At 44.2% G+C, this 72,089-nt stretch overlaps 1 pseudogene; it reads right to left on the bottom strand.

The window, feature by feature from the left end:
* Window positions 1–24,193: 24,193 nt before the first annotated feature.
* Window positions 24,194–55,856, bottom strand: LOC147669883 (DNA replication complex GINS protein PSF2 pseudogene; annotated as a pseudogene).
* Window positions 55,857–72,089: the final 16,233 nt, after the last annotated feature.

Here is a 72,089-nt window from a genome sequence, read left to right as displayed (position 1 = left end):
CACAGCACCGAGACCGCCCTCATCGCCGCCACCGACGACATCCGAGCCCTGATGGACAACGGAGAAACAGCGGCCCTCATCCTCCTAGACCTCTCCGCGGCATTCGACACGGTCTGCCACCGCACCCTAGTACGGCGCCTCTGCAACGTCGGAATCCAGGACAAGGCGCTGGAATGGATCATCTCCTTCCTCGACGGAAGAACACAGAGAGTCCGCCTACCACCGTACAAGTCAGAGGCCACCGAAGTCATCTGCGGCGTCCCCCAAGGATCATCTCTGAGCCCCACCCTCTTCAACGTCTACATGAGCCCCCTCGCGGCCATCGTACGCAAACACAACCTCAGCATAATCTCCTACGCCGACGACACCCAGCTGATCCTCTCCCTGACCAACGACCCCGCCGCCGCCAGAGCCAACCTGCACGAAGGGATGAAAGAGGTAGCCGAGTGGATGACGACCAGCCGCCTGAAACTGAACTCGGACAAGACGGAGGTCCTCATCCTGGGCTCCTCTCCCTCCGCCTGGGACGACTCCTGGTGGCCTCCCGCCCTGGGCACCGCACCCAAACCGACAGACCATGCACGCAACCTGGGCTTCATCCTGGACTCCTCCCTCTCCATGACCAGGCAAGTCAACAACGTCTCCTCGGCATGCTTCAACATCCTACGCATGCTACGGAAGATCTTCTGGTGGATCCCCACCGAGACCAGGAAGACCGTCACCCAGGCCCTCGTCACCAGCCGACTGGACTACGGCAACGCCCTCTACGCCGGTACCACCGCCAAGCTCCAGAAGAGACTCCAGCGGATCCAGAACGCCTCAGCCAGACTCATCCTCGACATCCCACGAACCAGCCACATCTCCGGACATCTGAGAGACCTTCACTGGCTCCCCGTCAACAAAAGAATCACCTTCCGCCTCCTCACCCACGCACACAAAGCCCTACACGACCAAGGCCCGAGCTACCTCAACAGCCGAGTCAACTTCTACGCTCCCAAACGCCACCTCCGATCAGCCAACCACGCCCTCGCCGCCGTCCCCCGCATCCGAAGAGCGACTACAGGAGGAAGGTCCTTCTCCTACCTGGCCGCCAAGACCTGGAACTCCCTCCCTCCCGACCTGCGCCTGACCCAAGACCACCTCTCCTTCAGGAAGAAGCTGAAGACCTGGCTGTTCGAGCAGTAGCGGCTCCCCCCCCCCCCCCCCCCCCAGCGCCTTGAGACCCTACGGGTATGTAGCGCGCTTTATAAGTGTCACTGATTGATTGATTGATTGATTGATTCTACCACTCGAGTCAACTGTCTCAGGTTCCTACTATTAACCATAGGTCCCCAAAACGGGAGGAAACCCTTGAAAAAGTCTCCTGCCTCTTGACCGGCAGTATCCTCTTCGCTAATTACGCCTCGCTCAACTCTAGTCTTATGATAATCGGCATCTACAGTGAACGTCGGAGGCAACAGATTTGCAATGAAACATGAGCCCATGAAGTCAGCGGGCAACCATGCGTATGCACGATCATAACAGATAAAGTATGTACCCTTGGCAGCCAGAAACACAGGGGACGAGAACATCGGCAGAATGTAATTTTCAGTGCAAGCACTTGCTCCAAGTCGGGCTTGCGATCTTCGGCCACGACCCATAAGACAAAAATTACCAGTGTGGGGTACGACCCATATTGGAGGCAAGCTTTTAAGCTGCTTTTCACTGGTGAACACACTATATTCACCTCTACTTAGGACCCTATAGGCTTGTACCTCTTCTTCGGGAATAAGCGAGGGATCATAGATATCACTTTCTAAATCCTCTATTGCTATCGACAAAGGTTTTTGATACGAGGTAGGACCAGAGTAGGGAGAACGTGGTTCTCGAATGGGGTGGAAACCCAGTGCGCTTCGAAACATTGTCTGAAATGCTCGAGCAGACCCTTGGGAACTATACGGTAACACCAGATATGGAATTCCCTTATCCGTAGTATGTGGCATCAACCCACACACCCAACAATTAGTAGTGTTAACCACTAACTGATGCTGATGAAGGAGCTGAATAAAGGAATTGTTGCGGAATTCTACACGTCTAGCCTGTTCGTGTTCGGGTAACATATGAAAGGAATGAGGAGAAACAGTGGAGGTAAGTTTAGGGTCAGGAGTAGGAGTAGGTGTAGCAGAAAGTAAGAAGTAAGACATCGTGTAATACACCCCACCCGCCAATAATGCAGAAGCAGTCAAAAACAATACAAATAGTTGGAATATAAAGCATTTGGTGCGACTGAGTTGCTGCAGCTTGAATCTATGAGCCTGAGCTCCTTCCAAATCATTCAGCTTCGAGAATGCCATTCCCTACGACCGTCCGCAACGTTTCTTGACGCACTTCGTTCTGTGTAGTAATAGTCAATCCCTAGGAGTTCCCAGGAACCGACGGCCTTTAACCTAGCGTCAAGACCTACTATCCAGAAGGAAGTACGCGCGCGGCCCTACGGCCTTCAATGCACAATATATGCAAAACAATGTCTCTCAGCTGTAGAAGCAAAAAGTGTAAGAAATAAAGCTCAATGAATATATACGAAACAATTACAATAGTAGGAATATTCAAAGCTGATCAGGGAAAACGGGATAATGCAGTTGTCAACACAACAAAGCAGGATCTTTTATTAGTCTTTAGTGCTAGATCGCAGAAAGTATCGGGTTTTCCCAGGACGTGTCTGTTCGTCAAACAAAGGATCCGTTGAAGGGACAGCGTCCTGTTGATCAGCTGAGTGTTTTGGTCTTGAGTCTTTTGCTGACAATTGTTCGACAGTGTCTCTCTGCTGCACTGAGGATTCTCCGACAGGCTGCGCGTCGCTAAAAGGTACAAACGCCGGCAATCCTTCGGTTTCAGTTGATGCAATGCCTTTCCTCACCCACGAGTCTGCTGGCAACGGGATGGGGACTTTTTTGGTGTGGGTGGCGTGCACCCAATTCTTCCGCCCCTCAAGACGAACTGCAGTTCTCGTGGCAAGGAGGACCTGATAGGGTCCGGTAAACCTCGGGTCCAAGTTGTTCTTGCGCGAAAAGTTCCGCGTCACCACCCAATCTCCGGGCTGGAGCTGGTGGCCTGGACCCTCCGTCTGCGTCGGCAATGCTTCGTGAACCTGTTGGTGAATTAACCTCAGTTTAGCAGTCAAGTCATGAAGATAATCGATCAACATTGGGTCCTCAAGATCACAGAAAATACCTGGCCTAGGAACCCCCCACACATTCGCAGGACAACCAAACACTATTTCATAGGGACTAAGCCCTACTCGGGAGTGTACAGTCGCCCTAGTTGACAGTAATGCTAAAGGTAAAGCGTCAGGCCACGAAAGACCAGTCGTAGCCTGAATCTTCGCTAGCTTTAGTTTAAGGGTGCCGTTATACCCTTCAACCAAACCAGCTGACTGGGGATGATTGGCGCTGTGGAATTTCTGATTAATTCCAAGGCCCTTACACACACTCTTCATCACACTACCCACAAACTCACTTCCGTTATCTGACCACACGACTCTAGGCATTCCATACCGAGGAAAGTATTCCTTCAGTAGGATTTTCGCAGTAGACAAAGCAGTATTGTCTTTGAGAGGATAAGCCTCGATCCATCGGGAGAATGCGCAAACCACAACTAAAACGTATTTCAGGTTATTGCATCGCTCCATATGGATGAAGTCCAATTGAATCACCTCAAAGGGGCATGAAGGGGGAGCAAAACTGCCAGGAGGAGTTGGGGTTCCTTTGCCAGGATTGTACATCATACACACCATACAATTCTTCACCAGACGTTCAGCACATTTCGTGATACCATCATTCTTCCACACAGGAGACAACAATTTGCAAATACCTTTTGAGCTAATATGTGCTAACTTATGCGCCATTGTCACAACGGCCAGCACATACGCATCCGGTAACATCCATCTTTTCTGACCCGACAAATCAATCCAACAACCATTCGCATCCAACTTTCCCGTACTTTCTTTCCACTTCGTTTTTTCAGTGTCGGTGGCTTCATTCTGAATTGCTTTCACACTCTCGATAGTGTCCTCACACATACTCGATTCTGTAGGCCACCTAACCGAACTCGTCACATACATTCGAGTGCTAAGGTTCCGGGCAGTCTCCTTAGCAGTTTCATCCGCAAACGCATTACCACGACCAACATCATCCGTCACCTTACGATGCGCACTACATTTAACAATCGCTACTTGCTTAGGCAACGTCAGGGCATCCAAGAGATCATTCACAAGCTGTCCATGCTGAATCTTCGTACCATGCGACGTCAAGAAACCTCTCTCTCTCCACAATCGTCCAAAACTATGTGCGACGCCAAATGCATATTGGCTGTCGGTAAACACATTCACACGTTTCCCTTTCGCTAACACACACGCTCTAGTCAGAGCAATCAGCTCTGCAGCTTGGGCAGAATTCTGATTTAATCTTGCAGTCTCAACAACAGTATTCAACGTTACAACAGCATAAGCAGTAGTCACATCGCCATTCGGCAGCTTAAAGCATGACCCATCCACATACAATGTACCATCCGGATCGTCCAATGGGGTATTTTTAAGGTCCACTCGACCTTTTGTTTCTTCTTCGGTCCTCAAGTAACAATCATGTTCTGCTACTTCATCTGACTCTGTGCTAATTGGTAACAAAGTTGCCGGGTTCAGAACATTACAACGTTTTATTTGAATGTGGCTTGCCAACAGCGTCAGCTCGTAACCAGACAACCTCGCACTCGTCAAGTGCTGAGTTTTCGTCCGATTCAAAAGAGTATCGACTGCATGCGGAACCATCACCGTAAGCATATTATCCATGACCAGTCCTGCTGATTGTCGGATGGAGACCGCGGCTGCCGCTGTTGCTCGTAAACAACTCGGCAATGCTCTAGCTACCGGGTCCAAAGTCGAGGAAAAATATGCACATGGACGTTGCTTACCACCAAAAGGTTGCGTTAAGACACTCAAGGCACAACCTTCTCTCTCGTGAACATATAATGTAAACAGCTTGCTATAGTCAGGAGTACCCAACACAGGATCCGAACACAATGAATCACGCAGTTCAGAAAAACCTTTCTGACATTCTTCCGTCCATGGTAAAGGAGTCGAAACATCCTTGCACGTAAGAGCCACTAATGGTTTCGCCAGCAATGAAAAATTTGGAATCCATTGCCTGCAGTACGATGTGATACCTAGAAAGGCACGCACATCTCTTTGGGTTGTTGGCACAGCCATGCGTGCAATTGCTGCAATTCTCTCCGGGGTCAACCTCCTTCCCTCCTTTGACAATAAGTGACCTAGATAGGTTACTTCTTGACAACAATATTGGAGTTTAATAGGTGACACCTTGTGATTTAACTCGCAGAGATGTTGCAGCAACGACACCGTAGCAATTTTGCAAATGTCCTGAGTATCTGCAGCTACCAATAGATCGTCGACGTATTGGATTAAGGCCGCACCAACCGGCAACCTAAACGCATCCAGTTGACCCTTCAAGGCTTGACTGTAAATCGATGGACTTTCACAGTAGCCCTGAGGAGCGCGTTTGAACCGGAAGCTGCGTCCACCAAGAGAGAAACCGAAAATGTCTCTGCTCTCCTCGGCAATCGGGATGCTGAAAAACGCATTTTTCAAGTCAATCACCGAAAACCACAATGCAGAAGCTGGAATCAGAGTCAGTAGCGCCGTGATGTCAGGCACAACGGGGAATTGAGGAACCACAATTTTATTCACCTCCCGTAAATCGATAACAAAGCGATAAACAGGCGGTTTCGAAGGATCAGTACGTTTTAGAATGGGCAGTACAGGGCTGTTGCACACGTTTCCCCTAGTCTCTTCAATGACATCCTTCTCGATCAGATCATAAATGATCGCTAACAGTGCTCGTTCACCATCAAGGGAGATACGATATTGGGGAATACGTGGCAATCGCACATTAGATTTCAACTGAACAACATATGGTGAGATATCAAGTAGGCCCACATCATTTGGACCCGTTGCCCACAAAGACGCAGGAAGAGAACTCAATTCCGGTGGGAGCTTATCGAGGGACAAGTACATGGGAGAGACAACCCTCTCTCCTAACGTAAGCTTTACACCGGCAGGAGAACAATACAAAGTCGCATACAAACGTTTAAGCAAATCCAGGCCCAAAAGATTTTCGCCACAACCCGTGGTTAGAATCAATGGAGCTTCTAGCTCACGTGGCCCAATTTTAAGGGGCAAAGGGCGCAAAACTGGATTGCTAACGGGGGCGCCAGAGAATCCAACGGAAACATTTGTTAAGCCAGACAAAGGTGTGCCAGGGAGTTTCGAATGCTTAATGGAACTTTTCGCTGCACCAGTGTCCAACAGAAAAGGCTCAACGACGCCCGATGTAGCAACTGCGACGTAAGGCCCTCTCTGATCAACCGGAACTGATACCACTCCCTCTCCTTGTCTTTGGCTGTCCTAGTAATTACTGTCGTCAGTTCCCTGATCGACGTAATAATCGTCTACATTGTACTGCGCAGATCGTCCTTGCGACGATCCACGTTGATCAAAACAATTATCGGAATTCGATGAGTTATCCGAGCGATCGTTCTGAGCACCACGACCTCTACCACGTGATGCCTGCTGTGAACCACCACGACCTCCTCTAGACGAGTTACCACTATTACGTTCATTTAGAACAGGACAATTGAATTTAATGTGACCCTCTTGTCTACAATAAGCACATTGATTGTACCCCAACGAAGATCTTTGGGAAGAGGAGTCATTACGAGTTTGAGATCGGTTCGATTGCGGCTGCGATCTATTCTGTTGCGAATTATTCTGATTTGAACGTGGAGGATACGCTTGCTGAAGCAGCACTTTAGTTTTTAGCTCTTTCGTCTTTTTATCAGCACGGTCGCTCTCCTCTTTCTCTCTATTCTCATAATATTGTGCCGTAGCCAATATCTGAGCTGAGGTAGAAACGGCCCATGCACTTTCTGAATTCCTCAATTTATTGCTCAAATCGGGCAGTAAGTTTGAAACAAATTTATCCACGAACAACCTTTGACCACCCTCAGTGCTCATATCCTGGCCACTATGGTCGATGAATGCCTCCTCGAACCTCGTAAAGAAGTCGGAAACACTCTCGTCCTTCTTTTGCTTACAAGCTGACAATTTGTCCCAGTTCACCCTCATAGCTGGCATAAGAGTTTTCATTAGCGTTATTATTCTTTGAGGAAGGTCAATAATCAACTGGTCGGGTTTAGTAGCAGCCGCTTGTCCGGCGTCTGCCGCTACAATGGCAGCCCAAGCACCACCTAATTCATTCGGATGGTTTTCATGTCGAATCTTAGCCCATACCGGTTGCGGTACGACATTGCCGAACAACATATCGATATCGGCAAGATTCATTACCGTAGCATCTACGAGCTGCGATAATTCCTTGTAATACCCTGTAGGATTTTTGCGTGGGTCAGGCAAAGATTGCTTTACCTGTAACACTTCTGAGCGTTTCCATGGGAGATGTATCCATACTCTCTGGAAATGCGCCAATACCGGAGGAGCAGCATTAGGATTAGCTGGTATCCAAACCGGTGGAACTTCCCGCATAGGAAATTGACCAGACTCATCTGGCTGTCTTTCGACATCCTCAACAAACAAGGCTTGAGGTATAGGAGTGGGACGAAAAGATAGCAACCGTTCAACGGCTCGTCGAACGTTGGTATCCACTATCAGTCCAGTCGAAAACTGAAGCTGTAAATCAGACAACGCGGTCAACACCTCGTCAGGTGCGTCGGCCGATATCTGATCACGAAGAACCTTACACATTTCTTCGAACACAAATCTTTGGGTTGGTATATTGAACTGATAAAACGTGTCGAGTACAACACGTGGTGGATTTCTAAGGGGGTGCGTCATCCAACCCATCGCCATATTATATACCGAAGCACGTTCCCTATTACCAGGAAGCTGACTACGTCTCTGAGGACCATCTGAACCAGCGGACCCAAAAACAGGTCCGAGTGAATGAAAGAAGCTAGCCGCAAGAGGAGAATTACGACTACGAGTAGAGGGAGAAGTATAGGACACAGGACTAACAAGTGAAGGAGTAGGTACAGAAACAACAGCAGGAGTTAACAGAGCAGGAGCAGTAGCGTGAGCAGGAGTATGTGGAAGCGGAGGAGCAGTAGGAATAGCAACAGACGAAGGAGCAGGAACAGTCGGAAGGACGGGTGCAGGTTGAGGAACAGGCGGAGGAAGAATAGGTGCAGGAACAGGTACAGGGGGAATCACAGGGGCTGTGGTACCCTGTACGTACGGAGGTGGCGATTTCATAAGATAAGACATCAAAGGATCCTCAACTGCCTCATCCTTCTTTTCCGACTCCGTAGGCAAAGTAGGATAGCATTTATCTATAGTCATACGCTGTAATCTGTCAAACACTTCCTTTTCCCTAACCTCCTTATCATGCTGGAACTGCTCTGCTTTCTTTACAATGGTACCAGCACTATCTCGCTGATTTCGTTTAGTCTGTCTGATTTCTTTCTGTCGGGCTTCTTTACGCCACAACCGAAAGGCATCAAACATGGCCGGCCTTGACTTTTTCGCGAACAATTTAACCTCTAGATTATCTAAGATCGGGGCCTCGAAGCTACCATGTGGTGGCCAGCGAAGGTCACCATCTTTCTTCGTATATTTGATCCAGTATTCATTAAAAGTAATCGGGCCTAGCCCATGTTTGCTATACAGTTCATACGTGGGAGTTCCAACCGGAGGTATCGGACACGAGTCCTCCAGTCGGGAATCCGTACCACAAGGCCTGAAACAACTAAACAAAGTACTGCGGCCAGGCATCTTGCACACTAGCCGAGTTTCACAAACTTCAAGGGTTACTGGATTTACCAAGTCCCAGCAAAGAACAAAACCCTCGGTTTTTGGCGGCTGCAGTCGTCAAACAACACAACAAAGTACGCTAGCAAAGTGTCACCGACAAAAACACTCACACAGCGTTAACAACAAAAACACTCGCTAAAGTGTCAACAACCAAGAACTCTGGGAGCGACCCACAAATACTTAACTCAAAGATCGATGGCGTCTCCAGGAAGGCCCGTCAATCGTCTCGCTATACTAAGGTCTACGCCAGGCGTCAAAACAGGTCTACAGTCAGGGCAGCAGTCCGTCGCAGCCGTCAGGAGGCGGGAATCTTCGCGGGAAAAGTCTTTGGGCCACTTATTTCGACAACAGGATCGATGAAGCGGAGTGCACCTTCCCTTGGAGATTTCACACGAAGTTCCTCACGATCGTCGGGCTTGGACCGGTACCACTGATGCAGCCCCACGTTGGGCGCCAACTGAAGGACTGGGTTCTTTAAGACCCAGCAGTGCCAGGGCACAACACCTGAAACCTTCGTGGGTAACCTGCTCCGGCGTACGAATGACAGAGACACGGGACACTTCCTTCGGCGTCAAAGATTCAAGGTTTATTTGCTGCAGGGAACACAGATATCACGACAAGTACAACTCGTGCAACTTGGGGAGACTGCTTCAAATTGGTTCTGTGGATCGCTCCTTTTATACAGTTTTTACCCATAGGACAACATGGTACACAAAGGTTTACAACCCGGTTCCCACCATTATCCCCCAGAGGGGTCGCTTTGGTCACTTTGATACACATGAGGTCCGGAACATAAGTGCGGAAACATTTGGCGGTTCCCAACTGTAAAAACCCATCTTCCCAACATTAGTGCATTCCAATCGGCAGTAAAACAGATCGAAATAGGAACAAGGACAGGTGCAGAGGAAGAGGGAGACAGTGGGGAGATCGGAAAGGGTGTAAAAGGGGAGGTATCGGGAAACACGAGATACAGGCATCAAAGGGACGTGCCTAATGAGATGCACGGCTGAGACAATAAACCGGCACGGCAAGATGAGCCTCGAGCGGGGCCATCTGCCTTACAGTATCATCCCCCTCGTCATAAAGACACTTTCAAAGGACATGTGTCTTCAGCAAATATCTTGGGAGTCCCAGGGTCGCGAAGCGGACATCGTCCGTTCGCTGGCTACTTGAGGGCAAGAGACAAAATGGATGCCGTATCTAAGATGGAACCCGTGGGTACAGATGAAAAACCCACATAACAAACGAACGGTTTAAGTTAGCACAGCGAAACTGCGCACACTTACTAAACTCGTCATTTGCGGTTCATAGATACCAGACTCGATCATATTCGTGCGAGTCGAAAACACCACTTACGATTGTCACGGAACCTCACTGAGGCACAAGAAAGCAGAAAATCAAACATGTAGAACACAAAAAGGGGGCAGGGTAGAAACACCCTGACCCCCTAGGCCTCTTAAGGTGGTCCTAGAAAGACCCCCAAGGCCCAATTTGTTTTTTTTTAAACCCGGTATGTTTTTTTTTAAAATTACCCCCCAGGGGGACCAAATCGCGGGGGCATAGTGATAAAGAAGTGTGGGGGTGCCCAATCCCCCCCGCACTGCCCCGGGGACCGCCGCCCTCTGGGGCAAAGCAACACAGCCCCCTGGAGCATACTGGAGGCTCCTGGTGGGCTAGTTGGCCCCCAGGGACCCCCAGTATGCAAGGGGATTAGTTCCCCCTCTGCAAACGCACCAGGGGTCTGCGTTGCAGAGAGGTGTATCAAGGGGCATAGCCTCATTTCACCTCTGTGCAATGCAGCCCCCTGGCGCATACTGGAGGTTCCAGGTGGGCTAGTTGGCCTCCAGGGGCCCCCAGTATGCAAGGGGAATTAGTTCCCCCTCTTCAAACATGCACGGGGACTGCGTTGCAGAGAGGTGTAAAAAAGGGTGTGGCCTCATAACACCTCTCTGCAATGCAGCCCCCTGGCGCATACTGGAGGTTCCAGGTGGGCTAGTTGGCCCCCAGGGGCCCCCAGTATGCAAGGGGAATTAGTTCCCCCTCTTCAAACATGCACGGGGACTGCGTTGCAGAGAGGTGTAAAAAGGGGCGTGGCTTTATTACACCTCTCTGCAATGCAGTCCCCTGGCGCATACTGGAGATTCCTGGTGGGCTTTCGGGTCTTATATAGTTAGGAATTAGCATTAAAAAAAACTTTGAAATTCACTGAAAAAAACATAGGTTTCAGGCCTTATATAGTTAGGAATTAGCATTAAAAAAACCTTGAAAATTCACTGAAAAAACCATAGGTTTCAGTCCTTATATAGTTATGAATTAGCATTTAAAAAACCTTTAAAATTCACTCAAAAAACTATGGGGCATATTATCAAGGGGGTTTATCTCCGCTTTTTTGGCTTTAAAAGCCAAGAAAGCGGAGATAAAATTATCTCCCTATTACCTAGCTGTCGCTAACACCAGTTAGCGACAGCTAGTAGGAGATAGCGACCATCTTGGGCCCCACTTTGCATGTCAGTGATATTTATCACTAATGACATGCAAAGTGGGTGTGCCAAGATGTCAGCAACTGAAAACAGTTGCTAACATCGCTATCTCCTATTACCAACTTTTGGAGATATTCGCGCTAAGCGCGAATATCTCCAAAAGCTAACACCTGCCCTGAGCAGTTCTTAGCCATGTTATCCAATGGGAGTAGGATAACATGGCTAAGAGCATTAGCTCACTAATGCATGAATATCGCTGACTTTTCAGCGATATTCATGCTTTGCGGCGATTTTGATCGCATTTGCGATAAACCTTGCTAATACCAAGGTTTATTTGCGGTAAAAATCGCCGCAGCTCAGCGGTAAATTTTTGTCTCTAACCAAGCAATAGCGATAATTATCGCTATTGCTTGGTAATATGCCCCCATAAGTTTTAGGGGTGTTATAGTTAGCTGGACATTTCACTCATACAAAACCATTCAAATTGCTCCTATATAGTTAGTTGTACTAACTATATTTCGCGCACCCGCAATCCACTGCTGATGATGTCACATATTACATCGTTCATGACATGGTCAGTGACATCACTGATGACATCTCAAATGACATCACTGATGACATCACTGATGGGTTTTTTCAGTGAATTTATATATATATATACTAGCAGCCCGTCCCAACGTTGTCCGGGTATAAAATAGAATGTGTGCAATGGTTTGAATAGGTAAGAATAGTTTATTTCACAACCTGCGTGTCCCGAATTCAAAAGCGGCACCGCGATGCTGTGCGTGACCCAAATTCCTACCTCTGCATCCTTCAAAACCTGCGTGTCCCGAATTCAAAAGCGGCACCACGATGCTTTGCGTGTCCGACATTTCTGCCTCTGCATCCGATGATGAAGGTCACCAACGTTCAGCCTGTGTGGCTGCAGTCCAGTCCCTTGGATGACGGTGCCAACACCGCGTGAACGTCATACGTGATAGGACGCTATTCTCATGCCATAAACGCACACGCCCACCACAATGCTGAACGCATGCGGTGCAGACGGCTACTCTAGAGCGCTATTCTCGCACACGCCCACCACAATGCTGAACGCATAAGCCCACCTCAGAGCTGGTGCTACTTTCAACGGACTACTTTGTCCCACAACGTGCTTTGTCCCTTCCAAACTACATTTTGCGCTGGAGTATAGCCTATGTCCATCTGCTTTGCCGCCCCTTTCCAATGCTGTTTGCTTTGTTCCGATTGACGCAGTGGTTCCGAAGCTTACCCGGCTCAAAGGTTTGGTCTCTCTCTCTTTAATATATTAGTATTAAAAAAATGTGTATATATATAAATATATATATATAGATATATAGATATATATACACATTTTTTTAATTTAATTAAAACATTTATTCTTTTAAATTGCATTATTATTATTTTATTTTATTACCCTTTACACACTAAAAACAAATCTCACTCGGCTCCCTTTAAATACCCCTGCACCTCATAATCATAACCCACCCTTACTCCTTAAAATACCCCAACACCCTTAAACACTAACCCATCTTAACCCGATAAATATACCCTGTACCCCAAAACCCAAACCTAGACCTGAACCCTTAAAATACCCCATGTACCCTAAAACCCAAACCTACCCCTGAACCCTAAAAATACCCCCGTACCCCAAAACCCAAACCTAGCCCTGAACCTTAAAAATAACCCTGTACCCCAAAACCCAAACCTAGCCCTGAACCCTAAAATACCCCAGTACCCCAAAACCCAAACCTAGCCCTGAACCCTAAAAATACCCCTGTACCCCAAAACCCACAACCTAGCCCTGAACCCTTAAAATACCCTGGTACCCCAAAACCCAAACCTACCCCTGAACCTTAAAAATACCCCTATTCCCCAAAACCCAAACCTAGCCCTGAACCCTAAAAATACCCATGTACCCCAAAACCCATACCTATCCCTAAACTCTAAAACTACCCCTGTACCCCATGACCCAAAACTATATCTGAACCCTTAAAATACTCAAACACCCCAAAAGATATACCTCAGTACCCCAAAACATATACCCCTATACCCATACTTACCTTATCCAAACATTAAAAAAAACATGCTTTTACCGTTCATGCATTTACAATGAATTTCATTGTAAACTTATGCGTGGTAAAAGCATGTAGTGGCATTGCGGAGTCATGGTACTTTCGTAATGAAAGTTTGCGGAGTCATGGTATGCGGAAAGAAAGTTGTGGAATAATGGGTGTTTACCCTCCCCCGCTAAGTACATTGGTGGCACGGCAGCCCACATCTCCAGCAACATACTCATATTTTTTCACCACCCATTTGAAAAATGCAAAGGTCACTCTCATTGATGGCCAGCACCGACATACACTTTTAGACACACCTCCCACCACAAGTTCTAGAATTGGGAACTTTAGAGCTGGGGAGCTACGTTCGAATCTCCGCATCAGCTCAACATCCTGTGATTCCAAGCAAATCGCGTTGTCTCCCAGTGCCTACCACAAATGAATGTGTTGTTCTGCAATGTAAATTGTGCTCATGCCATGTTGTCGAGTTCGCGCTATATAATATTGCAAGGAAAAATAAAGTAGGGAAACTCGAGTTCACACACTACTGAACGCGCACTCTTAAGTGCATCAGCAGTGCACTGTGAATCAGAGCGTTTCACAGGACTGTCACGGATAAGAAATGCTATCAAAATGAAATCCTACAAAACAATATACTACTGGCCCGCAGTAATTCATACCCGGACAGCGTCGGGACGGGCTGCTAGTATGTTTATAGAAGACTTATCTGGAAGGAACCTATGGTAGATGTCATGAAACCTCTCTTTGACCCTAGCTGGCCAAAATCATGGACCACTTCAAAATCATACTGGCTCTCTGCATAAATCCTTACATTTACATTTTCTGACAAGCAACAAGCTCTTGTCAATGCAACCAACCCTGACGCTTGTGCTGAAGTTCCATTCTGCAGATATGTTGCTTCAAGAATCTCAGATATAGAATTTCAACAAAGTCAAATCAGCCATTTCAAGAGGACTCTCTTTGATATCTGTCCATAGTTTGGCAAATAATTCTGTAACTGTAATACAATCATGCTCAAGTACATCAACATTATAATCATTATAATTTTAACTGTCTTTATAGCCTTGGTTTGGACTAGATTTGAAACAGCGTCACTGGATTCTCCCTATTACACCTTACTATTGAAACATTTCCAGCTACCATTATGATTTGTTCATATCTGGTCAGATGAGAATTTGTAATATGCTAGGTTGGTGTTCATGTCAATAAAAACTCAACCCAATGTAGGATATATACAAATAAAGTTTATCCAATCCCAAACCCTTTGCTTTGTTCAATTGCAATCCAAACAACTGCAACTGATTTCATACAAACAGGAAGATTTACAGCTACTGAATCCAAACCAGCAGGAAGGTAGGGCACAGGCCTCATTGCGTCTCCATGTTTCTGAGTAAGTATCAATAGTGCACGCCCACCTCTTTCATGACAGTAATGAAAGACAGTTAAATTGTATTTAGGGCTTCATGCGGTCGTGCATAACTCTAACTTTCTTTCAATGGTACCTGGTCCTTTATGTCACTATGATAATCTTTATCAAAGGTTTTGTAGTCAAGGAAAAGTTTGGAATCCAGTGATGACGGTAGGCAATAATTCCAAGAAACATCTCCCTCCCTCTGGGTGGTCGGAGGATTAATTCTGAGAATTGCAGAAATACGTTCTTTTGGAAATTCCATTGTTGCTTTCTCAATGAGATAACCAAGATAAATTACTTCCTTTTTACAATACTGCATATTTTGCATAAGTCAGTGACTGTAACCACTCTGTATCAGATGGAATTTGGAACAGGATTACTACTGGATTTGGTACCATGGGCAAACAGGTAATGACTATATAGTTAATTTGTCTTATGTCCTACACTCTTCACCATTTACCACTCATTTCATTTATCTTCATCTTAGGTGAATTGCAATTCCCTGCTCAACAATTTTTTCAATGACAGGCGCCATTCCTACTTTCGTTTCTTTTGAACGTTTATATTATATAATTCTTAGAAAAACTGCATTTGATTTGACACTAATTTTCCTGGTTTTGCACTTTTTATTAATTATTTTTGTTTGAATATCATTTATTGATTTTTTGTTGTTCATTTGCAGTACATAACATTATGTTAAGCGGGGAAATTCAATATAACATCTTGCAATCGTACAAAATGATTCTGGAAAGAACAATGAAGTGCCGCAGAACATCTTACATACATCATATCACATAAAGTAAGAACACTCTCAAGGGCTCTGCCGTAGCTAAGATGAATCACATATCCCAAAAACTGTAGTTTCATTTTGAGTAAGGAAAGTGCTTTGGGAGCTAGGGAAATGCAATAAGTCCCATTTCATAATCTGTACAAATAGGGAAGGTGTGTGTGTGTCAGAAATAGCTTTAGAGAGTGTGCAGCCGTATGGCTATAATATGTGCACTCCTTGGGTCTTGTGGATGTATGACAGTGGGGTATAATTTCCAAGCTGTGTGTCTCCTTCCTTCCATGTTGGAAAACGGACACAGAATCTAATGTTGCAGGTAGTGCCGTTGATGGATATTAATACGTGAAGGGCAGAATTCGGATATTTCGATATTCAAAGCATCTTGACAACTAGAAGAAACCTTAAAAGAAGTGTTGAAACACTAAAGTATAATATTGTATGAAAGGAAAAGGAAAAACTAAATAGGCGCGCGTGGAGTATATCTGTTTGGTGGTGTAAACGTGTGCCTTCCTTTCTGGGGAATGCTTTGCCAAAGAAAACCCACACCTCTACTTTGACAGCATGTCTTAAATCCTGAGGTAGGTCATCTTTAGTTTGAACTGTGAATAATTGAACACTTAAATCTTGTGAGTTAAAGTTAAGCACTAGTCTTCATCTTCGATTTTACTTGCAACACCATCCGGTGTACAATACATCACACAACTCATCTTGCATAGCAAGTCTCTACCCAATAAATTCACAGGAATTGAATCACACAAAACAAATTGATGTTTTTTATCCATATTTACCCCATTTACAGATAATCCCATCTCTTTAGATCGTTCCAAGAATGTTTTTTCTGTAATTACTGATTTCTCTTCTTTAGAAGTTATTTTTAACAAACATCAAGCTGTATTAACAGACAAATTGGGTTCAGTCAAAGGATTTGAACATAAGATAATTTTGAAATCAGATGCTTTTCCGACTATTCATAAGGTCAGACATGTCCCTCTAAGCATTAGAGATAAACTTAAAAGTCATCTTGATCAGTTATGCAATCAGGGTGTCATTGAAGAAATTGATTTGTCACTATGGATTTCTCCCATAGTGGTCGCTCTTACAAAGAACGGTGATGAACTTAGACTGTACATTGATCTAAGATCATTGAATAAAAATATTCAGATTGATTGTTTTCCATTGCCCCGTATTCAGGACATGCTAGCTCAACTGAAAGGCTCTAAAGTTTTTTCCACAATTGACTTAAGAGCGACCTACCATCAAATCGAACTGCATGATGAGTCTAAAGATGTAACCGCTTTTAACACGCCATTTGGTCCCTTTAGATTTTTGAGACTACCATTTGGTCTGGCCTCTGCGGCCTCATTTTTTCAAAATGTAATCTATCAACTTTTTGGTGATGTTAAGGATGTTTTGGCATATCAAGATGACATATTAATATCTACTAACACAGTACAAGAACATTTTTCTAAATTAGATCAGGTTTTAGGTATTTTAAACAAATATGGTATGACTGTCAAGAAACAAAAATGTAAATTTTTACTGAATCAGGTTGATTATTTAGGTCATGTAATTTCTCAAAATGGCATTAGTCCTAAAAAAGACTTACTGAAAGCGATTTGTGCGTGTGCTCAACCTTCCAACAAAGATCAGTTGAGGTCATTTTTAGGGTTGAGTGAGTTTTACTCAAGATTTGTTCAAAATAGTGCTCTCATTAGTGAACCTTTAAGAATATTGACAAGGAACAAGGTTAAGTTCATGTGGGGTAGTGAACAAAATGAGGCATTTGAGAAACTCAAGGATTTGATAATAACTGCTCCTGCCCTTAAACCCTTCAATGAAACTTCTACTTCCTATATTACTGTAGACGCCAGTAATGCTGGACTGGGTGCAGTGCTTAGTCAAATGGTTGATGGTGATGAAAAGATTATTGCCTTTGCATCCTGCCAGCTTTCTTCTTCAGAAAGAAATTAAAGTACTATAGAAAAGGAAGCCCTGGCTTGTGTGTGGGGTGTTAGAAATGTTTCCACTTATGTATGGGGTAGAGAGTTCGTTCTTATTTCAGATCACAAGCCACTAATTTTCACTTGGAATGATAATGGGTTAAGAAATGCCAGTCCTAGCTTGGGTTGTCTACTTTCCAAACTCTATGATTTCAATATTGTTATGAGACACATACCAGGAGGAAAAAAATGTAAGGCAGATTTTTTATCTAGATGTCCATTAAATGATCCTGACTTTGATACAGTGATTGATGATAAAGAAGTTGTCGTCAGTCTGGTTGAAGGCTTGAGATTAACGGACGGAGTTATTTCTCAATCTGATTGGCTAAAACCTTCTGTTGAGGATAATTCTCAAGAAATTCTTTAAAAAAATATTTCTGTTGGCTGGCCAAGAGAAAGCCAAATTAACAGAGATATACTTCCTTTTTCCAAAGTCAAGGATGAATTGAGTCTTGAAAAAGATCTTGTGTTGAAAAGTTCTCTACTCATTCCTCCAGTTTCTATCAGAGATAAAGTAATTGCCCTGGCTTACAAAGGACATGGGGGAATTACAAGCACAAAGAAAAGATTGAGGTTACATTAATGGTGGCCTGGATTGGATGTCTGTGTTGAGACTTTATTGAGCAATTGTGTTGACTGTACTCATGCTGAAAAGTCTTTACGCACAGACAATTCTCCTTTATCTCCTGTCAATTTTCCACAAAATCCCTGGGAAAAACTAGGGATAGATTTTTTAGGTCCTGTTGGTGGACTGAATCAAGGTTTCAGATTTATCCTAACAATTTTTGACTATTACTCTAACTGGGTGTCCTTGGTTGCTTAGCAGTATAGAATGTTGGGCTCTTGCTGATCAGTTGAAGGCTGGAGCTGAAAGAAGAAACACTCTGCTTGGATCTGAGTGCTGTACTTGTATAAGAATAAATCCTATCCTGATTTACTACGCTCCTTCTCATCATTGGATGAAACAGCACTTAATTGTCAACACTTAGGCTTGTGACAGTGCTGCTGTCTGTATAATTTAGAGATGACCACAACAATAGTTAGTTATTAATTCAAAATACATTAAGAATTACTATTTCCTGCCACCAAAGCCATTCTTATAGCTTTGGGGCCTGAAATAATCTGAATTGTCACACTTGTAGGAGTGTGATGATTAGTTGTTGGTATGTTACTATCATTGGTAGGGGCAATGTTTGGTGCAAGCTGCAGTGCCCTCCTGACTAGAGAACTAGCACTTATCGTTTTACATATTAAGCACTGCCTTTCTGCTTTTATGCCAAGCTACCAGTGAGTTACGCACAGGTTGATTTGTTGACTTTAGTGGTTCACCTTGACAGGGATTGTGGCAGTTGCTTGAGCAGGGTTTACACCCCACTCAACCAACATCTTAATCTTACCAAAGGTCATATGCTTTTGTTGAATTTCAAGAAAAAGTGGCTTTATGTAAGCCATAAAAACGAATTTCAATTCATTTGTGCTTTAGACCTAATATACTGTCCTGCCTGACACAGTACAAGGTTGTAATGACTTTCTCTGAATGTTTTAGAACAGATGAATGAAAATGTCCCGCAAAAAGATATTGTGAGGCTGCTGGCTTATGGTCAGCGCTGCTAAATAGTGATCCGCAATGTCACTCTAAGCAGCAGCAGCTGCCACTAGAAGGTGCCAGGGTGCCTCCCACCTCGTGTTTTCAAGTTATGGGGATCGTAATTGCAAAGTGCAAATACCACCCACATAAGGTATTGTTTGTAATTAATTAATGGCTTTAGGCCAATGCTGGGTGCTGCTTAAGTGCCTGGCTGCCTCTCGCACTTGCTGCATACGAGTCAGGCAGCCAGGCACTTTCGAATGGGACACATGCTGTATTGAACATATCTCCCTAAGCATGTTCTTTTTTCTTTTTTTAAAAAAAAAGGCTATGCAGGCTAGTTTCAGCCCAGGCCTACAATGTTCAGATGTCAGCAGCGTTATATTTACAAGCAGTCCCTGGCATCTAGGGCATAAGCACTGTATTCCCTGAGCTGCCTGTCAAACGCTTTCACAGGCTGTAAGCAACACTCTTTCCCAACTCGTCACCTGGGACGTGTTGGGAAAGAGTGTTGCTTGCAGCCTGTGAAAGACTGCAGGCGCGTGACTCTAGGTCACAGACCTCAAGCCACACTCATGGCCGGGGAATGGAAGCGTACTATCGTGACAGACAGACTGTGGTTCGTTTTTACTGTTTTAGAAACAAACAAACAAAAAACATAGGCTGGCACGGCAGAGCACACATCCGGGACTCATGTATTTAATAGTGTTCCTTTTGTGTGCTTTTATCATGCTGGGCGTTTCACTTTAGTACATTAGTTTATATCACTATATTGAGAGGCATTTATTAAAACTGTTAATAAATGCCTATTAAAAGCATGTTAAAAGCTTACAAAAGAGCACTTTTAAATATGTGAACTCAGGATGTGTGCATCCTGAAGTGACTTGTTTAAAGGTGCCCTCGTGTCTTGTAGCTTTTAATATGCAGAAGCGTTTCACTTTAATAAATCAGTTAATATCACTATATTGAAAGGTATTAATTAAATGCCTCTCAATATAGTGGCATAGCCTGAATACTAAAGTGAAACGCTCCTGCATGTTAAAGGCATACAAGAGAGAATTTATAAATATGTGAGTTCAGGGTGCATGCATACTGAACAAAAGTACTCTAGCCTCGTGTAAGTTTTTAAAAATGCAGGAGTGTTGCACTTTAGCACATCAGTTGATATCACTATAGTGAGAGGCATATATTAACAGTTTTAATAAATGTCTCTCATTATAGTGATTAATAAACTGATGAACTTAAAGTGAAAATCTCCCACATATTAAAAGCATACAAGTGGGGGCTTCGCTCCTTTCAAGTTCCACCAGCCGCCACTGGCTCTAAGAAAGCTAAATGAACATGACATGCATAGATAAGGCGTATCTACTTATTTGAATCGTGATTTAAATAGTGTTAATGAGGCTGCTTCTGAAAATCTGATGAATGATTGTTTCCAAGTTATTAGGTACCCACAAAACTAATAGTACTATTGGTGCGTATGACAACTACATTTGAGACATTTGAGACAAGGTAAGAGGTGTGGCGCAGCGGCCAGGGGGAATGACGCCGCAGGGGCGGCCTTAGGCATGTGCAAGCTGTGCACCTGCACAGGGCCGACAAACCCCAGGGGCCGCCACGCCAATAGACATCCTTAATATAATAATACTCTGAGGATGGATACATATTTGTGTGGCGGCCCCTGGCAGGGATTTGGCGGCCTCCGACTCTGTTCCACTTCAAAACACCCTGAACCCCCTCTTCACTGGCCTCTCTGCCTGCGTTCCTCCGGGGGCCCCCTACCTACGCTCCCTGCCCAGGGCCGCCAGGAGCCTAGAGCCGCCCCTGAACGCCCGACGCTGGGGATCACGCTTCAATCCCTGGCACCAGCGGCAATCCGCTCAGCACCATGTGACTCTGGGCAATAGCTCGCTTAATCTTCCCAACGGCGCCCAACACCGGGATGGCTTTGGGTAGTTGTGCACTTTCTAAATACTGGATTTACATTTACATGCCCAAATATTAGAAGTATGAAGCGGATCACTGACAAGGGCAGTTGGAACAAACTGGAGAGAAACTTTCATGCTGATGGACAGGAATGTTTGGATGAAGAACAGATAAAATAACCATTAATACTATGGGCTTATGTACAAGAAATGGCAGGAGGCGTCAATTTCCCTGCACCTGCGTGTGAAACCCTTGTACCACCATGGATGCGCTGTATTTATAATACTGTGCACCATGACGCAAGGATTGATAGATACGTCAGAAATTCTGATGCATCGGTCGTCGCAAAAGTCATGCATTGCTGGAGTTGTTTCACAAGCATAATGCAAATCCAGAAATGCATGTGAAGGTCATACTTAATACTCTGCATCACTCCTTACGCCTGGTCCTAGCAGGGGAAAAGTTTTGACACAGTAGCATCCTAGAGGTGGCACAGTGAAATCTTGTAGATTTCACTGCGTCACTTCTACAAGGGTTTCTTGCATAGGAACGCCCACTGTCCATACAATATACCTGACTCAGGTATAATGTGGTGCAGTGGTTTACAAGGTGACGCATGTGCCTAGATGCGCTACGTTTTAAATAGGCTGCAACCTGGTGCATTATTTATGCTGCAGCTGCATCACAAAAAGTGACACAACAGCGGTTGCAAAGAGCTTGTAAATAAGCCCCTAATTACGAAGACCACGAAAACCTATCCTCAAAATAACAGGACAAAGGAAAGGCACGGTCTCAATTTGCAATCCAATTGATAAGGCTTTTGAGATGTCAATGAGGAAGTTTAGGCCATGCTAACACTGTCCTTGCTAAGAGTGTTGTAGCACAGCATGCAGGCTACAATTTGCTCAAAACAGTATTTTTGTAGACAATACTGCACTCTTAAATCCAGTGTATTGACCATCACTATCACAATTTGTTGTCTGACTTTAATTCTGTGGCACAAATTAAGAACATTCAAAATATTTATCGACATAGAATGCCAATGCCTTGCCCTATTTATCAATCCCCGAGATTACACCATGTTTGCTTTTCCTAACTTTGGGCCATATGTATCAGTGTTAGGTTTTACGATTCTCAAATAGCAAATTTTTGGGAATCGCTATTTGAGAATCGCAAAATGCTATGTCTGTAGGATTTGAAATACATTTTGTGAATCCTACATATTCCCTAATTGCAATTCGCAATTAAGGAATACCTCCCCACTAATTCCTATGGGCCTCTGACTGGGAAGACATTCTCAATTTGCAATTCTCAATTAGAGAATCGCAAATTGAGACTGCAATTTCAAGAGTGCTTGGGTGTCAAAGGGACACCCTGTTGCACCGTTGAAATGAGCATGGGTGCACATGTGACGCACATACATGCCCTAAGGGCATGTGTGTGCGCCACATGCCGCTTTGAAAAATTCCAAAATTTGCATTTTTGAAAGAAATCGCAAATTACCACCAACCTGTCGTTGGTGGTAATTTGCAATTCCTTATACCATATTCGCACAACGTCGGTGCCTCATACATTCCATTAAAGGAGTCGCAAATTGCGATTCCTTAAATGCATTTGCAAAATAAGGATTCGCAAATTTTGCGATTCCTTATTTTGCGAGGCAGTTTTTCTTTTATACACACCATTAAGCCTAATTGCGTATTTCAGCGTTTCGCAGTTTTGAATGATGCTAGAAAAAATCTATCCAGATGTATTGAAAGATTGTGCCTCCATAACAAGTGATTTTGCCTTTGATGGGACATTCTTTTAACTTGTTCCCCTCAGATAAGTAGTATTTCGTATTTTGTCTCCAAAAACCATCAACAGCTTTTGATTGCAATATACTCATAATGCCTTCAGGGTGTTAGCAAAGAGCTTTTTGTTATTTCTAAAATTATATGGATTAGACACATGCTTATAGTGACTTCCTGCAAGCCATCTTCATCCACTGGACTGTTGTGTATTTCACATGTTTCCTCTGCCCATTACATCAAACAACAAGGTGCAATGGCCAGCCAGCTTACTTTACTGGTGAGTGACATTCTTTTGCTATTTCATAAGAAGCACGTTCCGCACAACAATTTTTTCTAGTACTTGGCAATGTGTGTTTTTCAGCCTAAAATGAATTTTGCTTTACAGCTATTTTTTCTGTTGGTGAGGGCTTGGGAGCTCCGACGACAATAAGGTTTTACATAAGACAAAACAAGCATTGACAAAGTACAAAGGATAGCAGCCAATGCCAGAACTATTAGCTTTGCCAGTGCTTATTTCATGCTAGCAATACTACAGTTTGGAAATCGAAAGTACCTATTTTTTCCATCTTTGTGATCACTTACATACATGTTAAACACCATGCTGATGATGCGTTCACCTAATTTACTTCATTATCTGTCTCGAGAAGTGTTTGAGTAGATGTTTCCTCTTGAAAAGCAAGACACTTATTTGTAAAGTATAAAACAAGTGGATTAACCTGTTCACAGTTCAGCTGCAGCCAAACTAATCAGAAACCTGTTGCACAAAGAGTATAAATAAATTTTTAGCTTCCTCGTGAACAAGTATGCTAATTGGTTTTACATTTAAAACACAAACTACATATTTCATAAATCACATTTCTGGTAAGGAAATTGTGCTGCATGGCAAGCTACATGAATCACTATATAAAAGGTAGTTGAATAATACCACAAGAGATCCCTGTCATATACAGCATAAATATTGAGTTGAGTATTAACTTAGGAGATTTAATTGAGTGAAAATTGCAGAATTCAGAGAAAGCATGGTCTTCTAAATGAAAACATGCTAAAATCCAGTGCTGAGGTTTCTGTTCAAATCTTATTTTGGGAATGTAAATCTTGGTATTGCTATGAGTTTGATGAAGAATTCACATTATAAGGGGAACTTATATGTGAATTTGAAAAGTAGACTATTTTTGGGACCTTCAATAATGAAAACTCAAGAAGTCCAGACCATACAGGAAGATTCAGAATCACCAAATACTCATAAGTGAGTTGCCACATATTGATGGTTTAAAGATTCTGTAAAGAATGTCCCAATGGTGTTAATTTCCATCAACGTCAGGTTATCCAACTTGGCATGAGTATCCTGCTCCTTGACATAGCTGTCCGCAGAAAACCGAAGCTTTGCGATCCGTGTCTTCCAGGTGTTCTGGATGGAGGCTCAGATTTCATCTGCTTTTGCGATGTTGTTAGAGACGTGGTTTAGCAGTAGCTGGGTGAGTTCGAAATAGTAGGGGCTTGGCATTGGGGTAAATGTGCCCTCCCTCTGCCCTGATCCCGGATTTCTTCCAGTTTTTAGATGTCCATCCATCCAGAGGGAATAATTCAACACTCCTGATGCTGTTTTAAACTAATTGCCAACCAAAAGAGAACATCCACTGGCAAACCAGTGTTAAATGTGCCCAGGTCCCCCCATCAGATACACCTTGTTCAGGCTGTAGTTAGGAATGCTGATTACCAGCTCCTTTGAGGTGTGCGAAACGGCCCTATGTGACCATTTCCCCCTCCTTTTTATAATCTAAACTATCTCCCTTTAACTTTAACAAGATAGAGAAACCTATGCGAATGACGGGGGATGTAGCATTGAGTAAAACTAATGGCTATACATTAAAGTGGGATAAAGTGGAACCAGAACAGTTAATGGAAAAAGTTATAGGCAAATGAAGGCCCATACTGGATACCTGCCTGAGTGAGGGCGCCACCGATGAGGCCATCGTGAACTCTTTTATAGATATCACGAGGGAGATAAAAAAATTGCTGACGGTACAATTTAGCAAAAAAGTGAAATCTTCTAAATGGTTTAATGCTGAATGCACTAGGGCATATGGTAACTTGAAAAAGGCATTGCATACACAACCTAAATCACCGACCAAAATAAAACAAGCAAGAATAGAATATTAAGGGGCAATGAAAGACAGGAAACAAACCCTGAGAAATGAGGCCTGGGATTCTCTACACAGTGCCGCACAACAGAAAGATAACATTGTGTTCTGAATTGTTTTAAGAACCCCTTTCCTTTCTCCTTACAATGGCCCCTCTGTGGAAACAGTAATCACAGAAGAAACTTGGATTACCCATTTTTCAAAGTGTACAATGGGCAGGGGAACCTGGAGGATATTCCATAGCTGGTAACATCAACAACATTGAACAAATTGATTTAGAAATTACCTTGGAGGAAGTGACAGGGGCTTTAGCACAAAGTCTGGGAAGTAAAGCCCCCGGAACAGAGGGGTTCCCGGTTGACATGTTTAAGCACAGTGTTCCCTCGTGGGGGCCTATATTAACCCAGGCCATTGATGCTAGTTACCCTTCCCCAGACCTGGGCACACTCTATAATAATTCAAATCTACAAAAAGGGAGATCGTGAAGATCCAGGATTCCACTGTTAAAGTGGTAGGGAGGGTCATCCTGGACCGCCTCTCTGATTGGGCAGAGGACAACCAGAAATTATCCAATATCCAATATGGATTTCACGATGGCCTTGGTAACATTGAGCAGTCCCTCAACCTCTCATTACTGACAGGAAAGTATATAAGAGCAAAAAAAGGTAGCTTATACTTGGCCTTTTTTCGGCCTCGCCGCAGCGTTCAACTCAGTTAGACATCACAGGCTGTGGGAGGTCCTCGAAACGATAGGGGTTGACCCAAAAATTATAATGTTTTTAAGGCGGCTGTGTCCGGTTTGATCGGAAGGGTGAATGCACTCAAGCCTTCCCAGTCATGAGAGGGTTCAGACAAGGCTGTGTCTTGGCCCCTTTTCTTTTTAATCTTTACATCAACGACCTTGAAGATGCCCTTGTTCTCCAGGGTAAAGATTATCCCCAGGTAGAGGGCCGCCCTAACCCCACATTACTGTATGCGGATGATGCTATATTGATGGCACATACCCAAAATGGCCTTCAATTCGCCCTGGATAGTTTTAGTATGTTTATGAGGGATCTGGGTCTCAAAACTAACATAGCTAAGACCTATGTCATGAGATGTAGGCAAGGGACCCAGAAGACCAGTGAAATGTATATTGATGGTGAGAGATTATCATCTATTAAAAATGTCTCTTATTTAGGCGTTCGTTTTAACCAGCACGATTCATGGGCGGCAGCGGTATCTGCCAAAAAACTGGCATTTTCTAGAGCTACAACAGCATTGTTATCGTTCGCTAAAAAATTAGCCAGGAAACCTCCCCCGAAATTGCTATTGATATATAAAGCAAAATGCGTGACAATGGCAATTTAAGGGACTCGGATGTGGGGCTTTGCAGATCCCACCACATTACAGTCGAAAATATTTTTTAAATGCACATTCTCTCCGTACCTCCTAGTACCTCTTCTTTCATTTGCCATGATGAGTTAGAACAACATTACATTATGGATCTTATAAAAATCGAGCCTATACTATTGTGGCACAGAGTCTAGTGCAAGGACCAGACAAAGTTAAATAGGACGACATTAAAAGATATTCTGAAATTAGAGAGGGCGCAACAATCCCCTGGCTCAAATATGTCCACGATTTCATGTTTTATCTGGGCCACCCAGAATATTTTTTAAATCCAATATCAATGACGGAGATTTCAAGAAAGATTTTAAAGAAAAAAGGCCTACAGTTCCGGGAAGCAAATAGATTGGTGGGGAAAATCTCTGAAAAAATTACAGCGAGACATCACCTGCTAATACGAACCACTGTAGGGATGGAGCCATATTCATCATTTGTCCCTGGTACTTTTGACAGTTTTTTTAACTGGGTTTAGACTGGGAATCATACATAGATTCCTGTCCTTCCCAAAACTAAATGACTGGTCACGTGATTTATTACTTTGCCCTTGTGATAAAATGTCTGCCCAGTCTACCATGCATTTAGTATTGTTTTGTAAATTTTATTTGTAAGAGAGGAAAGCTTGGATTATTACACTTTTAAAAAACTTAGGGCTTATACAGTGCCGCCAAGCTGTTTGTCCTCCAGTTATTAGAAAATGAACCAATAGCATGGAGACTAGCACAATTTTTCAAAGCGGTGTTATTTATCAGGAAAATAATTTCTCTGGAATGTTAATGGCTGCAACTGTTTTTTTCTATTTTTTTAACAGTAAATGAATTGTGTTTTTTCAAACTTTTGTATAGAAACTGTAATGAAATTTGTATATAATTGTTCTGTGCTTTTATGTCTGTTTTAAAATAGCAGCTGAATAACGCTTTTCTTGAACTTGAACTTGATTACCAGCTCTTTTTTTGCCAGGAATTCCACCTCCGAGGGGTCCGTGGGTGGTGTAGAGTTGTCTCTACACAGAAGAGAGAAAACACATTTAGGAAATGCACCTTGTAACACTTTGAGTCACTTGAAACGAATACGCAAACTTTCCAAACCACTATTTTCAGGGTTCAATATAAAAATGTATTTGTCGACTACTCCAATATGCTGATTTCACACTTTTCACCTTATGGCTTCAGGGTCAGTTTTATAAGTGCCCAGGCCCTTTTCAAAATTGATTCACAGGAAGCAGCATGTTCTCAAAAGCTCTCCTTCCAGCAGCATCGACCACAACTGCAGGTAGCAAGGAGAACCAGCTAGTAGCAGCCTAGCTAAATAAGGAGGAACTACTGTCAAGAGTTGGGCAAGGACTCATGGCAGGGTAGACAAAATAAAGAGAATATTGATAATCATGTTGTTCAGAATCACTCAGCAATTCACAGAAGAAAAGAGATAAGTTGGGAAGTGCTGCCCAAAGTAACAAAGAATCGCTAAGCTCAGAAAAAGGAGTCAATCAGTAGGCAATCCAAAATTCATAATAACACTCGAGTCATACAACACCTACCAAGACTATTTATAATAAAGGACATGTAGGATAAATCACTGAGGGGCTCTGGACGATTAGACGAAGATCAGAAAGCTCCTGACCCACAACTGGTGTTACATATTTTGACTGCAACTATCCCCATGCACAGTAAATATGCAAAGGCAGGGTCTCAGGAGCTGCCCCTATAGTAATGGCATCAACGTTATCATAAACATGATACGGTGTATGAGAAACACCACCAAAGTTATCAACTGTGTCCTGGTGATCACAGAGGAACAAGAGAAGCAGTAATAGGATGTAAAACTAAATACAAAGCCACAATAGACAAGGAGCTAGAGAGGAATTGTGCTTAACAAGAAAGAAGGGGTAGGAGTTACACTTGCCAGAAAACAAGCAAACACACCTCTGTAGGTAACCAGCAACAAAAGCATCATGAATAGAGAGGCAGGCCTCTTGAAACTAAGGACACAGGGGAAGGAAAAGGAATGCAAACGGAGAGGCATAGGAGAAATGAAAATTAAGACAATCAGGAAGTACTGCAATAGTACCAAATACGTAACATTGCAGTACATTTGAAGCTCATGAAACTAAGAAGCACTACAAAATAATGAAGGCTCAGACTGCAACAGAACACTAGAAGGCAGTGATAGCTCAAGAAACTAGAATACACTGTAAAAAACAGTGTCATTTCACAAAACAAGGATAGGAATAGCCCAGGAATTTGGAATTTCTAGCAACAGGTTAACTAAACAGAAGCACTGTGGGAACATTGCTACAATGACCAAATCTGGACTTATGTAAGAAGAAATTTGAAAGAGCACATTAATGATCACAAGCCTTAGATCAATTTAGTACGTTGCAGTGCCAGGTATGATGATTCCTCCACACAGGATTGGCCTGCAATACATGATGATGATGAGGCAGTGAGCAGAGCATTCTATGAATTGGAGTCTGTAGTTGGAACAGCAAACATGTTTTCACAAAACCAGGAACCAGGAATGAAATAGAATGGGAGAATATTGTCCAAGAGGCAGAAAGTGAACACTCAAGGTCTGAAAGCTTATCTGAACACTAAAAAGTCCACCAGACGTGCCCCCGTTTGGTTGGCATAAGAGTCCAGGGAACAAGTTATGACAACTACAAGATACCATTTAAACACTAACTGAGTAATGAATACCAACATCAAATACAATATAATGTAAGAGATGCCTACCTAACACTGGTGTCTGAATATTCTAACAGTTAAAGATGTTCAAGAACTGCACAGTTCTCACAACCAAACTTTCATCTTCACAGTCTCAATTTGCCTCAACAATAAACTGTATGCAACTCAACTTAGTATTATCTTCAAACCGTTTGTTGTAAAACTCCTACCACCAATAGTTTTTGCTGCCTGATGCTTACACATCGTGTTGTCTTCACAGAGTTATTTGCCACAGATAGATATGAAAACTACAAAAGGTTAGCATTCAAGGATATAAGCCACTGTAATGTCTGTGCTCCAAAGTACTGCTCTGGAGCCACAATGGAAAATAATTTGTGCCTGCATATAAGAAACCAAAATGTTTAGCTCTGAAGGATAAAATCCTGTCTCTTTATCTGTGCTCAAAAGTACTCCTCCATTCTCAAACAGAAGTTTCAATGTCACCACAACATTTTACACACTCAAGGATATACTCTGGAGTCCCAAGCTTCTTGAGGATTGCAGCAATCATTCCACAGCTGATGCACTGGACTTGTAACATCTCCAAATGGCTGTTGAGTTCCCACATTGACACAGAATATTTTGTAGTACGTAATGAAGTTCTACCATAGTACCACTTACATACGACAAAATGCAAGTCACAAACCTACACAGAGAGATCTCTGCCTCTGTTATCTTTTCTATGCTCAAATCTCAGCCACAAGTGTGGAGATCTGTGCACGTGTAGGTGTACTTTTAGTAGTAAATTCAGGAGGAACATGGAGGAGTGGTGTGAAAACGGGGAATACTTGCACCTACTTCAGAGGGGGCTAAGGAGGGATTTAGGGAGGAGCATTCAGAAACAAAATACCCACCCATACAAAAGTAAGCTCATTCACAAACTGCACCTATAAAGTTACTAGAGCCAAAAAGGTTGCAGAACAGTCATAAATGTACTTCAGCCCAACCTTGGAGTAAGTCTACTAACACAAATGGCTTCTGACAGGTACTGAGAAACATACCCATATAAGATAAAGGAGGTAGGGACTTGTAATAAAAACCCCAAAACAAATAATATTCAAATAAATTAAATTATTTTGACTTTTAAAATAAATGTTTAAATGTTGCTTTTTTAATAAATGAACAAGAAGCAAATATTATGGTATTTAGGAATATAGCTATTTTAATATTAAAACTATAACTAACTTTAAAACACATGTTACATAATTATTAGTATTTAAATTGAATGCTACACTTACCTTTTATAACATTTAACTGCATCATCATCATCATCATCAAATACTCAATTCAACTCTGTCGAGCCATAAACGTCACACCAGAGAGAAAATACATTACAATACAAAATAGAATAAAAGCCTTTTAAAATAATTTAAAATAGATAAAAATGAAAGAGCAGAAATGATAGCATACATGATTCAGTACTTAGAGTGAATCCTTAATGCACTTAAAATATAATTCAATACAACCTAAAAAACAGTTCCACTTCCTAGGTGATGTAAATAGGCAAAGGGAGTTACGTGAGATTTGGTCTCTAATGCTTGTAAGACAGGGCAAAAGAACTGCCTTCTTTGTGGGGTATAAAATGTGAAAAATAGAATAAAATGCACAGTGCTTTGGTCTGCCGAAGCCTTTCAATGACAGAGGGGGAGAGATGGGAACCAGGTGCCTTTAGTTGGAAAAGCAGAGAAAAGGTCTATGGTTTTAAATCGGAACCTGGTCAGCAGAAACTTCTGCCTCTCATTTGCAATTATCTGCAAGTAAAGTGCGGACGGCAAGTAATTGGCAGGAATGTTACTGTGACTTGTAGAGCGCTACAACTGCCCCAGCAAAGGGGCGTCCCAGCGCTAAAACCAAAAACGACTTACATAAGCAGATGGAGCAGACACAAACTATGGTGCAGGGTAAAGCAGCATCTTGACGGCCTTCCTGAATACTAAATAGTTACTAAGGCCACGAATATGCGCAGTGAGTGAGTTCCAAATGAAGGCCGCTCTACTACGAAAGGAGCGGCCACCAGCACAAACTCTTCGTGTCCAGGGAATCACCATCAAGGGCTGACACTGTGAGCGGAGATGTCGTGAGGGTATATAAGGCAAAAGGAGGTTGGCCAAAATAGAAGGGGTGGTCAGTTTCAAAGCTTTGAAGGCGATACATGTCTTTGAATTCAATACCCCTGGCTACAGGTAACCAATGAAGACGGCGAATGGCCTTAGACACAGAGCACAGGAAAGTAACTCCCAACACACCACATCTGTTGTCCTTTTGTGCCAATTGAATGTGTTGATAAAAAAGATCTTTTATTATACTCGGAGAGATATTAAGTAAGCTAGCCGGGTTAGAAAAATATACTGGGGTACCCAGCCTAGCAAGACTCATTTTAATGTATTTAAGCCATGGAACGTCTAAGCAGTTATCTAAATTCATTTAATTGGTCTGAATTATTCTACACACTTGGGCTTCTGGATTTTTCCAGATTCTGAGCCAAAGTAACAGAGGCTGCAGTTTAATATGATCTACTGGGAGGTTCAGCCCCCAAACTCATCATGACCGAAGGACATTGTAGTGCATTGTGGAACTGCAAACACCCTTCTTACAAATGTATTTTCCACAATTTGAGGAGTTTGCAATTGGCATAACCCCAGATACTGGAACCAAATGAAGCAACAGACACAAATTTCCTTTTAAAAATACAAAGCAATTCATTGGTTGGTTTGTGCCCCACCCATCTGGAAAAATCTAATACCTGCTTCAATCGATCTTTGAAATTGCAAAACTCTTACATTCAGTTAAAATGTCTAGTTAACATCTACATTTATCTTTACTCCCAAATACGTAAAAGGAGGGCTTTTCCTTATTCCTTCACCACCAAGTAAACTTTTCTTAGTCTTGGATAATTTAGGGTTGTATTTCATTACAAAAGACTTGGTGCGATTTATCTTAAGTTCTAGGCTATTTAACTGTGTAATAATATACATAACAATTTTAGTAGGTGGGAATTTTTAAAAGTATTCTCTAGGGATAATATTTCCAAATCAAATTATTTAAATACACATTTATGTTAATGTGCTGTGCCATTTTGTTTTGTTAATATTGGATTTCAAATAAATATATAGAACTATTTGATATTACTATTTATTAATATAGTATCTTATTCATGTTCTTTAAATTTTAACACATTTTCCTATACTTTACCCTAGCTCCACCCCAATGACGGAAACTTCATCCTACATTTAAACAGTTAGGAATATTAATTCTACACTCCAAGGCCCTGTTCTAGAAGGCTTGGGTGCAGGAATAAACTTACACATAATCAAATCTACACATGTAAATTTACCTTTGTGAACTGGAAACTTGAGGCCTGATTTAGGGGCTGATTATGAGCTGCCCGCCGACACAGCATTGCCAAAGCCACGGAAGGACCGCCCACTTTATTAAGAATTGAACTCGTGTAAGGCGGACAGTCCTTTGCCTTTCCCATGGCGGTGCTGGATGGTGGATGGTGAAGTTCATGCCGTGCTGGAACTTTGGGGAAATACAGACAGGGGAGTACATGTTGTGCTCCATCTGAATCTCTCCCTCTGGCAGAGGGCATGATGGCCCTGCACCATCAGCCTTTTCTTGGCGGGCCTCCCGCTATGAAATGGTTGACCGTGCAGGAACTCATAATATGCTCAGCAGGACTGCATCATTCCCACTGAGCATATTACATTGTGGTGCAGCTTCACCCATTGGTCCTCCGCTGCAATGACTTTTAGAGTCATAATGTGGTGGACCGACCATTGCCAGCGCAAGTGCGGAAGTCCTACGACCGCCGCACTCGTAATCAGGCCCTTAGATCTTGGCAGATGGGTCACTTCATCACAATGGGGACGGATATCGCTTCTGCTGAAATATAAATCCCATTATATCCTATGGGATTTATAATTTGGCGGAAGGAATATACATAATTGTAGCGGCGAGTAACCTGCCCCCCAAGATCTAAATCAGACACTTTGTCGTTGACTTCTTGCAAATGAAAAGTGCAAATGCTGAAGGCGGGCAAATTAAAAATATCAACTGCAATATAGCTCTAGAGATCCTGAATTTTTTTCACACCTTTGCCACATGCACTTTCTGCCGATTTACTGGTAACACCCCATTCACCGCACACATTTCAATTATTTTGCAGAAAAATGTTTTATTTCCATGTAGAATCAGCAGGGATCCACAATCACAAACGGCCTGAGAGCGACTTTGGATTCTTGTTCCCTCTGCGTCCCTAAAGAGCACCGTTGAGCATTGCAGAGACTTGCAAACATATGTTCCGAAGCTGGGATGCAATATTCTCCTAGGTCCGGGAGAGTCAGGGTTGGCAAATAATGATCATCGCCAGGTACAGCTCAAGGGAAGCAGCCTTTCTGTCTTCTTGCTTGGAAGTGTTTTCTGTGCTTATGAGGGAAATTCACACATTACGAACCTTTCTGCTTTTGTTTTTCAAAATCTCAGAATTCAGCACATGGCTTTATTCAGATAAAGAAAACAAATCACTTAAACATATTCAATAGTTATGTTCTCGGCTATTCAATTTGTAATATTCGCTGTCATGAGTGAAGGGATATCAAGCAAATCACATTATTTTCCTATAGAGCAAAGACAGCTGTCACATTATCTTGGCTGCTCGGTGGGCTTAGTACCTGCTGAAAGATTTGAAAAATAAGAAACAAGAATACTTTGATTTGCATGTTGTCATTTATTCAACACTCATATCCCTTCTACCAAAAGACCTGAACCTTAATATAGTAGCAAAGGAATAAGAGTGAGTGTGAGGGCGGTGGTTATACAGCAGAAAACTAATGATTCAGCATTATGTATGGTGAGGTGAAAAGTATGATTCAGTACACCTACAGCCTACTTGCGTGAGATACATATTTTCACTTATAGGTCAGAGGGCATGATAAAGGTCTATGCATTTCATAATTGTGCGTTTGGGACGGATGGGAAAGGCTGGAAAAGCTGCATTGGCAGTAAAAGGCAGTCTCTGACGCATGATATTACATGGATGGGATTAAGGCATGAATGTTCCACAGATATATAGAGGAATCCGATTCAGAGGACCCTGAAAGAAATATGAATGTGAGAATTCGATTGTATTACATGAGCGGATCAATCTTTTCGTACAACCCGGGGGCATATTATCAAGACAGGCGAAAAAATTATCGCCGTTTTAGCAGCAGAAAACTGCCGCTAAAACGGCGATAATGGGCTTGATAATAAGCTCTATGGAATTCCAATTGAAGCCCATGTTAGATGTCCTTCACCTCTAACATGGGCTTCGATTGGAATTCCATAGAGCATATTATCAAGCCCAATATCACTGTTTTAGCAGCAGTTTTCTGCCGCTAATGCAGCGAGAATTTTATCGCCTGTCTTGATAATATGCCCTCCAGTCATTAGGATCAATCTTAATTCATGGGAGGATGGGCTGAAGAACGCATAGGCGGAATGACAAGCTAGAAGGTAGCTTACAATACCAGCCTGGATTTGTTTTTTGTGGGCAGACTTATTTCAGTGATATGTTGGAGTTACTATGAACATTTCGCAGGCAGTATCTGATGGCACCACCCATAGGAGGTGAAGTTTTCCATTTATGGTATATACCAGTGAGGTGTGACTCACAGAGTAGATGGAGTAGAGCTGCACTCTGTTCAGGTGCAGGAGTGAAGATGTCTGATGTCTCCAGGTCACTGCAGCGTCAGAAAGAATATTGCTGTAACTAGAGATGGAACAAGCAGAGACAATAAGGGTATCAGATGCAAAGGGGTTTGGATGACCTCCACTGTTCCTCCGAATAGTAATAAGGATTTAGAGGGTTGTGCAAAGGGTTGCAGGGATTTGATAGGCAGAAGTCTTACCCACCCTCCCCCCATAGTACAGAGCGATGTTCACAAATATAAGCCATGAAAGCCAATGCCTGCCACTGTTCCCCAAAACAGAGCCAATTGTTTGTATTGTTTCATTGAATAAAGGCTCAAAGTAACAGTAGATATGTTGATTCTAAAAGCTTAAAAAGATAATGGCTGCAATGGAAATTAAATTAAAGGTGCAGGAGAGTAGGATCTGCTTACTACGGTTACCCCCACTTTTTGCTGGTGTTTTACTGTTTTTCGACTTTAATCTGGCTGTGGCCCTGATATCCAGAACCCCAGCCTAGCTGCTTCCTCTCTAAATTGATTCCATGTACAATAGGTACACTCCAGTTTAGTTACTGAGGTACCCTTGTGAGTCCCTAGTATATGGTACACTAGGTACTAAGGCCAAAGGTACCGCAGAGGCCTACCAGGGGCTGAAGCATGTATTTTGCCACCCCTGGGAAGTCTTCCAAAATGGTACCACAGGTCTGCTACTGCAGCCTGGGTAAGGTTGTGCATGCACCCCTTACTAAGTTATATGTTACCTATATCTCCCTTTAATCAGTGACACATATAAGCTTATCAGTCACTCCTATGGCAGGCCTTATCAATCCTGAAGGTAGAATGCTTGGTTTTGTGTGAGAAGGTGCACATGCATGAACTTGGCCCCTCTGCAGCTTCCGGACCCTATTCTCTGAGGCTGTTCTGTGATGCAGCCAGACCATAAACTCTTAAGTGCATTATAACCGCGCGGTAAAAACTAACTTTGGAATGGCTGCATGGAAACATGTCGTGTTTGGTGTTAAACACTTCGGAATCCTACCCCCCCCCTTGCCGGTCCTGGCAGAAGGGGTAAACTTCCACCCTTCTAGAGGGAGAGACATGTACACATTGGTCTAACCGGTAATAGTTTCAAAGAGCACTGGCATCACAAAATGGATGCTGCAGCCACAGACATCAGTCTGGCCTCCTGCTGCTGGATGAAACTCCGGCAGGGGAGGCCTGGACAATAGGTTTCCTGACACAGGGAGGTGTATCCACCTCCCAGACAGGCTTTTGTGTATTTGGGCTGCATGGGTGCTCTCTGAGAGTGCTTTGAAGTCAGCACTGGGGGCACTTTTGGTGTCCCTGTGCATAGCCGGGTTCAAATCAGTTGCAGGGACTACCATCCCTTGCTCTGGCCTCAAACTGGACAAAGGAAATGGGTGTAGCCCCCCTCTTTCCAGATCCTCCCATAGGTGGGTCCCCAGAGAATGTCTTACCCCTTCTCTTAGACTAAGTAAGGGAACCCTGGGAACAGGACTGTAGATTACACCTGGACGAATCTCTTAAACTGAATCCTGGAACTTCAATCCTCTACTAACGATTAGGGGAAAGAAGAATCTCCCTTGGGGTCATGGAGTGACTCCCCTGTTCAAACAGGCACCAATGAAGCATTTGCCGGTCTGCACCTCTGAAGCTCCCACTGGACTATAAAGTTATTGCAGCCCAGATATGAGGATTTCCAGACTTCTCGAAGGCTGACCCGAGTCCCCAGCAAAGCTGAGACCCGTAGCCCTCACGAGTGATGTGGAATTGGAACCCCTGGACACTGTGCACATTTGCTAATGCATCAACTCCCCGAGATTTCCTTAAATTGTGCATTGGGTTACTTGTAGCCCATGCCCCAAGCACCATCTGCACTGAAGATTGTGGGCCTACACCCCACGAGTGTTCAATGAGCCAGCTTCTTGCATTTCTGCTTGAGGCACCTTTGTGATCCCTGGTCCATTGACTGTTGGGTCCCCATGAAGGTAACTACTTTTCTTTGGGCTTCCCTGGTTGCTCCAGACATGCCCTGGCAAGTAGTGAGTCCCTCAGACCTAGTGAGTACCCCAGACCTTGCTGGTCTGCACCGAAGCCAATCTCTGCTTTCTGGGGGGGTTGCTGTTGCCAAGGCTTGTTGCATCTAATACGGAAACGGACACTGCAACACTCTACATCCTTTGTGGGACACCTAGATTCCAGAACCTGGTTGTCATCGACGCCTCCTGGTTCTCTTGGCTGAAGAGTCAAGCTTCACCTTCTTCAACTGCAAGAACCCGACATTGGTGGGCATCCACCTATCATCTTCCTGGTCACTGGCAAGTGACCAAGACTCTGTCCCCTCTGCTTTCAGGTTCTTATGATGTTTGATCCAAGCTTGGATCACAATGGACACTTTCCACTTGGACGCCAGCAGCACGTTGCAGCAGATCACCATTAAAAACAACGACGAAACCCGACACGAAAAGACACCAATGCACCCGGCTTCCCTGGTTGAGGTAACTCGAGTACTCTGGTGCCCCCATGAGTGTTGACTCTAGAACCTCCTAGTTCTAAAGGGGTTTTCTCCAAGTCATCTTCTAAGTGTCCTTTATCTTTAAAATTCCAACCGCGACTGTCCCCATAGATGGTAATGGTGATTCGCAGCTGTGTTTAGACAATGCACACGTCCCCCGTGTGTCCCCTGTGTCACTACCTTGGATGGTTCCTGGTGGCCTAGAGCTTCTACAGGCTCTAGGCCCTGTCTCTATGCCAGTCGTGGTTCTTATACAACTTTCTTAATATATGGTTCGGTACGCCCCTAGGGCTCAACGTATATTGTACTAATTTACTGTGTGTTATTAAGTTTACTAAATGTACTTTTGTCTCTAGCCTCAAAAAGAGACTAGTGGGATGTGTTTAGAATAAATACATATGTTTTATATATACACCTGGTGTGGTTCTCCTTTCATTTGATCATTCACAAGATTATAGACTGGTAAAACAAGCTGCTTTACATTCCTCCAAGACTTAGCCTGAAGGCTGCTCTCCAAAGCTACCACTAGGATAGCTTTCTATAAAGGTTGCCTTTCACCTACCATCAATAAGGGTCATTTGGACTGGTGCAAGGTGCCCACTAGAATAGTGAACAGCAGATGCCAGGTCAACTTCTCACATTGGTGTGCTGTGTGTGGGATTCCAGCTTGCCATTGTTTTACCAGATAATCTCAAGTGTTTGATTAATTGAAAACCACTAAAGGTACCAGAGGTTCATATAATACAAGTTTAAATAAGGTAAGTTCTAGTGAACTTAGAAATGTGTGTTAAGGGTGTAGCACACCTGTTCTACAACTCAAGAGAGTTTAGTAGGTGACAACTAGAGTAGGTAGGTACATACACCACACCTCACTAGTAATGTCTTCAGGGCCAGGAACCAGTGGGTTCCTGCCAGATGTCAGTACATTAAAGGCATCCAAGTATGACACATTCCCTTTCTTAGAGTTTAGGGCTCTGTGTACTGTGAGAAAACTGACACAGGCAGGAGTGCCATCACCCAACACCTCAAGGAGGTATTACTGCTAGATGATCTTAGAAAGGCTTCAGAGCCTAAAAGGGTAGGCAGTGGGGTGGGAGCAGCAGAGGAAGAATAGCCCAGTGGTCCAATCCCACAGGAATCAGACTCTGATGCTGACCAGGAAGTTGACAATGACCTTGACCTGGATAGTGCAGCTCCTACTGGGGATGGAGGCCAAGGCGGTCCTATCTTTGTCCCACAGGAAGAGTTGGAGGTATACCTAGAAGGTCTAGATCTCCTTCTGAGGAGCCTAACCTTTTAGTATATCTATAGGGACCTCTGCCTCTTCTCATAGGAGGGACACCTCCCAGGAGAATAGGGAAAGACAGATGAGACTTAAAGAAGCTCAGCTGAGAATAAGGAGACAGCAGTTAGCCTTAGAAAGTGAGTCCATAGAGCTTGAAAAAGCTCGCAAAAAAGATGGGACTAGAGTCCCATGGTGGCAGCAACTTCCCTAGTGGTAGGGAAAGGTCTCATGACCATAGAAACCTAAACAAGATCGTCCCTCTCTACCAGAGTGGGGATGACATCCACAAATGGATAACTGCCCTGGAAAGGGCCTGCAAAGTTCAGAAGGTCCCCCAGGAGCAGTGGGCAGCTATCTTGTGGCTCTCCTTCGCAGACAATGGTAGAGTCAAGCTCCTCACTGTAAGAGAAGAGGATGCTGATGATTACACAGTCCTGAAGAGTGCTCTGATTGAAGGGTTTGACCTAGAATTAATTTCAGAGATACACAAAAGGCTCAGACTCAGGACTGGGTTGACTTTGTTGATTGTGCTACTAAGGCTCCGGAAGGTTGGTTACTTGGCAGTAAGGGATGTGTTTATACAGGATTGTACAACTTGATTATGAGGGAGCAGATCCTTAATAACTGTCAGAATCAGCTGCTGCACCTGGTAAACTCTGATCTGACCGCTCCCCAAACATTGGGAAAGAAGGCAGACAAATGGGTCACAACCAGGGTGAAGCAGAAGGTACAGAACCAAGGTGATGACCAGAATAAGCAAGATCCTAATAAAGGTGGGGAGAAGGGTAAAGACCAGAAGTCTTCACAAGACCTCTAAAAATCTTCTAATGGTGGGGATTCCCAATCATCCAAAACAAAAGGCCAAAAGAAACCGTGATGTAAAATCTGTAAACAGAATACCAACTGGACTAGTGATTGCATCAGACCTAAAGACTCAAACCCAGCCACCATTCCCCCTAAGGCAAATGTTCTCCCTAGTTAAGCTCCAAGTGGTGGTACTCAGAATAAGGGTGTAGTAGGGTAAACCCTGGGTTCTGAGATTGACTTTGGCCTAGTCAGAGTTCCAACTCATGCTGTACTGATCTGTGATGGAGGCATGGATATGTCCTCCTTTGTGAGTCCCAGTAACTTGGGAAATACAGACAGCAGCCTTTGATAAATCGAAAAGGGGCTATGGCCTACAGGGACACAGGGACAAGTGTCACAATGGTGACACGACCTTGTGGCCCCTGAGCAACTCATACTTGGTAAAACTTACCAAGTGACCAATGCTAACAATGTCAGGTCCAACCATGCTCTGGCAGTTGTTAATTTCTCCTGGGGAGGGGTAACTGGCCTCAAGAAGGCTGTGGTGAGTTCAGACCTCCCTGTAGAATGCTTGCTTGGCAATGATTTAGAGACCTAAGCTTGGGCTGAAGTGGAGCTCAAGACCCATGCAGAAATGTTAGGTATCTCTACACATGTGTTTGCTCTGACTAGGTCAGAGGCCAAAATGTCTAACACTGAACAAGCCCTGGATTATGGAATAATGGCCCAGGTGCCTTCAAAGAAAAGGAGCAGTAGGGTTAAGGCAGTGCCTTCCCCCCTGACTCAGAGTGCAGATCAGTCTCTTGAGGAAGATGATTGTAGTCCTGAAGAAGGAACTGTCCCAGATTAGCTTGAGCCTGATCAGGTTGAGTTCTTGTGGACAGGGACCCTTCCAGGGCAGATCTGAGTCAGGAACAGCTAATCTTCCCTTCTCTTAAACCCCTAAAACAGCAGACTGCTGGGAATGCTAGTGGCACCCATAAGATTTATTGGGATGATGGACTCCTGTACTCAGAGAGTAGAGACCCCAAGCCTGGTGCAGCCAGGAGGTTGGTTATACATTTGAAGTTCAGGGGCTTCCTATTGACACTAGCCCATGATATTCCTCTAGCGGGTCACCTGGACCAAAACAAGACTTGGGAACAGAATTGACCCTCACTTTCATAGGCCCCACATTTCTGAAGACACAAATGAGTTTTGTTGCTCCTGTGTCACCTGTCAAGCCAGTGGCAAAGCAGGTGGCACAACAAAGCCCCCCCCCCCGATACCACTACCTGTGGTGGGGGATCCCTTTCAGGGGGTAGGGATTGACATTATTGATCCCATGGATCCTCAGACTGCATCTGGGCACAGATTTATCCTGCTGGTGGTGGACCATGCCACTAGGTACCCAGAGGCAATTCCCCTTAGGACCACTACAGCAGCTGTGGTATCAAGAGCCCTCCTGGGAGTGTCCTCAAGAGTGGGTTTCCCTAAGGAGGTAGTTTCTGACAGAGGTGCAAACTTTATGTCCAATTACTTAACTGCAACTTGAAAGGAGTGTGAAATGAATTATGAATTCACCACACCCTATCACCCACAATGCAATGGTTTAGTTGAAAGAGTCAAGAAAATCTTAAAGGGTATGATCTAGGGTCTCCCAGAAAAGCTTAGGCATAGATGGTATATCCTACTACCCTGCCTTTTATTTGCATACAGGGAGGTTCCTCAGAAGGGGGTTGGCTACAGGCCTTTTGAACATCTGGTTGGGCATCCTGTAAGAGGCCCATTGTGTCTGGTGAAGGAGGGATGGGAGTTACTGCTCAAACTACCTAAACAGGACATAATGGGCTATGTACTTGGTCTCCATCCCAGGATGGCTGAGTATATGAAAAAGGCAACCAAATACCCTGAGACTAGCCAGGAATTGCAGAAAGCCTGGCATGACCAAAACACTGTGCTGACTGTTTACCAGCCAGGACAAAATGTGTGGGTTCTGGAGCCTGTGGCCCCAGCAGCCCTCCAAGACAAGTGAAGTGGCCCCCATATATTTGTTAAACAGAAAGGAGAGGTTACCTATCTGGTAGACCTTGGAACTCCCAGGTGCCCCATAGGGTGCTTCATGTCAACAGACTGAAACCATATGTTGACAGGGCAGCCAAGGGCTTGCTCGTGGCTACTAATGGGGGACAGGAGGAGGAGAGTAATCCACTCCCTGACCTTCTCTCACAGAACCCTGATGATGGATCAGTTGATGGTGTAGCCTTGGCAGGCAGCCTCACTGCTCAGCAATAAGCTGATTGTAGACAGATGCTCAATCAGTAGAGGAACCTGTTCTCACTGACTCCAAGTCAGACTACCTGGTGCACTCATGAAGTGGATTCTGGGGACAGTCTGCCTGTTAAAAATAAGATTTACAGGCAATCTGATCATTTCAGGGACTGTATCGGAACTGAAGTCTAGAAATGGTTGGACTTGGGAGTTATTGAACCCTCAGATAGCCCTTGGGCTAGTCCAGTGGTCTTGGTACCAAAACCTCACACCCAGGGTGGTAAAAGAGAGATGAGGTTTTGTGTAGACTACAGGGGTCTCAATGCAGTCACTAGGACTGATGCCCATCCAATCCAAGGAACAGATGAGCATATAGATACTTTGGCCTCAGCCAGGTTTCTGAGCACATTTGATTTTACAGCTGGCTACGGGTAGATCATATTGGCTGATGATGCAAAGCCAAAGACAGCATTTTCTACCCCTAGTGGGCACTATCAATTTGTGGTAATGCCCTTTGGTTTGAAAAATGCACCTGCCACTTTTCAAAGGTTGGTGAACAAATTCCTAACAGGCCAGGAAAACTATTGTGCAGCATATCTAGATGATATTGCTGTCTTTAGCTCCACCTGGGAGGATAACCTGGTCCACCTGAGAAATGTTTTGGAGGTCCTGCAGAAAGCAGGCCTAACTATCAAGTCTACTAAGTGCCAGATAGGGAAGAGTCAGGTTGTGTACCTGGGTCACCTTGTAGGTGGAGGCCAGGTTCACCCATTACAGAGCAAAATCCAGACCATGATGGACTGGGTTGCTCCTACTACCCAGACTCGTTAGAGCTGACCGGGTCCTACAGAAGATTTGTCAAGGGGTATGCATCCATTGTGACACCCCTGAATGACTTAACTTCAAAAAGAATGCCTAAGAAAGTTCAGTGGACAGTCAGTTGTCAAAAGGCATGTGGGGCCAGATGTAGGTGGCCATTTACCGACCGGTAACGGCTGATTTCAGCCGTTACCGACCGGTAAATGGTCATTCCTGATGTAGGGGGCCTATTTTACCGATTCGGTAAATTTACCGAATTGGTAAAATACTGAATCGGTATTTTTACCGATTCGGTAACTTCCATATGTAGGTGGGACTCTTCTGAGTCCCAAAGGCCAGTCAGATTCAGTATTTTACCACCCAATCCTATTGGGTGGTAAAATACCGAATACAGGTGTGCATGCACACCTGTGCAATGTGACACACAGACATGCCCATAGGCATGTCTGTGTGCCACATGGCACACAAGTCCGGAATTGGGGTGCTTGAGGGTGTCAAAGTGACACCCCCTGCACCCTTGCAAAATTCGGAATTTACCGAATCGTTAAATACCGATTCGGTATTCCACATTTATTCCTATGGGCTTCAAGGCCCATAGGCATCAATGGGGGATACCGATTCGGTATTTACAGAATCGGTAAATACCGAATCTTACTGATTCGGTATTTACCGATTCTGATTTACCTACATTTCCCCCCCCCCCTCTAATTTACCACTTCTTAAATACCGAATCGGTATGATTCAGTTTTTTAGAAGTGGTAAATTAGAATTACCTACATTGGGCCCTTGATGACCTAAAGCAGGCCAATTGCACTGCACCAATTCTGCAAAGTCCTAACTACTCCAGTGAATTCATTGTCCAAACAGATGCATCTGAGTTGGGGGTAGGGGTTGTGCTGTCACAATTGAATGATGAAGGTCAGGACACCAGCCAGTAAAGCACCACTTATGGCTAAAACAGATGAAGAGTGAAAACCTCAAACTTTTGAGGTGATCCGTTTCCCTACAGGGGATTGGCTATACAGTGGAACATAGACCTGGGAGTAACCATGCCAATGCAGAAGTACTCTTCAGATATTTCCACTTAGAACATGAAGACTCAACTGGTCAAGGTTAGTTTAATGTCCCTGCGTTGGGGGGGGGGGGTTGTGTAGGAGAGTAGGATCTGCTTACTACGGTTACCCCCACTTTTTACTGGTGTTTCATTGTTTTTCAACTTCAGTCTGGCTGGGGCCCTGCTATCCAGAAACCCAGCCTAGCTGCTTCTTCTCCAAATTGATTCCATGTACAATAGGTACACTCCACTTTGGTTACTGAGGTACCCTTGTGAGTCCCTAGTATATTGTACACTAGGTACTAAGGGCATAGGTAACCCATAGGCCTACCAGGGGCTGAAGCATGTATAATGCCACCCCTGCAAAGCCATCCAAAATGACACCACAGGTCTGCTACTGCAGCCTGGGTAAGGTGGTGCATGCACCTCTTCCCTATATCTACCTTTAATCACTGACACATATAAACCTATCAGTCAGGCCTTATCAATCCTGAAGGCAGAGTGCTTGGTTTTGTGTGAGAGGGTGCAGATGCATGATCTGGGCCCCTCTGCAGCTTTCGGAGCCTATTCTCTGAGGCTGTTCTGTGATGCAGCCAGACCATTTACTCTTAAGTGCATTATATCCTTGCGGTCCAGGCTAACTTTGGAATGGCTGCATGGAAACATGTTGTGTTTGGTATCAAACACTTTGGAATCCTACCCCCCGTCCAGTCCTGGTGGTGGGAGTAGAATTCCACCCTACTAGAAGGAGAGACATCTACACACTGGTAGGCTTCTGGGTTACCTATGCCCTTAGTACCTAGTGTACTTGTAGCCCACACCCCGAGCACCATCTGCACCAAAGACTGTGGGCCTACACTCTACGAGTGTTCCATGAGCCCGCTTCTTGCATTTCTGCATGAGGCCCCTTCATGATCCCTGGTCCTCCGACTGGTGGATCCCCACAAAGGTAACTCTATATTTTCCTTGGGCTTTCCTGGTTGCTCCAGTCATGCCCTGACTCCCTACCAAGTGGTGAGTCCCTCAGACCTTGCTGGTCTGCACCGAAGCCAATCTCTGCTTTCTGCGCGGGTTGCTGTTGCCAAGGCTTGTTTGGTCCAATCTGGAAATCAACACCGCAGCACGTGACATCTTTTGTGGAACAGCTTGATTCCAGAAACTGGTTGTCATCTACACCTCCTGTTACTCGTGGCTGATGAGTCAAGCTTCACCTTCTCCTTGCAAGCACCCGACATCAGTGGCAATCCGCCTATCGTCTTTGTGGTCACTTGCAAGTGACCCAGACTCTGTCCCCTCTGCTTTCAGGTTTTTCTGATCTTTGATCCAAGCTTGGATCACAACAGACACTTTCCACTTGGACGCCCGCAGCACTTTGCAGCAGATCGCCATTGAAAACAGCAGCGAAACCCGACACGAAAAGACACCTATGCACCCGGCTTCCCTGGTTGAGGTAACTCGGGTACTCTGGTGCTCCCGTGAATATTGACTCTAGAACCACCTTGCTCTAAAGGGGTTTGCTCCAAGTCCTCTTCTAAGTGTCTTTTATCTTTAAAATTCCAACCGCGACTGTCTCCATAGAAGTTAATTGTGATTCGCAGCTGTGTTTAGACAGAGCACGTTTCCCCTGTGGGTCCCTTGTGTCACTACCTTGGGTGGTTCCTGGTGGCCCCAGTGGCTCTACAGGCTCTAGGTCTCGTCTCTAAGCCAGTCATGGATCTAATACCACTTTCCTAATCTATGGTTTGGTACGCCCCTCGGGCTCAACGTATCTTGTGCTAATTTACTGTGTGTTATTAAGTTTACTGAATGTACGTTTACCTCTAGCCTCATAAAGAGACTAGTGGGATGTGTTCAGAATAATTACATATATTTTATATATATACCTGGTGTGGATCTCCGTTCATTTTATCATTCACGAGATTATGGACTGGTAAAACAAGCTGCTTTACATTCCTCCAATACTTAGCCTTGAGGCTGCTCTCCACAGCTACCACTAGGATACCTTACTTTAAAGGTTGTCTTTAAACTACCATCAATAACGGTCATTGGACTGGTGCAAGGTGCCCACTAGAATAGTGGACAGCATATGCCAGGCCACCTTCTCACAAAAGGCTCATAGATTTTGGTGGTGGTGAACTAGCACTGGTCTGATGGTATGCACCACAACTGATTTAGGAGGGTTTCTTATCATAATGGATCATTGATAGGGCGAGAGAAAATAAAATTAAAAAATACGAAAAATAATTCCCCCATAGGTACTGGTGGTGCTGTTTTGTGGGCTGTGCTGCATTATGGGAGATCCAATTTTAATTACGTTAGTGGGAGACTGTTACAAATTGAGGGGCATATTAGCAAGAACCTAGTTAAAATTATCACCGTTATAGCGGCAGGAAACTGACGCTAAAACAGGGATAATGGGCTTGCTAATATGCGTTATAGAATTCCAATAAAAGTCCAGGTTAGATGTGCAGGACATCTAACCTGGGCTTCTATTGGGGCAGAACTGTAAACTTATGAACGGGGTTCCCACCAGGAGCCATATGGTAATCAAACCGGAGGGGCTTAGAAAGCTCATAATGAGTATCAGAGTTTGTTGCACCTATTAGATCAGCAACAATTTCTGTGGGGGCTCCTATCAGGGGCTCTATGGTAATATAATTGCAGCAGCCATCACGCTAAGAATGACTCCCAATAGGGCCTGTTTTAGAGACTTGACGGTAGTTCAAAAACCCCGGAATCTTTTGGCTCCTAATTTATTACGGAGTAACTATGTGACTTCCGTAAAGCGGGACCTGGGATAATACCCACAGGTGTGTATAATTGGTTATGATGCCGGTGTTGTGTAATATGTGGTATCCCCACGATATCCTGTATCCCCTGCTCTTCGGCTCTTTTCGGAAATGAAACTCAGCCCGGGCAGGTTCAGACAGAAGTGGCTGATCACTGCTCGGGCTGAGTGCAGGGATACACGATTCAACAGGAAGCCAAACTCGGCTCTGGCAATAAATCACCAGAAACGTTTACACGAAGAGAGACAGACAGAAATAAATAGAATGAACCGTAATGGAAATGGCAATTCATTTAATAAACGTGAAAGTAAAGAAAATATTGCTGAAGCCCATCGCAACGAAATAACATGAGGGGAAGAGAATACAAACTGGCAGAGGTGCAAATAAGGGGAAAAATAATATCAAAACGAGCGAAAGATTAAAGGGTAAAGGTTAAAAGAAAGGCAATAAAAAAAGCAAAGTATTACAATACGGAAAGAAAGTGTTTTGATTTTCCTACAATGAATATGTCAGAAGGTGTTAATGACAAACATAACGTGCACAATAAGTTAAATAACAGTGCATGTTTAGTTTGACTCATACAACATACTTGGCATTTTACCAGCTGCTCTATCTTTTTGTGTCCATGCTAATTAAACAAGCATTGGCAACACAATCGGTCTCATACTTTTGTGAAAGTTAGAGCTAATGGCGTTGTAAATGGCAATGTTTTTTCTTATTTTTTAGGATGATCCTGGGCAGAGCATGCGCTTCTCTGTGGCATGATGTATTGGAGCATGGAATAGAAGCCCCGCCCACTCTCCTCTCATATTTGCCATTAGCTTGTGTTATTGTCCTTCGTATTGGCGTGTGTCATTGTCCTTCGTAATTGGTGGCTTCTGATTCGTTATTAGGTTTGTAAGTCCCTCCTTAGTACCGCCTTGTCTTCATTTGTAACCTCCCATGAGGACTGGCCCTTTTACTTCAGTTGTTACACGCTACGTCTTTTTTAGTCTGTAAGCTCTATTTTCTTTAATGAGTTTCTCCTACGTCAGGCACAACACGCTTTCCTGCTACATTCAGTGCGCCATGCATGTTTTCACTTTCCGAGCAGCCAGGGATAATGGCGACCGCTTCTTTGAATAGGTCTCGCATTTACAAGAGTTTGAACTATTGCCATTGTAAATGACGATGCCTTTTATTTATGTGTTAATTAGCAAAACAGATAGATAAAGTTATTGTCATTTACAATGCCATCAGCTTAAACACTAGCTAATGCGACACCTACTGCATTGCAAATGCTTGTCATACATGGTTCCTGGTGCACACTGGTGGCACACATTCTGATGTTTGTTTCTCACCTTGCTGGATTTCTAACCCAGATACTTTCGTACGCTCGTGTCTCGGGCTACACAGCACACATTCTGGGACTATTTCCCCTACTGTCTTTGTTCGTACACATATCCTGGTGCATGCTGGTGGCTCACAGCATACATTCTCATGCCAGCGACCTACATGGCAGGTTTTTGTTCAGGAATTCTGGTTCACACTCATGTCACTCACTGCACAGCACATTCTAATGCTGGTTTTCCAATTAGCACGGCAGGTTTTCCTACACAAATCCATGTGCACGCTTGTGTTGCATGCTGCACAGCACACACTAATGCTGGTTTTCCATAGGGGTATTTATCATGCACTTATTATGGTCCACGCTCGTGTCTCATGTAGCACTGCACACATTTTGATGCTGGTTTTCATACATGGATCCTGGTGCACGCTTGTGTCTCACTCATCACAGCACATTCTAATGCAGGTTTCTCACAGGGCTGGCTGTCGCGTACAGATCCTGGTACGCGCTCGTATCTCACGTTGCACAGCACACACTAATGCTGGTTTTTCACAGGGCCGGTTTTAATACAAGGGTCCTGGTGAACGCTCATGTCTCGTGCTGCACAGCAAACTCTAATAATAGTTTCCCACATGGCTGGGTTACCCATACGGAGACTGGTGCATGCTCATGCCTCACGCTGCACTGCACACTCTAATGCTGGTTTCCCACACAGCTGGTTTTCGTGCACAGATCCTGGTGCACGCTCATGCCTCACGCTGCACAGCACACTCTAATGCTAGTTTCCCACATGGCTGGTTTTCGCACATGGATCCTTGTGCACTCTCATGCCTCACGCTACAAAGCACACACTAATGGTAGTTTTCATGCATGGACCCTGGTGCACGCTCGTGTCTCATGCAGCACAGCACACTCTAATGTTGGTTTTCCATAATGCTGTTTTTAAGGCACAGGTCCTTGTGCACACTTGTGTCTTACGCTGCACAGCACACCTTAATGCTGGTTTCCCACATGGCTGTTTTTCACGCACAGAACCTGGTGCGCGCTTATGCCTCATGCTGCACAGCACAATCTAATGCTGGTTTTCAAATGAGTTTCTCCTACCGCAGACAGAACAGGCTTTCCTGCAACATTCAGCACGCCATGGGTGCTTTCACTTTCCAAGCAGCCCGGGACAATGGCGGCTGCTTCTTTGCAAGGGAATAGGTCTCGTATTTACAAGAGTTTGAGCTATTAGCATTGTAAATTACAATATTTTTTATTTATGTGTTAATTACAAAACAGAAAAATAAAAGGCATTGTCATTTACAATGCCGATAGCTTAAACTCTCGCAAATGCGAGACCTATTGCATTGCAAATGCTTGTTTTTGTTTGCAGTGGAGTGATCACTTAGAAAAAGAGAGTTAGAGCTATTGGCATTGTAAATGTAAATATTTATGTGTTATAGAGTAAAGTCGTTGTATGTGGTTTGTAGTGGAATTATGTGGCTACCATCCAGGTAATGTGAGCATTTACGAAGCAGAGGTGCAGTTAGGATAGATGGATTGGTGGAATGATGGCTATTTGTATGAATGCTTGAATGGATGGACAGCTGCATGAGTACATGCATGGATGTCTGGGTGATCAGTTGAATGAAAAGATGGTAGGTGATGCATGGGTAGGAAAGTTACAACTGGTTGGTATGGAAAGAAAAAGATGGATACATATAGAAAATATTTATACAAAGGAAAAATTTGTACATTATTGGACCTTTGGTCAAGACTGTATGATATATCAGGCTACATGATGGCCACGATCTCATTAAACATAAAATCCTATTTACAATTCAGAAGTTGGTGGTGGTTTGGTGCCTTGACCACGAAACTATGCTTCATTGTCAGCTACTTGGATGCCTGCTTAATCTGCAGTCTTCCAACACAGTATTACATTTGGACGCTGGTTTAACCCATTCAAATCTTAAATGCTGTGTTCCATCAAACCTTACAAGAGACAGTTACTAATTATGACTGATGAAGGAAAAGTCTGATGACTCGTCCCATTGATAGAACTTGCATGTGGTGTTCTGCAAGTTGCAAGGACACGTTTACAATGCCCTGTTGATGAACACAAGTATGCCACTCTGTGGCATTGGGACTACCAAATACAGGCCTATATGTAAACTCTCTGGTGCATGTCATACACACAAAAGGCATGCTACATGTTTCCGGAGCCTTGCAACTTGTACCCGTGTGAGGCCAAAGAAGGGATGGCAAGACTGGCACAGCAAGGGCAGCATTGCAGTCTTTTTGTTCTGAGGACTGCAACATTTCCGAGTGAGCCTTCACAGCAGCAGCTTCCCAGTATCTCTGTTGCTTACTCGATTGGAAGACCAAACAAAAGATCTCATATTCCAGGGCTGTATAACAGACGACTGCCCCAGCGCTAATTGTCACTGTGCGCCAGATTATGCTCCCAACGGCCTTACAGAGGATCAGTCTGTGGGGGGGTGTGGCTGGACACCGATGGAGCAGGGAGCCTGAACCGGAGCTCCTGCGGGTGATCCCCCATCACAGCCCATCCTGGCCGATATAGAGGGGCCCTTCACCTAACAAAGTCATCCCCGGACAGATGAAGGTCGGGGCAGCAGGCAGGAATTGAAAATCGGGGTGCAACAGCTCACCTTCACTGTGAAATGAGCTGAAGGGAGGTGACGCGGGCTAGCCCAGTTGGCGCTCGCTCTTTGAGCTACGACTCTAAGGGAGCAACTGGCGACTGTCTCCGGCACAATGTGGTTTCGAGGGGCGATCTGAGCTGGCGGAGCACTGGATGAGCAGGACTTCGCGGCTTCCGGAACGAAGAGGCAGGACCTGGGCTTAGGCGGAGAGGGAGACGCGGCCGGAGAAAATGACACCGAGGACCTGGGGCGACCTCCGTTGCGAAGCCCAGGTACCGAACGGATAGCCAGTTTGGAGCGGGGGCCGCTGGGACTAATGCACGCGCTGCGGGCTCCAGACAGTGAAGAAGCGAGGAGGGGAGGCAGAGGTGCCCTGAGCCATTGAGGGTTCGTGTGTGGAGTACTGTGGGGCAGCCGACTGTGAGCGGGGGCCCGCCTACCAGGGTCGCAGTGCCCGGGCTACTCAGTGGAGCCGGTGGAACTGGCTGCATATCTGGGAGGCTCCGGGAGGAGCCAGCAGTGTCGCTAGTGGAGGGAGCACACCTCTTAAGCCTGGGACTGAGAGGCGGGTCGGACCGCCTCAGCTACGATCACAACCCCCACCATTTAGGCGACTTGACAGATGGAGAGCAGGGGGCTGCTGCCCATGGAGCGGTGAGGAGAGGTGGCAGCGGGAGGTCTAGAGGATATTGGAGTGGCGAGGAGGGCCGGGACACTGTGGCTTTGAACTTCTGGTGGAGGTGCTCTCCGACTGCTGCAGGTGACGAGCTGACACCCACACCGATGCAGGCTGAGCGAGGGGAGTAGGCCCAAGAGAGACAGGGACCAGGGTTGGGGGCTTTGCCCGTACTGACATATTGAGCAGCCACATGACCTCAGGCCACATTGATCGAATCCTACTTGCGAGGAGAGTGGGGAACAGGTGCCGGGTTAGGTTGCCCCCTTTTCGGCACTCCTTGCGGCATCGCTTCTGCGCTGCCCCCGTGCATCGCATTTGGGCTCCACACCCCATGTGCTTGGAGTTGAACTCGACTGCCCTTGCCGCAGGAGAGGACTCTATAAACCCAAAGTGGGTACCCGCTGGTGCCTTTACTGATCGGCATGCTCCCACACCGTTCCAGGTATGGGGAGAGTCAACAAAAGACGTACGTGAGGTGGAGCATTGGGAATCGGCAGGCGAAGACAATTGGGAGTCGTGCCCGCTTTGACCTGATTAGCTTTTATACATTCCACCATGCTTATCTCCGTTAAATCGGGCTCCATCACCTACCCTTGTCCTCCAGCTGTACTTTTACCAGACATTGAACAGGTTGCACCTGTTCTATCTAGCATCTGTAATGCTATGTTTATTTCAGGTATATAGCCCGCAACCTGGAAGAAATTCATTATAAACCTGTTGCTAAAAAAACCAAACCTAGATCGATCTGACACTAAGAATTACAAGCCAATAGACAGCTTGCCCCTACCAGCCAAATCACTAAGCCTGACACTTTTTAACATATATGTGTCAGACTTAGCCAGAGTCATCAAGGCACACGGGATGGGCCTAATATCGTATGCTAATGATACACAACTGGTTCTGTCTATATACAATGATGGTGGTAAGGTAAGGTAGCAGCCAACTTTCAACAGGGCATGCTGGCCATTAGCAGTTGGATGTCCAGCAATTGCCTTATGTTGAACTCTGATAAAAACAGAGGTTATGACTTTCGGCAAGTTGTTCCCCATCTGGTCCTCTGCCTGGTGGCCGTCCTCACAGGATCCCCCTCCTCTTCTAGTCACCAAGGTCAGGAATCTGGGCGTCATATCTGATGACAGGCTGACATTTACTCCTCATGCTAATTCGGTGGTCTCAGCCTCATTCCATAAACTGCGAATGATCAAAAAGATTCTACAATTTCTTCCCTTTACCGAGGGTAAAACTTTGGTCAGTACACTTGTTATGTCCACCATCGATTACTGTAATGGGCTTCTTGTGAATGCCCAAAACAAGGTAATTCACAAACTACAATCAGTCCAGAACGCAGCGGCCAGAATGCTCTCAGGAACCCCCAAATATAAGCCCATCTCCCATGTCATTCAGAAGTATCATTGACTCCCTGTGAAAAATCTCATAAAGTTCAAGGCCTTGTGCATTGCGTACAAATCTTCGTGTAACATTGGACCTCAGTTTTTAATTGAGAAGCTAGCTACTTATATTCCTACTAGGGCCCTTTGCTCCTCTAATGCTTTTCTGCTTAGGGTGCCACGTACCAAAACCGCCTCATGGGGTGACAAGCGCTTCATCGTCGCCACTGCAAAACTTCCTACCAATAAATATCAGATCCTGACAGTCTTTACTAGCATTCAGGAAAATGACAAGAACCTGGCTGTTTAATCGATAATCCCCTCGGCTTTGGTAGATGCTGCTGTCCTCAGCACCGAGACACACACGGGTATTTGCGTGCTTTATAAGTCTCATAAATAAATAACTAGAAAAATATCTAACCCCAGAATGTATTAACAGATATTTTTCAAGGGAGGACGCCCGATGCCCGAGATGTACTACAGCGCGAGCGACGTACATCCACATGATGTGGAGCTGTACTTCTTTAACACATTATTGGCAGGAAGTGACACAGGATACGGCTAGGATCACGAAGAGGGTAATCCCATGCACACATACACATGTACTGCTGAGATGTTTTTCACACACAGCCAAAACTAGGACCACAGACAGGTTCATAGACCTCACCTTTGTCCTGGCACAGGGGGAAATCACTTGTAACTGGAAAGACCCGAGAGGCCCCAGTGTGCAATGGTGGAAACGGGAGCTAGTAACGTAGGCATGATGCGAGAGCAGGGTCCTCTTGAGAAATGCGAGGCAAGGGATAGGCAAGGAGGAGAGAGCCAGGGCTTGGGAGACGATGATGGACGACATGCAGTGAGACGGACGGGAGTCTCACGCTTCTACCCCTGAGAGACCACCTCAATAGGAGCATCCCTAGTGACCAAGGCAGGATGAGAGGGCACAGAGGGATCCCGGACAGGGAGGGATATATAATTTACCATCACAGGGGAGGGTACATACAGAACAGGGGGCACCAGCGAAGGGCTTCCACAGACGGTCAGACACGAGAGAGCTCTAGGGATACAATGGGGAGACAGAAGTGCGGGGCATCTAGTTAACTGTTTTGGATTGGTTGGGTGTGGGGGGGGAACACGAGGCCACCGCAACATTATTCCCTCAGAAAATGAGAGTAGACAAAGACATATCCATTACAAACTGCAGAGGAATGAAGGATGGGTTGGGGGATATATTGCCAACAGCTATGGCCATAATATTTTTGTATCAGGATATGTGGATGAACAGACTGATAATAAATGCCAATTAAGTGTGTTTAAAAAAAACAAAAAAACAGAGGATCAATCTATAATGCATCGTGATTTTGTTGAGGACTCTGTGGTTATAAGTGTTTGCGTCTGTGCGCCTATTGTATTAGCGCACAGACGCAAATGCACAGACATACTCTGGTGCACAGAGACAATTAGCGCTGGTGCACTCATCTGTAGTACAGTCCCAGAATGTTTAATGTACTGCTTTTGTTGATGGGATAGGTGAAAGTCCTTATTCTCTCACCAAAAGCCTGACCCATACATTCACTGAAGCACTACGAAGAAGAAATAAGGCTGCGCTGCACTCTGTAAAAACAATAGTCTAGCCTCTTAAATCAGAAGTATAACTATACTCAAAGCACGCTCCAGAAACATTTTGTATGCCTTGCAAAGATGCAGATAACAGTTTCAGGTATTCAGCATGTATTGTATTACAAAACACTCCTGCCAAACTTGTGATGCTGTAACTGCCCAGACACGTTATACAGAAGGGGGGTTTACCCAAAAAGTCACTTGGACCTGGGTGCTATATTATACAAAAAGAGGGGTCCCAGTGGGATGTATCTAAAAGTACACAAAGTATATATCACAAAATACAACAAAATCCATGAGTTTCCTTATACACACTGTTATTTAATCACAATGCATATTTATGCTGTAAACATTCTTTAGAACTCAATCCATTATAAAAAGGTGCCCCAGGGAAAGAGGGAGTAAGAATGAGTGTAAATGTGAGGAAAAGGGATGTGCAGAATCGACCCTAGTGCAAAGCAGCGAACAATACACAATAATGATGACAATATATACAAAAATTCTCAATCTGGCTTCAAACCACTGAGCCAGTATTCACAATTGGAGCAACCAATGCCCTAAAATTTATAAACCACCATGCTAACGCTAATGTTCAGTACTTTGCATTGTTGGTTGCGTCGGCAGGTGTATAATTGTAGTCGTCGACGTTTCAACCCCTGGACCAACAGGTAGGTATACGTTAACCTTAAAGTGGGGACTTCATCAGGACAAAGGGGATCCGGGGGGCAAGGAATCTGTGGAATGAGGTAAAATAATTATTACTGATTGCTAAAAAACAGGAGTGTCAAAAAGGTTAAAAACCAAGGATCAATTACCATGGGCAGTTGGGCCGTCCGGCTCTCAACATGAGACAGGAAAACGCCAGAAAAAAAACCTGGAAAGCAGGGTGAAAGGTTCGCTTTAATTCAGTTTGCGTGATACTCCGCATACAAAAGACCAGGATCTCAGGAGAAACTCACTTGTTAATTAGAGTCTTTAAAATCCTCATAGAGAATTGATGCCAGCATGGTCATCTCAATACTGCAGAGGAAAAGCAAAAAGGCATATGATTCGTACCTACCAATTGCACGAGTCAAAGGGGTTTGATCAACATGAATCGCCGATTCCCTCACATGTAACTGAAGTTTTTCAGATGGTGATTTAATCCAAAGAGAACGAGTGGAATCATTCCATCAAGGCGTTGGGTTACTGTAGAGGGGTGAGTGCATAGGCATATGGTGATATAGATATATATAAATGACAAGACAAGACACGAGTGAACACTCTGGATAGTTGGTCGGACCAGAAGTCCCGTGCGACTTCCGACCATTTATTTATAGCCTTCTCGCCACGCCTGGCCAGAAGGTGATTCAATTTGTGTACGTAGTTCCGGCCAAGGCCGGAGCTACCAACAACTAGAACGCTACATCCCTTCCCAAATTAGTCCTTTGAGACAAATTAGATTAGCACATAAAGTCAGCAAGTCTTTGACTGGGCCTGAGATTTGGTCGGAGGCTGTACTGCCTTCTCCCTCTTACCGGAGTGTTCTCAGGGCAGGCTCTCGCGGATGGCGTCAGCGGTTCAGTGATCCCAGTGGACGGGGTGGATGGAGAATTGCTCAAAGTAACACCTGTTGGTTCACTACTGGTGTCTTGCCTTTCCGGTGTACCTGTCTGATGCTCCGTGTTGGCAGGCGTCGCTGGGATTTGCTTGAACCACGACACGTTTCTTGTTATCTCTTCGCCTTCGCGTCGAGCTGTCACTGCCGTGCCTCTGCTTGTCCTGACAATCCATGGCTCGACCTCATATGGTGTTCTGAATTTCCCCGCCAGGCCTCCGAGCTCGAATGAGCACACGATCTCTGGGGACCAGCAATCTGTCTTGAGCCCCTCTCTTCTTACTTGCCTTGTCGTTAGTTCTTCTCCTCCGGGTTTGGGTGCACTCTGGATGATATGGTTCAGGCCTCCATTCTTCTGCCATGGGTAGCAAGTCACGCCTGGGGCCTGAGAAGATGAGAGCCCATGGCGATCTTTGTGTAGTGCTGTGTGGAGTGCTCCTGTATTCTCGTAGAAAGCTTTGAAGAGCATCTTCAGGATTGGTTCCTTCTACTGCAGATATTCTTAACACCTTATTAATTGTCCTCATGAATCTTTCTACTTCGTCATTAGCTTGAGGCCACTGTGGCGTTATGTGGCAATGATGAATTCCTAGTTTTTGCATAAATTCTTTGAACTCACTTCCCTTGAAGGGGGGTCCATTGTCCGTTTTCAGTTGTTGAGGAATCCCAAACAATGCAAAAGTCTTGCTCAGTATAGGTTGAATGTTCGTGAAACTTGTAGACTGGGCTACCTCCACAATTGAGTACTTCGTATAGCTGTTCACTAGAACCACAGTGACCCTTCCGTCCGGAAAACTGCCAAAGTCTAGGCTAACCCAGGACCACGGTGCTGGTGCGTGTTCCTCGGTGATGATTGGTGCAGGGGCTTCAGTTCTTCCTGTTAGCTGACACGCCCGACAGTTCTTCACTATGGTGTCAACTGCGTCCTCCAAGTTCGGGAACCAGACCTTTTCCCGCATACGGGCCTTCATTCTCCTGGTGCCTTGGTGGCCTTTGTGTGCTAACACTGTCGCTTGTTCCTGCAGGGTCGTCGGAATTATCACTCTTGAGCCTCTTAAGATAAGGCCATTCTCAGCGATGCTGATCTCGTTATGTATCTTCCAGAACTGATTGAGTCGTGCGCGGTCTGCCTTGCTCCAGCCATGTACATCTCGCAGGAAGACTTCCCAGGACCCTGTGTGCACCGCATTCTCTACTCTCTTCAGGACAGTGTCGTTGGCATATTGTTCCATGATTTTGTCTGCTGACATTGCTTGGGGGCATGCTCCCTGTGATATCATATTCACAAACTCTTCGGTCTGTCTTTCGGGCTCTTCTTCTTGTGCCTCTTCCTTAGCGGGATGTCGAGATAAGAAGTCTGCCGGGTTCTTAGCTCCTGGCCTGTACACGAGATCCATTTGGTACTGTTGGATTTGGATCGCCCATCTTTCGATTCGTGGTGGCAGATGAGGCGCTGTGCCTTTGAACAGTGGAATCAGTGGTTGGTGATCGGTAACCATTCTGAAGGGGTGTCCGGTTATGTAGAGATGGAAATGGTTGCATGCCCACTTTACTGCTAATGCTTCTCTCTCGATTTGAGAGTATCTTGCCTCAGTGGCGGTGAGGGCCTTGCTCGCGAACGGTAGTGGCGCCCATACTCCTGGTTCCGTTTCCTGGGTGAGGAGTGCTCCCAGTCCAACGGGGCTGACATCGACCAGTATTTCGGTGGGTCTGGTCGTGTTGAAATAAGCCATGGTCGTTCCATCTAGGAGGGCGTTCTTGATTTTATTGAATGCTTCTTCCTCAACTTCTGTCCATTTCCACAGGCTCTCTTTTTTCGTTAGATGGCGGAGTGGTTCGGCGATGGTTGCTAAGTTCGGTATGAACCTGGTACAGTATTGGGCCATGCCCAGGAAGCTTCTCACTTCTGAGGCTGTGGTCGGCGCTGAGGCATACTTTATGGCTTGTGACTTCCTGGGATCAACTTGAACTCCATCAGAATTGAATACGTAGCCGAAGAATTCTATCGATTTCTGAAAGAATTTGCATTTCTCCTTATGCAGTGTTACTCCATGTTCAGCTAGTCTCTTGAGTGTGGATCTCAGACGCTGGTGATGTTCCTCACTGGTCTTGGAGTGTATCAGGATATCGTCGCTTACATTTAACACTCCTTGTAGGCCAGATAGTATTTCTCGAATTGTATTTTGAAAGATTTCTGCCGCTGAGGATATCCCAAAATTTAGTCTCTTATATCTTCTAAGACCGAGGTGAGTCGAGAACATCGTTATGTACCTGCTCTCTTCGGCTAGTCAGAGTTGGTGGTATCCAGCGTTGAGGTCCAACTTAGAGAACCATTGGGCTCCGTTCAGATCTGTGAGTATGCCATCTACGGTGGGTGTTATATTTCTTTTTCTCTTTATTGCCTTGTTGGGCATCCGTATGTCTATGCAAATTCGGATCTTCCCTGGTTGACGGGGTTTCTCGGCTATCACCATGGGCGACACCCACGGCGTTGGTCCAGTGACTTTTTCTATGACTCCTTGTTTTTCAAGTTGTGTCAGTTCTTGTTCGACTGCTGCTCGTAGGTGAAACGGAATCCTCCGGTGTTTCAGAGCAATTGGCTGGACGGCTTTATCAATGTGTAATTTGATTGGCTGTCGTTTAATTGTGCCCAAACCTTTGAACAGTGACGGGAACAGCTGTAATATGTCTTCCGTTTGGAGTGTCTTGACTGCGGTGGCGAACGAGACTAGGTTGAGGTCCTCTGCTGTGTGGCTCCCTACTAGCAGATCTGCTTCTTTGCTGATTACGTGAAATGTGGTTGTTACTTCACGGTCTTCCGCTTTAACTTGTACTTGCATTTTCCCACGCAGAGGGAGTGGAGTCTGGCTGCCGTATGTCATTATCTTGATTTTAGAAGGCGTCAACTGCGGTCTCGGGTTAAGGCTTTTGTAGTGCTGTGAACGATACGAAGTAGCACTCTCCTTCATCGTCAGTGGAGGAGTCATCTAATCGTGCATGGCGATGTTGTCTTGCTGTCATGGATCTTGATTCTTGAGTTTCTTTCAGACTTAATTGCCTGGATGCTCCTGTTACGGTCCGTCTCCCCGCTGTGTTTCTTCCGCGGAATCCTCCTCTGCACACGCTGGCAAAGTGGTTTGGCGTTCCACATTTCGAACATGTCTTCCCTCTTGCAGGGCACCCATCTTGACTATGCTCATCACGCCCACAGTATTCACAGGATATTTGTCTCGGGGTCTGGTCGGCCATCTTCCCCGTCCACCTCTACCTGATGTGCGGACGGCGTCAACTCGTTCTGTCTTTACAACGGCACTTGCTTTCGCTTGAGTGGTCATGGCGGCCTCCATTGCTCTCGACCGGACCTCAGATAACTCATGTGACCGTGCGAGCATGAGAATCTCGTCGAGCGTGATGTTGGGTTGGCGCAGTATTAGTGTTCTTAGAGTCTTGTTCGGGCACCCTTGAATGATCTGTGCTGTAACTTCTTTAGTGTGATCATCTTCGGCGCATGTGCTCACCAGTTCCCTTAGTCGGGCATGGAAGGTGTCCATCGTCTCACCTTCTCTTTGTTTAGATTGTCTGAACTTATCAGCTCATAGTGCGGGTTGAGCTGGGGGTCAAAGTGTGCATTGAGTGCTCGCACGGCGGCGTCGTAGTCATTAGCGTTACCGGTATCTGGAAGGTGGGGGAACAGTTTGTAGATTTCAGTGCCCCCAAAGTGCAGTAATAGGGAGCGTTTGACTGTGTTATCGGTTTCACGAGTGGCTATGACGTAGTTGTTCAGTTGTCCTATCCATGCTGCCCACCTCGGTGCTGCTGTGGAAGGTTCAATTAGCTCGCTGAACGGCGTGCCTGATTCTGCGAGTGAGCTGATGGATGTGTTTGTTGAGCTGGAGGTACTGCTTGCTGTTGCACTACTTGTTGCAGCGCTGCCTGCTGTTGTGGCGCTGCCTGCTGTTGTGGCGCTGCTTGCTGTTGTGGCGCTGCTTGCTGTTGTGGCGCTGCTTGCTAGTTCTGGTTGCCTGGTGGGTTTGACATTGCCTCTTTGTTGTTTGTCCGCCCATAGGAAAGTGTTTTCCTCTTATAAAACTTTTTTTTTTCACTTTGGATGTACCAATGCTTGTTGGTTCGATGAGTCTCTCGTCTGTTTGTATATATTTTTTTTCTTTTCCTCTCTGGGGAGACAGATGCAGTCTCAGCGCTTGTGTCGCGCTGTACTGGGTAGGTGTGCGTCACTCGGGGGCACCTCGTGGCTCTGCGCGGCCTTCGCACTCCCAGTGCCTCTGTCAGGCATCTCTGCCGGGCCTTTCCCTTGTGTGCATGCGCGCCTAATGCGCTCGGGCCTGTTCGCACGCACGCGTGCAGACGCTGCTTCGGGCCTTCTCCTGCTTGTCTCTCCGCACCACCGGTGTCCCCACGCAGCACGGGGTTGTCGCTGCTCACCGTTGTGGTCGCGGACGTCGTTGGGCTGCTGGGCACTGCTCGATGCCTGTGGAGGGCAAACCGCTCGGCACTGGACCGTCCTGCTTGCCTGTGCGCCGCTCCGTCACTCTTGGTGCCTCTTTGGACAGCGATTCGGCAGGCGATGTTGCTGAATGCGTCCCCCACTCGTCGCCAGTGTAGAGGGGTGAGTGCATAGGCATATGGTGATATAGATATATATAATTGACTAGACAAGACACGAGTGAACACTCTGGATAGTTGGTCGGACCGGAAGTCCCATGCGACTTCCGACCATTTATTTATAGCCTTCTGGCTACGCCTGGCCAGAAGGTGATACAATTTGTGTACGTAGTTCCGGCCGAGGCTGGAGCTACCAACAACTAAAACGCTACAGGTTACTACAAGCAAAATGAGGGAGCAATAGATGTAACAGACTGGTATTTCCGATTACCCAGTAAATTACTGCACATTTAGATCAACTTACATGCATAGGCAAGAGGATCCGAGTTTCACAGAAATGGGGCAGTGGTCACCATCTTGTACTGTAATACAGAAGGATCGCACGGAGACGTTAGTAAATGTTTTAGGAGGGTGTCGCCAGATCAATGGATAGGGAACTGCGAAGAGTCTTACCTTCGTCGAAACAACGAGTAGCTGCGACCTGCTCGTGGGGCTCTGCTGTCTCACAAGGAGACAAGCTCACGCTGGTAGCGTATAGCGGCAGAGGCGTGTACGTGCACTCTGATGGTACGCCGCAAGAGGGCAATCGAAGACAGACTGCGGGGATTGCAGTCGCGGAAAACTTTATTAAAGAAAGGCTATGGACATCGCTAAAGCCTCGGAGTAATAGTATGGAAAATGCCTAGGCACGTTGTAATAATGAGTATTAAAAGTTATGTAGGTAGATGATAAAAACAAAATTAATACATATAGCCATCATATTGGTGCTGATGGCTAACGCATGTATATTTACACAAGGAAGAGTATTCCATTTAAACCACAGACACATAGATTAAATTGCGCACCTCTCATCCAAGAGGGTGAAGGCGACTCATACACATGTTCAGCATCATTATCTATCGGACATTGCGTACCTCTCACACAGGAGGGTAAAGCAAGGTAAAAACCCCCAATTAGATTAGTTAGCATGTGATTTGAAATGTTGGAAAGAGAAAAATTAGAAAAATTCAGCGACCCAACCTAGCTAGCTGAGCATAACTACTGTCTGCCTCATTAAGGCCATTATTAATCGAGTCCAGAATTGCCATCCATTTGGACTCACGTGTATTCAGGAGTAGCTAAATATCCCCTCCCCCGGGACCTAATGTGACTTTCTCTAGGACTATCCATTTCATGACATTGAGCGTGTGTCCCTGCCTTTGACAATGATCTACCATGGGAGCACCAAGTACATTACACCGGATGCGGCTCCCATGTTGTAAGATTTTTGCCTTGACTTTTTGCTGTGTCTGTCCAACATACACCTTGTCACATGGACGTTTAATCACGTAAATCACGTTCATCGTGTTACAATTGGTGTAGGATTTCAATGCGAAAGTACGTTCTTGGTGCACAAACTCCTTTGTTTGGATGGTGGTTGCGCATGCTGCGCAAGTCCCACATCTGTGGTGTCTTAGTATAGGAGGGAGGTTCCAGAGCGATAAGATTTTGGTGGGTTTTGTGGTGTCCAAAAAGGAATTGACAACCAAGTCTCTGATGTTCTTTGCTCTCTTAAAGGAGTGTAATGGCAAGCTACTCTGCTTGATATCATCATCTGATATCAGGGCCCAATGTTTATTAATGATTTTCTTGATATCATTACTCCTAGTGGAGAAGGTGGTCACACAGATCATAACTGCCCAGACAGCCCACCACCCCTACTCTACCTGAACAAATGGAGCTCCAAGGCCATGCGCGTTGCCTGCTCCAGCTTCGCCAGGCCCAGTTTCACCTGCTGCTGCTGCAGCAGCGTGGACCCCATGGGCTCATTGCTGTCTTCAGGGGCCTTCAGCAGCTCAGCCAGCACCGGAGGCAGAAGGAAGGCAAAATGGCTTATTTTGACCAGCGCAGCACCCGAACATTGCCCCCTAAGGGCGCCATTTTAGTTAAGGTACTATCAAAGCTGAAGATAATCAGGTTAGGATGCAGCATCTTTGTTAAGGGATCGCAAACTGCGTAATTATGGTTGAGGGGTTGCAAATCTAATGCAGCGGCAGCAACACAAAACAAGTACTAGCGAAAGAAGCGAGACAGCTCTTAGCAGAGGCACTTTCACACGGAGGGCAGACTTCATGCATTTAAGTACTAAGCATCCAGGTGAGCCTCTACTATTTAATTCTCACCACTGACTGTTGAGAGAAATGGGGGGTTGTGGGCTGGGAATGAGAGAAATGCAGGGGTGGGTGGCTGTACTTACGAGCTGAGCTTTACATTTGTTGCACAGTGAGAAAACATGGCGTGCCGTGCTGCAAGAATGAGAAATAATAGTTCTCCCCAACAACAGATGAAGAATGCAAGCAGAAAGAAACTGTATTGAGGAGGTATATTTGTACTGTTCTACTTTCGTAGACTATGCGCACTGCCTTGTGGGCTATACGGCCTACACAGGAGTGACTTTTTGATATTTAAACAAAATGATTTTACCTAACAAAAAACGTTTTGTTGAATGAATGCACAGTAGATTTTTACAGTGAAGCAGTCAGGAATACACAGGGTAGGCCTTAAGCCATTGTGCCCTGTCGCTGTAGTTGATGGCACCATCGGCACTGCAGTCCTCTAATGCCATTACATTTCTGGATCCTGTGTTCACTTTCTACATCATATAGTAGGGACAGCCAATGAGGAATAAGCCAAATTAACCATTTCTAAGAGTGAGCACAGGCAACCTACTAGCAGGGGTAAATTCCACAGAGTTGTAAAGCCAGCAAAAGAAGATATAGGAAAAATCTGGAGGGACGCCACACAAAATATGGTCATTTTCTACAATGATTATTAAAAGGAAACGTAATTGTTACAAATGAATATAGGGCATTTTACAAAAATACCTTTTCATGTGCAAACACTGTTTCGGAATAGTAAACATAACCAAATGATATTTGTTTCAGGTGCAGCCCCAGTGTCAAGTCTCTCTTTATTATGAGAGATGTAAATTTTCTCTTTTCTCTTTGTATTCTACATAGGCATTCTGGGACTTTTAGTTTCTCTTTTAAGATTGACAGTATAATTGCAGCATACAAAGTGCTCTTATAGTTTAAAAGAGAAGACTGACTGTCTTGGGAACACTAAAAGTGCTGGGTGGCAATGAATAGTGTTATGGTCAACAACCCAAAGAGAATCCAGACGTTCAAATACCTGCAGCGCAAGCTTCACTTTAACACATAAAAGTTACAGTCAGAGTTTATAGGTGTGTTGCTTCAGGTGCAGAGTAAAGGGCATGCCAATTTTAAGGGTAAATATTGCAAATTACAAAAAAAAAACTGAAAGCTATAAAATATCCTTAGTCTTAATATGTCATTTGGTTTTAGGTGGTGGATACTCCCTCTACTTAGTCTGGTTAGTGACTAGCAGCCAATCTTGGGTACTACTGGTTATAGCACACTCTCCCTTTGCTCTATAGCATTTTGTATTTCACATTTAGAAAACATTTGAAATGGATAAGTAACTAGACATGTCCATATTGGTTATGTGAACACAATATTTTTTCTAACAATGCATACCAATCTTTGTGTTTTCCAATATCGTTTTTTATGGGGGTAGCAAACAAAATTGCTCATGCATTAGTATATCTTCGTCCCCACTTTTCAAAGGTTTCCTTTTAGACACTGACCAGTGACCTTTTATTTGTTAGATGCCTACAGTCTTGATATAATTTCACAGCTTTCACATCTGGTTCATTTGGATTATACCAAATATAAGGGCCTGTACAGCCTAAAATATTTGGTAGCCCCTATTTTTATGAAGATTGAACTTGCCAGGGTACAATTTTACATGGCCTAATGTAGGCTCCACGAATACATTACTTTTTCTACCAGATAGAATCTTTGCTTGAGTTTTCCAATATATTTTCCGGAAGTGATACCACATATTACAGCTCATGCATTTCTGTAAAATTAATTTCCCCTACTTTTCAGCTCAAGTTGCCTTTTATTTGATAGCAGACTGCAGTACGTTTTCAAAATTTGTGATTTCATTTCTCAAGCTTTCACACCAGGGTCCTTCTGAGGATATTAAATATAATGCTTTACAAGGGCTGTAATATTTGGTGTTCCCTCTGTTTCTCGGGTTAGAGCTTACCAGGACTCAATTTGACATGGCATACTTTGGGCTAGAAGAACACAGTATATTCCTGCCAAATAACACCCTTTACTGTGTTTTCCGACATCTTTTACTGTGTGGATATCACATATTACCGCTCCTGCATTGCTGTAATTTCTGATATCCCCTACTTTTCAACAGGTTAGCTTTTAGCCCACTGACCAATTCAAGTTACCTTTTATATTATAGTAGATTACGCTAATTCTTTGCATTTTTCATTTGATTCCACAAGCTTTCACATCTGGTTCCTTTCGGGAATACCAAATATAATGCCTTGTTTGGGCTATAATATTTGGTATCCCTTATATTTCTTGGGGAAGAGCTTACCAGGATTCAATTTGACATGGCATTCTGTGGACAAAGTATTTTCCTGCCGAATAGCACCCTTCCCAGTGTTTTCCATATTATTTTACTGTGGGGATACCGCATATTACACCTTCTGCAGTGCTGTAATATCTAGAATCCCCAACTTTTCAACCATTACCTGTTAGCCACATATTAACTTAAGGTGCTCTTTATTTGCTAGCAGACTGCTACATCTTTTCACAGTTTTGCTTTCATTGTGCAAGCTTTCACATCTGGTTCTTTTGGAGGATACCAAATATAATGTCTCATAAGGGCTATAATATTTGGTATCCCCTATGTTTCTCGGGATAGACTTTACCAGAATTCAATTGGACATGACATTCTGCTGTCTGGGTGAACAAAGTATTTTCCTGCCAAATGTCATCCTTCCCTCTGTGTTCCACATAATTGTACTATGGGGATGCCACATATTACAGCTTTAATCCAGAAAGGGGTCAGGCCCTAATGACAGGAACCAGGTAGGGCCAATAATCAATATGCAAAACGGGGGGAATACCTGGGATCCAACTTCTTTATTTACAAATAACCACACTATATGCCTTTTGTGGTTAGGGTTGTTTATTTACCCTCTTTTATCTTTAATTGTTTTGGAAGACTTCATAAGGGAAACTCTCTTATTTCCAGAAGATCATAAAAGTTATACCACAATCAACATTAATTAAATCAACAAATAAACATGATATTGGACAAAACTCAATTGTTGTTAAATGACAAACATACGACCAAAATTGCACAATATGTTAAAACCACACAAATAACTCAATTTCCTGTTGTCCAAGCAGGCTTTTTCGACAACATGAAATTAATTTAAATACATCCGGGTAGCCAAGGCTGTGCGCGACAACCCGACGGTGTTGCTTAGCGGTGGCGGATGAAAGTTACAGTGATCTCTGGACCAAAGAAGAGTTTTACTGGTAAAGAGTATTCGAATGTAGAAAAAGACGGTATAGAAGAACTGGGTCGCCTTCAGAATTTCCGAAGGATCAGAACGAGATAAGCACGCTCAGAAGATAAACCTCAGTTTGGTCGCCACTTGAAAATTTGAGTCACAAAAGCTCTTTTCACAAAAACCACCAATAAGATTGCTTCAATATGCTCATAATAAGAAGCCCTGATGAAAGCCTGCAAAGGAATTAAAACGTGGCTAGAAACGCATCGCCATATTCTTTAATGACATCAATTAATTGATTTGTCAAATCAGGCCATTCGCATTGAATGAGTTTGCGTTATCTGCTTCTTTATTTAGTGATAAATAGCAACATTTTTTCTTTGAATTGAAAAAGAATTTGATTACACACGCATGAGTTATCCGTGTGGTTTTAACATATTGTGCCATTTTGATCGTATGTTTGTCATTTAACAACAATTGAGTTTTGTCCAATGTCATGTTTTTTTGTTGATTTAATTAATGTTGATTGTGGTATAACTTTTATGATCGTCTGGAAATAAGAGAGTTTCCCTTATGAAGTCTTCCAAAACAATTAAAGAAAAAAGAGGGTAAATAAACAACCCTAACCACAAAAGGCATATAGTGTGGTTCTTTGTAAATCAAGAAGTTGGATCCCAGGTATTCCACCCGTTTTGCATACATATTACAGCTTTGGCATTTCTGTAATATCTGGTACCATATATAATGGACTCTACCGCCTATAAAATTTGGTATCCCTTGTGTTTCTCGGGTAAGAACTTACAAAGATTCAATTTGATGTGGTCTAATATTGGATGGCTTAGCACAGTATTCGTTTGCCAATAAGCACTCTTCCTTTTTCTGCATAACATCATTTACTAAGGGGATACCAAATATTTGGGCTCAAGCCATGCTGTAATGTCTCGCATCCCCTACGTTCCATGGGTTACCCTTTAGCCATTGACCACTTGAAGTTGCCTTTTTTTAGATAGCAGATTACGGTATCTTTTCCCATTGGGTACATCATTCCATAGGAATTGACATCCAGTACGCTTAGGGGATACCAAACATAATAGCCTATGCGGCCTATAATATTTGGTATCCCCAGTGTTTCTCGGGTTAGAATTTACAAGGATTCCGTTGGACATTGCCTTATGTTGGCTGGGAGAGCACAGCATTTCTACACCAAATAACATCCTTCCATTTGCTTTCCACAATCATTTATTAAGGGGATAACAAATAATATGGCTCATGCATTATCATAATATCTTGTATCCCCTATGTTTCATGGGTTACCCTTTAGCCATTGACCAATTGATTGTGCCCTTTATTTGATAGCAGAGTAAAGTATCTTTTCACGTTTTGTACATCATTCCACAAGATTTTAGCTCTGGTGCCCTTAGGGGATACCACTTATAATAGCCTATACAGCCTATAATATTTGGTATCCCCAGCGTTTCTTGGGTTAGAAGTTACCAGGATTTAATTTCACATCGCCTTATGTTGGGTAGTGGAGCACAGTATTTCTTTACCAAATGGCAGCATTCCTTTTGCTTTCCAACATTGTTTACTAAGGGGATACCAAATATTATGGGTCACATATTGCCATAATATCTTGTATCCCCTATGTGTCATGGGTTACCCTTAAGCCATTGACCAATTGATTTTTGCCTTTTATTTGATAGCAGACTACAGTATCTTTTGATATTCGTACATCATTCTACAATATTTTGCATCCGTACCTTTAGGTGATACCAAATTTGACGGCATATACAGCCTATAATATTTGGCATCCCCAGTGTTTCTCGGGTTGGAAGTTACCAGGATTCAATTTTTCTTTGCCTTTTGTTGGATGGGGGATCACAGTGTACTGATACCAAGGAGCACCCTTCCTTTTGCTTTCCAACACCATTTACTATGGGATACCAAATATTATGGCTCACAGCCTATACGGCCTATAATATTTGGTATCCCCAGTTTTTCTCGGGTTAGAATTTACTAGGATTCAATTTGACTTTGCCGTATGTTGGATGGGGAAGCACAGTATTCCTATACCAAATAGCACCCTTCCTTTTGCTTTCCAACACCATTTACTATGGGATACCAAATATTATGGTTCACGCATTGCTATAATATCTAGTATCCCATTTGTTTCATGGGTTACCCTTAAGCCATTGACCAATTGAATTTGCCTTTTATTTGATAGCAGACTACAGTATCTTTCCAGATGTTATACATCATTCCACAAGATTTTGCGTCCGTACCCTTAGGGGATACCAACTATAATACCCTATACGACCTATAATATTTGGTATCCCCAGCGCTTCTCGGGTTAGAAGTTATCAGGATTCAATTTGATCTCGCCTTATGTTGGATGGAGGAGCACAGTGTTTTCATACCAAATAGCACCCTTTCTTTTGTTTTCCAAAATCATTTTCTATGGGGATACCAAATATTATGGCTCACCCATTGTGTAATATATTGTTTCCCATATGTTTCAAGGGTTACCCTTTAGCCATTGACCAATTGAATTAGCCTTTTATTTGATAGCATACTACAGTATCTTTTCATATTTGTACATCATTCCACAAGATTTTACATCCGTACCTTTAGGTGATACCAAATTTAATAGCATATACAGCCTATAATATTTGGTATCCCCAGTGTTTCTCGGGTTGGAAGTTACCAGGATTCAAATTGACTTCGCCTTTTGTTGGATGGGGGAGCACAGTGTACTGATACCAAGGAGCACCCTTCCTTTTGCTTTCCAACACCATTTACTATGGGGATACCAAATATTACGGCCAAAGCATTGCTGTAATATCTAGTATCCCATTTATTGCATGGGTTACACTTGAGCCATTGAATAGTTGAAAGTGTATTTTGTTTGATAGCAGACTACAGTATCTTTTCAAATTTTGTACATCACTCCACAATATTTCGCATCTGATACCCTTAGGGGATACAAAATATAATAGCCTAAATATCCTATAATATTTGGTATTCCCAGCATTTCTCTGGTTAGAAGTTACCAGGATTCAATTTGACATTGACTTATGTTGGCTGGAGGAGCACAGTTTTTCTATACCTAATAGCACCCTTCCTTATGCTTTCCAACATCATTTACTATAGGGATACCATATATTATGGCTCACGCATTGCTGTAATACCTAGTATCCCATTTGTTTCATGGGTTACACTTGAGCCATTGAATAGTTGAAAGTGTCTTTTGTTTGATAGCAGACTACAGTATCTTTTCAAATTTTGTACATCACTCCACAATATTTCGCATCCGATACCCTTAGGGGATACAAAATATAATAGCCTAAATGGCCTATAATATTTGGTATCCCCAGCGTTTCTCTGGTTAGAAGTTACCAGGATTCAATTTGACATTGACTTATGTTGGCTGGAGGAGCACAGTATTTCCATACCTAATAACACCCTTCCTTGTGCTTTCCAACATCCTTTACTATAGGGATACCAAATATTATGGCTCATTCTTTGTTGTAATATCTTGTATCCCCGATGTTTCATGTGTTACCTTTTGAGCCATTGAATATTTGAAATTACCTTTTGTTAGATTGCAGACTACAGTATATTTTCACATTTTGTACATCATTCCACAAGATTTTGCATCCGTACCCTTAGTGGATACCAACTATAATAGCTTATACGACTTATAATATTTGGTATCCACAGCGTTTCTCTGGTTAGAAGTTACCAGGATTCAATTTGATCTCGGCTTATGTTGGATGGAGGGGCACAGTATTTTCATACCAAGTAGCACCCTTCCTTTTGCTTTCCAAAATCATTTTCTATGGGCATACCAAATACTATGTCTCACCCATTGTGTAATATATTGTATCCCATATGTTTCATGGGTTACCCTTTAGCCATTGACAAATTGAATTAGCCTTTTATTTGATAGCAGACTACAGTAACTTTTCATATTCGTACATCATTCCACAAGATTTTGCATCCGTACCTGTAGATGATACCAAATTTAATAGCATATACAACGTATAATATTTTGTATCCCCAGTGTTTCTCGGGTTGGAAGTTACCAGGATGCAATTTGACTTCGCCTTTTGTTGGATGGGGGAGCACAGTGTACTGATAGCAAGAAGCACCCTTCCTTTTGCTTTCCAACACCATTTACTATGGGGATACCAACTATTATGGCTCTAGCATTGCTGTAATATCTAGTATCCCATTTGTTTCATGGGTTATCCTTGAGCCATTGAATAGTTGAAAGTGCCTTTTGTTTGATAAAAGACTACATTTGACTTCGCCTTATGTTATATGCAGTAGCACAGTATTTCTAAACTAAATAGCACACTTCATTTTGCTTTCCAACATCATTTACTGTGGGGATACCAAATATTATGGCTCATGTATTGCTGTAATATCTCGTATCCCCTATGTTTCATTTGTTACCCTTTACCTATTGACCAGTTGAAATTGCCTTTTGTTTGATAGCAGACTACAGTATCTTTTCATATTTTGTACATCATTCCACAAGATTTTTCATCCGTACTCTTAGGGGAAATCAACTATAATAGCGTATACGGCCTATAATTTTCGGTATCACCAGTATTTAAGCGGTTGGAAGTTACCAGGATTCAATTTGACTTCACCTTATGTTGGATGCAGGAACACAGTATTTCATTCCCAAATTGCACCATTCCTTTTGCTTTCAAACGTTATTTACATTGGGGATACCAAATATTGGGTCTCACACATTGCCGTAATATCTTGTATCCCCTATGTTTCATGGATCACTCTTTAGCCATTGACCATAATTTGGTAGCAAACTACAGTATATTTTCACATTTTGTACATCATTCCACAAGATTTTGCCTGCGGTACCCTTAGGGGATACCAAATATAATAGCCAATACAGCCTATAATATTTGATATCCTCAGCGTTTCTCAGGTTAGAAGTTACCAGGATTCAATTTTATATCGCCTTATGTTGGATGGGTGTGCACAGTATATCTATGCAAAATTGCACCCTTCCTTTTGCTTTCCAACATCGTTTACTATGGGGATACCAAATATTATGGCTCACGCATCATGTGCACTGTCACAAATAACAGATACAGAAAGGTGTGGGTTTTCAGTTGGGGGGCCAGAGCTCATCATGGTCTGGTCGGGCCCCGCTCATAATCCCATCCGTAGGTACGACTATGAAACGTCATTTTGGATCCTGCACATCCAGGCAAAACTGACGCTGCCTGCACTGAAGCCATGGACAATGCACACAGAGCCCACAACGCAATGTCCTTGACCTTGCCTTTCAACAAAGCCCCGACTTTGCCGCAGCACCTCCGAAGAACTGCTTTTGCGTGAGTCTCAGACACCACATCACCGACATCTGTGGTGCACCATCCCAGCTCCTATGCATTACTGGCCCTGTGTGGCTGTCGACCGGTGCATCGCCCTCAGCCCAGTGGTTCAACTACAACACCACAAATTCGACTCACTGCACTCTTAACATTGACACATCACTGGCACTGCACTGTCTTTGCTAACCAAAGCCTCGAAGCCGCAACTGGGGCATCACCTACTTTGCACAGTGCATCACTCCAGAGTGCCAACGCCTCGGTGACCTTGCACTTCCTGCAGAACCGACTTTCACCTGCACCTGAAATGCATCCTCTCCATTGAGCATTGCATTGCTCCAAGCATCAACGTATCGGAGGTGCTGTCCGAGGGTCAGCATGACTACTGTCTTTGGCCCGTTCTCCATCACGTTTGGACTGAACTTTTGGGTTTGCCCCAGTCAAGCACTACTAGATGGCCCCAGTTGGAGTTCTTGCCCCGGTTACTTACTGGTAGTCTTCATTACTCTGCCTATTGTCTTCCTCACCACATGGGTTACACAGTGAGCTTCAGCTTCACAATAGAACCCTCCAAGCAATTTTATGCTCTAGTCCTCCCATCCCTCCACAACATGGCCAACCATCTTCACCCTTGCCCCAGTACCAGAGGAGGCATGACCAACCCCACTTCCTGTACAACTACTAATGCAGCAAGCAACCACATGAAACCGATAGTCAAACAGGGAGGGAGGGATGGGAACTCCTTTGGCGAGGAAGACTATACTCAGAGTAGTAAAGATTACTGGTAAGTAACTGGGGCATTACCTCCTTGTAAGTTTTCCTCACTGCCTGAGTCACACAGTGAGCATGTCCCAAAGCCAAGCAGCTTCATAGTCACCAACAAGAAACTATATGCCAAAGGCTGAGGCAAATACCACGATTTAATCCAAACAGCAAAACAGAGAAAAAAAAACAGACACCCAACAGAAGGAGCGGCAGTAAAGTGCAGGCAGGGCTAGCATGTAGAACAGCCTCAGCAAAACCCCCAGAAG

Source organism: Lissotriton vulgaris, unplaced genomic scaffold (assembly GCF_964263255.1).
Source record: "Lissotriton vulgaris unplaced genomic scaffold, aLisVul1.2 SCAFFOLD_3529, whole genome shotgun sequence".
Lineage (NCBI taxonomy): Eukaryota > Metazoa > Chordata > Amphibia > Caudata > Salamandridae > Lissotriton > Lissotriton vulgaris.
Note: the sequence above shows the minus strand (reverse complement) of the source record. Positions and strands in the feature narration are given on the sequence as shown.